Here is a 72089-nt window from a genome sequence, read left to right on the forward strand (position 1 = left end):
CCAAAAAGATAACATATAAAAGCATTTGGAAAAATAGAAAGTGTTGTGCAGGAATAAGATGTTAGCTGGTGGCTCATAAACATTAAAGTATTTTCCACATGGGAGGCTATTGTCATATGCAAGTATGATAAATAGGATACGTGGGCTTAAAATATAGAGTTTGTCATGCTGAACGGCAAATCAAACTTGTACAGCTCAGGACCCAATAAAATGTGGGTAGTTTTTTATTTTTGAAACGGTGAGATGTAGGTTTAAGAGAAAATCATATCTCTTAGAAAACTTTGAGAAAGACATACACATATAGATGTACATATTTTGCTGTATATCACATTTATGTATGACCATAAAAGTATATATTCACATGCCAAATTGCCTTCCTCTTTTCCCCCAGCTATATAGTGTGGCTTTATAAACTGTGGACTACAGTTGTCCCAGGACTAAAGCCCCAGGCACATGCTGTACAGCCTGGTGTTGAGATCCAGAAACCGTGAATGCAACCCATGAATCCGTGCGGGACTGGGGGCCAGGTCTACATGACGTACACCATCTCCCCAACCCCTCTGCTAAGACACTACTCCAAGAAAGGACTCAGGTCCTCCCCACCTTCACGTTATGACGTACTCTGATTAACTCATCCATTCTGCATCCAGTGACTCCTGCCATCACCACACCCACTGCATACTTTAGAAAACACAGGATTGTCGAATACTTATCACAAACCAGATGTTCTGGTCAGAAGTGGGACCAGATTTGGCTCTCAGTTAAGTTTCATCCCACCCGTGGGGCAAAGTAGCAAGAAGTTGCAAAAACTTCGTTTCACATTATGCTCTTGCGTAAATGTGAGAGGCCACAAAAAGTGTATCATTTTCTCTTTGTTGCCTTTCACTCTGCTTCTGTTTCTAGGGATTTGTTTTTTCATCATTCCAGACACTACCTGTAGGTTTCTGCATGTCCCTTACCTCTGTAACTTGCATTACTTTAGGGAGAATGGGGATACTGCAGAACTCTCAACTGGGCACAGTCTAGAAATGGGATAGGTTATGACTTTTTGCACAGGTATTTCTCATATCCTATTTTTATTGGAAAGGTACTGAGTGCTCTGATTTTTTTTTTTTTTTAACTTGGTGGCTCCAGGACCTGCCCATCTCAGAATCTCCCTGCCTCCAGGCTTTCTGGGCAGAGTGCCCGCGCCCTTGCCCACTCACACGCACTCGCACCTTCAACTCGCACCTCAGTGCACAGCAGTGTGATTTCTCTCCCCAGCACCCTGCTGAGTCTGATCTGTCATTTTTCAGGCTTTAAACTGCCAGATCCAGAAGCCCCTTTTCAGCCTGCATTTCCCTTACTCCCCATGGATCTCATTCTTTGCCCACGTTGACCTAACTCCTGAGCTTAGACCAATTGTCAGAGAGCATCCGGGGATTTCTCACCATCTCAGATGCTCCCTGATTACAAGGAAATTCTGTCCTGCGTTTGTACAAATTCCTCCCGGTGTGTGATTTTTAAAACTTCACTTTGGCCGCCTGACTTATGGATAGGTAGGTATCAAACATCCTAATCTAAGTGTTGGTTTGAGGTATTTTGACCTTCTCTCTTTATCCTTAAAGGATCTTTGGAATCACAGGTTTCAAACACTGAACTATGTGACCTGAACGCTATTAGATCCTTATCTCTAAGTGACAACAGAGGATAAGATAAACCTGAGGGACAGATCTTAAAAACAAACAACAAAAAACCCTTATTTTTATTTTGCAGACAGAGGTTACAAGCTTGCTTTAAATATCATTTAAGTTCAATCCTTCAGAAATGCACAGTGCAGGAAGGAAAGTGAGAACTGTGTGACCAGAAAACTGTGACAATTGCTTTCACATGGGGATTATGGGCACAATGTCATTAACAAGAGTGCAAATGGCTTCCCTTCTCTTTAGCATATATGTCCAATAAGCTGTTAAGAAAATCTTATTCTAAAAAAAAAAAAAGAAAGAAAATCTTGTTCTACTGAGGCTATGTTTTAAGTATATCCAAAAGACTAGAGTTATTAATAATACTAACAACAGTGAACATTATTTATAGAGTGTTCATTATGTGCCAGGCACTGTGATAAGAGTTTGTCATGTTTATTTGAACCTCACAAAAGGTCTACAAGGTGGATTATATTATTAACCCTAGTTTATATACAAGAAAGCTGAAACTCTGAGAGGTTAAGAAATCTGCTCATATTCACCAAAAATACTATAACTCCTGTTCATAAGACCAATAAAAAACACTTAGGAAATATATCAACATTTTCTATTTGTTAACATTTATTTGTAGTTTTTTTCCCACCAAATCATACAATTGTGCATATTTTTGTGGAAAAGGAAAGAAAGGAAGAAAAGGACCTGTTAAATCCCATTTATTTCTAACAAACTAATCAATAGAAAATGTTCTGTATATACATGATAAGGATAATTTAAAATGATTACATTGTAACATTCAATTAGTTTTCATAGTATGATAAAAAATCTCAAAATAGATTGATGATTTTAATTAAATTATATCACAGAATTTTAATTTGGTCCTAGAAAACTGGGTTATTAGGTACTCGAGAGTCACCATTCACTGAACTATGTTAAATAATTCCATGATCATGTAAATTACAAACAAAAGATACCTAAATATGATTAAGTGTATGAGCATGTTTTACAAAGTAAGACTAACTTTTTCACTTATTTTTTATTGTGAAATATACATATAAAATATATACATACATATCACACACATAAATAAATAATTTATGTAGGAAGTAAAGAATAACTCATTCAGTCAACAGATATACATTAGAAGTTTATTATAGGGACTTCCAGATTCAGCACTGGAATGTGCAGAGCTTGGAAGTTGTCATTTACAACCTTACAAGATAAAGCTGTTCAAGCTGAGAACTGGTGACTTTTCTTGGACCCAGCAGAGGAATTGTTTGCAGGGCAAATAGTCACCCTGAAATCTGGAGTACAGCTGAATCCAGACAGTTGTAGTCAACATTTGCTTACCTGGCCCAAAAGTCCCAAGAGCCATAAATTGTTAAGAACACTTAAATGGTAATTCAGATGAATTAGTGAAGGCTGAGCATGGACTAGCATGAAAGTGAAGAAGTCCTGAGATCTATAGTCTCAGAGGGGCCCCTACACTTTTGTGGGCTTTACCTATAATCACCCCACCAAAGTCTCATGGCAAGGATCTGAGAAATATCCCCTAGTGCTCCAGCAAGAGGGAAGGGATAATAATTGTGAAATATACCCAGAGCCTTTTCCATCGCAAAGGCCTCTCCAGGGAGAAATACTTTGACAGAGCTTGATAAAAGCTGGAGGAAGAGTGGGCATTCCTGTCTCACCTAAGGGAGAAAGGAATCTACACAGTCAGTAGGGGCCAGGGCTTTAAGGAAACAGATGGGGAATGCTACAGTGGGGATGGGTGGATGGTGCAAGGCCAAATAAAAAGCTAGACCACAGGAGAAACACCTGTGAAGGTCGCATCACTGTGACACAAGGCCACTCAAAGACTCAGATTTAATTGGAAGATTTTATACTGTTCTTTTTCTCCCATACCATACAACCACACCAACAAGCTTCCATGTAATAAGAGTGGATTCACGGGCGCCTGGGTGGCTCAGTCGGTTGAGCGGCTGCCTTCGGCCCAGGTCATGATCCTGGAGTCCCGGGATCGAGTCCCGCATCGGGCTCCCTGCTCGGCGGGGAGTCTGCTTCTCCCTCTGACCCTCCTCCCTCTCATGCTCTCTGTCTCTCATTCTCTCTCTCTCAAATAAATAAATAAAATCTTTAAAAAAAAAAAGAAAAAGAGTGGATTCATTATAGCTGAGAGAGCTGCAAGACACAGACTCTCTGAGTAGAAGTACTTAGAGAAGACCAAAGGTAAGCGGGGAGAGAAACAAGGGTGCTAGAGCACTTTGATGCCTCTAACCCCTACAAGTACAGCAATCATTCACAAAGCCCAGCTCCTAGCCACATGAACAAAAATCCTCACACTAAGGTTCTGTTTATCTTTGTTCTTATTCCCTGATTCATCATGTCTGACTTTCAGTTAATAATTATGACATGCTAAAATGCAAGAAAAAAATTCTGAGGAGAAAAATCATGCATCAGAACAGATCTTAGATATGTCAGAGATTTTGGAATTGTCTGAGTGGGAATTTAAAATAACTCTAATAGGTAAGAGCTCTACAGCTATTAAAGAAATTGAGTTAGTAATATATAACTTTTACAAAAATAAAGCATCAAGTCCAGATGGTTTTACCTGTAAATTCTACCATACATTTAAGGTAGAAATTATACCAAATTACCATGATCTCTTCCAGAAAATGGAATAAAAGGAAAAACTTCCTAATTCTTACTAAGACACCAGCATTACCCTAATCTCAAACCAACATTACAAGAAAGGAAAACTACTGACTGATATTTCTCATTAGCATAGACTCAAAAATTCTCAACAAATATAAGCAAAGCAAATCCAATAACGTATAAAAAATGCTTCATAATCAAGTGGGATTTATTCCAGGTATACAAGGCTAGTTCAACATTTGAAAATCAATGAATATAATCCACCATTTCACAGGCTAAAGAAGAAAAATATTATCATATAAATTATTAAAAATGTATAAAGCAACCTCACTAAAGTAGATGGAAGGAAGAGGTACTGACCTGAATAGCTTGGGAAATGAGTGGAGTCTGTAAGTGTAAAGGCAAAGGGATTGTACATAAGCACTGTATTCTAACTGATAGAGTGGCTCCCCACAGGAGTGCAGGTTAACAATTCTGACAGCACTCTATGTGTATACTAAAATTTAACAATTAAGTAAGTGGATGATGGATGGTGGCAGCCAGGTTAAAGTACATACAAATACTTTCTTATCTGGTCAGCTGAGAGGGTCTAGAAACAATGATATCCCAGTACCAATAAGCACACCTAATGCCCAGATATCCAATAAAAACAACTAGAGGGGCGCCTGGGTGGCTCAGTCGTTAAGCGTCTGCCTTCGGCTCGGGTCATGATCCCAGGGTCCTGGGATCGAGTCCCACATCGGGCTCCCTGCTCAGCGGGAAGCCTGCTTCTCCCTCTCCCACTCCCCCTGCTTGTGTTCCTGTTCTCGCTGTCTCCCTCTGTCATATAAATAAATAAAATCTTTAAAAAAAAAAAAAAAACAACAACAACTAGAGATCCTTGGGAAAATGGCTGATTCTAGGGCTGGAGAAGGAAATATACAAAGTGAGCCTGGAGCATCTTTTAGGGTCAGAAACGAAAACTGCCCATAAAAACTTTTGGGGCGCCTGGGTGGCTCAGGTCATGATCCCAGGGTCCTGGGATCGAGCTCCGCATCGGGCTCCCTGCTCGGTGGGAAGCCTGTTTCTCCCTCTCCCACTCCCCCTGCTTGTGTTCCTGCTCTTGCTATGTCTCTCTGTCAAATAAATAAATAAAATCTTAAAAAAAAAAAAAAGAAAGAAAGCTAATGCACAAACTGTATTTCCCTTTCTGTTTAATAAATAAATAAATAAATAAATAAGCCAACCCAAACCATTCACATTGATGGGAGTATGTCAGAGGTGCACAGGCACCAGCTGAGGAGCTCCCAGTGGCCAAAGCTGTAACAATTTGAGTCACAAAATAAAGCAGTAGTGGATTATAATCCAAAGCATAAAATAAATATTCATGAGTTCATACTGAGAGAAGTGGTTGGATAAAAACATAGATTAGGGAGAAGAGACAAATCTGTGCAGAAAAATCCCAAATAATTTATGTAGATGCCCCACCCTCAGGTGATAGTTAACTCTTCACTCCTTACGTGTGGGCTACCCATCATGACTTCCTTCTGAAGGGTACAGTGTGGAATGGGAGGATAACTTCACAGTGGAGAAACCTGACAAACACTATCCCAGCCAGGAGATCAAGGTTAACATCAACAGCACTAAGTCATATGGAGAGTACATACCCTTGGGATGATGTGATAGAATGGTAATTTTCCTCTGTGGAAAATTCCTCCCCAAAATACATAACTCCAGTCTAAAAATAAGAAAAACATCAGACAAATGCCAATTGAGGGACATTCTACAAAACATCTGACTCAATAAGCACTCATCAAAACCGTCAAAGTCATCAAAAACAAGGAAGGTCTGAGAAACTGTCTCAGCCAAGAGGAGCCTATGGAGGATGACAACTAAATGCATCCTGGATGGGATCCTGAAACGTAAATAGGACATTATATAAAAACTAAAGATTTATGAAAGTATTCGGTTAATAATAATCAACACTGGCTCATTAATAGAAGATGTGAATAATAGGGTGTGTGTGAGGAATAGGGGAAGTCATTGCACTATCTCTGCAACTTTTCTATAAATTAAAACTATTTTGAAATTAAAAATTTATTTTTTAAAAAAGTCTGTTATGTGCTAGGCATGTTTCCAGGTACTGGGGACCCACTGCATAACAAATAGACCTGGCCCCTGCCCTCATGGAACTGACTATTTAGTGAGGACACAGAAACAAGAAGTTAAGGGAAGGAAACCACTTTGGCTGGTGTGAGCAAGCATGATCAGCCATTTATTTTAGCTAGGATTATCAGGGAAGATTTCTTTGAGAGCTGAAAAATGAGAATGAAATGGTCATGCAAAGAACAGATGAAGAGAAGAAATTTCCAAGTACAGGAAACAGCATGAACAAAGTTAATAATGTAGGGAGGATCCTTGAGGAATTGAAAAAGTGGCCAGTGTCTCAGGTTGGGCTTTTGCAGAAACCATTCCTGAGCAAGGATCTGAGTGCCAGAAGTTCATTGAGGGGAGGCGGGATGTCCCAAGAGGCATTGGGAGGAGAGTAGGAGAGTGAATCAGGGAAGGTGTGGTTATCAAGCAGGTTACTATTACGGGCTACAAGGATTCATTTACACTGAGGAACTCTAAGAGATGGTGTAAGAACATGCCTCACGTATACCACCTTAGAAAGAAGCTAGGGTTTTATCAACTGAGTCCCATCAGGAATTGGCTGAAGTCTAGTCTTCAGGGGTGTTAATTCTCTGGCACTTCCAGCCTGCCTGACAGTGGACCAAGCAAGGTCCAGGAGCCAGCAAGAATTGCAAGTAGTTGCAATTGGAAGCCGTAAAGGTCAATATGCTTGGGAAGAGTGAGTGCCAGGGGTATATGGGAGGAACCCCCACAATGTCCGCCACAGGCAGTGTATCTACAGAATGGGTAGCAAGGGTGGAAAGTGATATTGGGTAATGTTGGAGAAGTAAGCAAGGGGCCATTTATGTAGCACCTGATGGAAAGCAATTGCTATGTTCTACACTTGGCAGAAACTTATTACCATTTGTTAAGATCACTGTGACTCTTGTACTAGGGATGTATTACTGAGAATGTGGATATAAGTTGAAGTAGGAATTGTTATGGTGCTGTTGCTACAGTGGAAGACTGGCTTGTAGTGAAAATGGAGAGGAGTGGACAGATATAAATTGCATTTTGTGGGTAGAACTTTCCGGACCTGTTCAATGGCTTGAGTAGATGCAGGGAATGATGGAAATGGAGAATTCAAAGATGTTAAGTTTGAGACTCTACCAACCCAAACAGGAGCTATCTAGTAGGCAGCTGGATATGAGTATGGAGCCAAGAATAGAAGTAGGTTTGAAAATACAAATTTGGAAGTCATCAGTATGCAAATGGCATTTAATACCATAGAAATACATGATGTCAGAAGAGAAGAGAAAATTCAGGTAGATGGCAGGGAGATGGGGGAACGCCTATATAGTGACTTCTGTCTTCTCAAAATATCACCGTTGCACTGTTGGTGAGAATGCAAACTGATGCAGCCACTCTGGAGAACAGTATGGAGGTTCCTCAAAATAACATTATTCTGAATGAATCATGGAACTGACCTTGGCTAAGTTCAGGAAAGTTCCCCAGTAGGGGCCGATGGATAGTGGAAAAAGTAGGGGGGAGCATGGATTGGCATCTCAATGATCCCAAAAACCTGATAGCAGGGTTCTTGAGCATGAGAGTTTGAATAATAAAGTGGGTGAGAAGTTTATTGCACATTTTGTACCATTTTAATCTTTTAAAATACAAGATTATGGGACACCTGGGTGGCTCAGTCAGTTGAAGGTCTGACTCTTGGTTTCAGCTCAGGTCATGATCTCAGGGTCATGGGATCGAGCCCTGCCATCAGGCTCCACACTCAGCATGGAGTCTGCTTATCCCTCTCCCTTCGCTCCTCCCCACCGCCCTTCCCCGCCCCCTGCTCTCACTCTCTCCCTCAAAAGTAAATAAAATCTTAAAAAAAAAAAAAAAAATACACGATTGAAAAGAAGTGGAAGTAAATATTGTGTCATGGTTACCTAGTCATACTGGACTGTGCCCCCCTCGGCAGTCATAATAGACTTCACACTTTCATGGATTAAATTTTGCCTTTATGGCATAGCAATTTAAATCTCTAAATGTTTACTTTGTGACTGTACTTTTCCCTTTCTCTGAAATGGCAGCCATATTAATTCACCTGTCCAAATGTGTAGAGTAGCTTCCTTATGTATTCAGTGTCTGGGCTAAAGCTGGTTACCAAAAGAGAAAGGAAAACCAGCAGACCCATGAGCCAGGTACCCAACTTTCTAGGTTCTGGGATCTTCTACCAGAGAGATACAGGTAGTCAAAATGAAGTGTGGAGAACAAGAATTAAGGACTCATCAACTTGATACTTACTAGAACTGGTAGTAGTTAATGCCACCTCTTCATGTTTACTATTGAAAAACACTTGAACTCTGTCTACCAAAGTTCCAAGTCAAGAAGTTTTAGTATATCTTAGAAGCATAAAACGAAAGGAAAATGTTCTTTTCCCCCCCACTTACATCCATTATATAAAATGCCAAATATCACTTTAAAAAGACAAGCAGATGTTATTTACAGCATTGCTCTGTCGAGTTAGAGATACTAGACCCCTTTTAGTTTTTGTATTTGCAAATAATTTGCAAATAAAAAACACAGGCATACAACCAAGATTTTAAAATGGCAAGTCATTTTAAGAACCAAAATAACAGTACTCTAAATCAGTATTTCCCAAGCCTTTTCTTCTTGTTTTTCTTCACCTTATTTGAGGGACAGAACTCATAACAGTAGTATACTAGCAGAATGATATAAAGATGGGGCATCCAGGTGGGGTGACAAAGAGAAGGTATTTTCCTACCTCATCTATTCCGTCACTGAGAATCAATCACAGTAAAAATTCCAGTAGATATTTTAAATAATAGTACTGGGGAGTAATCGTGTTGCCTTAGGAAAGCATCTACCTTTTTCTATCAGTTTTGTTTGGAACTAATGGAGCATATAGGAACTAGGCTAAGGTGAAAGTGGAAATCTTTGTTCTAATCCCAGATGAGCCCCTTATTAGTGAGATGACCTTCAGCAATTGACTTCGTCTTTGTTTCCTGTCAGATAAAACAGTTGATTCTATGGGTTCTACCACGTCTCAGGTTTTTCTAAGATTTAACAGAAAATTCATTTCTTTTTACAAACATTTATTGAGTGCCTAGTATATGCTAGGCTCAGATCTGAACAGAACAAATCCCTTGCTTTCATGGAGCTTACATTTCAATAGGGGTAGATATGTGAAAAATAAAGCAGGAAAGGACAGGTGGTGTGTATACGAGCGGAGTTGGGAGTGTTCAGTTTTCCATAAGGTGATTAGGGAAGTCCTGTCTGGAATTTTAATAGTGGCTCGAGTAAAGTGAGTTGTTAGGGCTTCCTTGGCAAAAGACACAGCAAAGACAAAGGCAGTGATGTTGGAAGGGCTTGGCGTGCTTCAGGAACAGCAGTCCGTGAGGCTGGAATAGAGTGAGCTGGGGGAATGGTAGATGAAGTGCAAGGGGTGGGGTTGTGAGGTGTAGATCATTTAAGGAAGGAGTCTGGCTCTCACACCAGAGGAGATGGGAAGCCATCTCCTTCTGCTCCGGTTTGAGCAGAAGAGGGATGTCATCTGACTTGTGTTTGAACAGGATCACTCTGGCTACTGTGTGGAGAACAGAATAGGTTACAACCAGTCAAGGGTGAAGAAGGCAGACAAGATAGGCTAGTTTAGACTCCGGTGGCAGTGGTGCACAGTGGTATGTGGTCGGAGTCTAGGTATATTTTGAAGAAGGGACAGGATTTTCTGACGGATTGGATGTGAAGTATGAGAGAGGAGTAGAATAACAAAAGTTTAGGCCAAAGCAAAGCAAACAAAGGAATTACTGCTATAAGCAAGCTTGCTTTGGAATTTAAAGAGCATTATGTTAGGTGATATTAACCAGTTCATTTTGTACCAGAGGCCAAATACTTGATAGATTAAAATCTTATTCCATTCTACTATGACAGAAGGTATTTCATGTTTTTCACCAACTTTTAATTCTGTGGAACTCACTAGTCAGAGGTCAAGTTACAACAGTGGAAGTTTTTAGTGAGAAAAGATTTTATTATAAGAAACAATGCCATCAGGTAAAAATGCAAAAAATTGTGCAATTATGGCAAAATGTTTAAAAATATCTACACATTTGCCCCCAAAGGACTACAGTACTTACTCCATACCTGAGCACTGAACATTGAATGCCATTTGAAACTGCTTCACATAGGGAAGGAATCTGATTCCTTGCACAGCACACCCACTTCTCCTCATGCACCAGTGAAATCAGCCTGATGCCTAAGCATCAACTTTGTAGGATAACAGAAAACGAGGGTGGAAAATAAAGAATACAGTTCTACTTTCCTATAACATAGCTATACCAAGTCCAGTTTTCAATGTGTAAAAAATATATAGGAAAGTGCTAAATACATTCTTCAAATGCAAAAACAAAGTTCAAGTGGGACTGGCATATGTTAGCCTATATTTTAATTCTGTAGTCCCCATTGTGCCTTTTACTTATATTCTCATCATACTATGCAAATGTACCTTAAATATCTAAACATATAAACCCACACAAATTACTAATCTTAGCTCTCTAGGATCTCTTCTGAAATCATTTTAAAAAGTGGCAAAATATCCCAGTTATATAACTTAAACAAATAGTTCTTCGTACAAAATTCAATATATATTCTACCCTCGTAGCAAATTCTAAACGTTGGCTTTGACACACTATACTTAGATCACACTCCCAATGTAAATGGTTATAGCAAAGGATCAACTGTTGTGCAGATGAAGAATTAGCCACAGTATATTATACTCCTATAGATCACACGGCACATGTAAATTGTTAACTCACTGTTCTATGTCATGTTTTCAAGTAACACATTTTTCTAAATAAATACAGAAGATTGTCAAAAAGCGGCAGAAAACCTTAGATATTCAACAAAGCTTTCAAAAATAAATTACATGCACATCTCTTGCAAAAGTTAGTTTTGTTTTCTCCTCCCCTCCGCAATGCAACACTGGAAAGACGCTTCAAAACACTCACAGCAAAAGCCCCACAACAACATGTAGATAAAGAAAAACTAGAGAGAAAAAAACAGGTGGTTGACAAAGGTTATAAAGAGATTATAGACATATTATCAAGGCCAATAAGAAACCACATATCCAACTTCCTAAGACTAGATTTTAAAATGTTAATTCTATAAATGCTGTCCACTTTAAATTCTGCTTCAGAAAACGTTCCTTACTTGTAGAGGTCAAGGACAAGCAGTTTGGAAAGTTTCTGAAAAACGAGGTATGTGATGCAAAGAGGCAATGTTTTAAATTTGTTTCACAGTATCACATTACAATTTGTGCAAGAGTTTTTAATACAAACCATGCCAGTCTGTTTTCTTTAAGAGAATCAAAATGTTCTACTTGAGGATAGACTCTGGGCTATCCCTATATCCTTTATCAATTATTCTAGGCATAGTAAAAAAACAAGTTACTGATCCAAATATCCACCTTAGATTATTACAAATGAGTTGGTTTGTCCTTTATAGTACTATTACCTTTTTATTACTATTATTGATTGTTAGAAATTCATCCACTCAATATGAAAAGTGATTTAGTACCTACAATGCTATGGTTCTACTCACTCACCCTTTCCTTCTCAATCACCTTCAGCTAGAACAAGGTTTTCAATGTAAAAATATACATTACTATTAAGTGCAAAAATGAGAAAACAAAAAAAAAGTGAGGTTTTAATGGTCATATGTAACTTAAAAGCCATTAAATTAGACCACTGCAGGAGTTTTAAGTTTTTAGAAAACAAAATTGTAAAAGCAGGTATAAAACTTCACATTATGCTCTGTGCAGAAGAGAAATAAGTTACCTTTCACTGTACCGATAATGAGGGGATGGGGGGGGGGGGGGAAGATGGGAAAGGAGGTAGGGCAACAAAATGGCCCGTGTTAGTGCAAACTGAGTGTCATGTTCTCATTATTCTAAAACTGAGTCCAGTTAGAGATCTTGCTATCACGTAAGCAGAGAATCTTGTGAAATCACAGGAGTTCAACAGGTAAAGTACTATGCCACGAAACCAGCATACCAACTTGAAAGGTAAGCACAGGCTCAGACAATTTAAACCTATCTAGAAAGACACATGAATTCACTTATACTAGCACCAGCCACCTGTGAATGTAAGCCCTTTTCGGGATTTGTAAATAATGAGACAGTGTGAGCACTTGAAAAAGTTATCAACAACAACAAAAAAAACCTGCTACCCTAAAACTTTAGCTTAACTTAAAGTTACATGGGAAATATGAAACAATCAGACTAAAAGCTCTTTCTCAGACATATTTGTTTTCCTTCAACCTACGCTAAAAACACATTTAAATCTCAGTACACTTGAAAACAGTACACAAATATATAGAGAGAATGAGGATCTAAGTTAGTGCTTCTCTGTGTTGGAGAGGTCACAGCTAAAGGCCTAGTGATATTGCCTCAAATTTTTACCCGTATTTAAAATAAAAAGTCACATCAGACTAGTTTGGATGTCTCTAACCATAATACCCTAACTGCTCTTATAAGAGTGCATAGTTGTTGATTCATCTGGTATCTCAGTGATGAATTACCACAAAATTCTAGAATGAAAATGATTACTTTTATACCAGAAAAAAAAAAAAGGCTGATAATTGCACTTTGTTACCTTTTGCTTAATGAAATGAAAACATCACAAGGATGAAAAGAAATCACTCCTTACACCGCAATCTTTAAGAGCACCCATTGCCATGTACAAACTCTCTCAGCTTCTTAAATACTGACAGCACTTCTTGGATCATGAAAGACTGAAGTTTCCCCAAGCACAAGATGCCAGTGAGCTCACTAAGGCCTGCTACTCATTAAAGTACTTTCTGAAGACACTGAGGATAGAGTTTAGCAACAGCACATTCAAAATGCCGGCCAAGGTCCCAGAGCCTGTCTGGGGTCTCGTATACTTTCATCCATTGGTCAGTGATGTCATCGTATTGGTAAAGGGAATTTTTCCTGCTGGTTCTGAAGACATGTTCTTCAACGGTCACTTGAGTAGCTCGAACAAATAAGTGCAGTTTATTCTGGAAAAGTACCAGTTTAAGGTACGGATTTATGGACTCATCACATGGAAAGTCCTTCTTCCGAGTCCATTGATTTAGCTCAATATCATAGGCTTCTACAGTAAACATACGTTGATGATTTCCACAGGTTCCAGCTATGTAGTAGATAGAGTCCTTGTATACAGCTGCTAAGCCCTGGATTCTAGGCACAGTCATGGGGGTTAAAAAACCCCAGTAGTCTTTTTGAGGCTCATAGAAGAGGAAAAATTCTCCTAAAAAAAAAAAAAAAGAAAGAAAGGAAAACAAGAATATGTACATTTATATGTTTCTTTTTGGTTATATGTTGAAAAGTGTAATTTTCCAAATATTTCACTTTCTAAAATATTTCTTGTATAATCTCCAGAGATACATTATATAGTATAAAATAGCCTAAAATTTCTTAATTCCATGGCAGAACATAACATAATAGTCAACCTGAATTAGAGGGTTCGTAATAGGGAGGTATAAGGAGTTACTTTGGCTTGAAGGCAGAATAATAGTTGAGCGCTTGGCTCCATTTATTCTATACACTTGTATATTTCAGAAAAATATATTTTAAGCCAGCTCTAAAAAAGCACTATCACTAATGGTTAGCGGTAGGATCAAAGTATGCATACAGCTTCATCATGAATAGGCCACTACACATTTATGTGCTAATTATTTAGTTAGAAAATAGCACATGGAATTGTTCAGATTTATGTCTATGGGCCACTAATATGTTTACTTTAGTGCTGCTATAATGCAAAGATAAATACTTAAGAGGAGAAAGCATGGCTTTAATATGATAGAAAACACACAGTTCATGGAGTTGACTTTGGGTCACTTTCAATTCTATTTTGATGATAAAAGGGTGTGCTGAGTCAGACTGCCTATATAAAAATGTCCAAAATAATTAAATTAGTGAAGATTTACAAGAATTTCGTTAGTTGTAACATTGGTATAAAATCCTTGATTTAAAAATCTGGATCTTTTAGGAACAGATTAAATGATACTCCAATAGCCACACATAGTACAGCATAAGCCTCTAACTATTTATGTCAACTTTATTTATATAAAGAGGCTTTGTTTAGATTAGAAATACCTACTTCTAAATTGAGCTTCAAAACTGTTTTGAACTAGATTTACTCTTATCTACAAATTTAACTGCCTACTTAATAATAGTGACACTATAATTTGAATTTTTCTTAGAAGAGCTTGTTAAACCACCAGGTTTTGGTTGTGCATTACCTTCCCTCATTGACTTTTAACAGGATTCTTAAAAAGACAATAGAAAATAAAAGTTTCTAACATGTACTACCTCTCTACAAATTTCTTATAAAAAGATGACTCACAAAAAAAGCTAATTTTTAAAATCTAAAGTCCTCTTAATAACTTAAACCAGATAGGCAATTAAGAAAACTTTTAGAGCCTCAGATTCCTCTTATATAAAATATAACCTTGGATTAAGCAATGTTCATTCTAGCCCTGAAATTCTATTAATTTGTTGTTACTTTGCTTTATTATTTACATTAATACATAACCTTTACCTTCCAATTGGAAGTCTTTTAATTGATTCTCTCTATCAACTGGTTAGCCAGCAAGACCAAAATGTATGTAGCAAAGCATCATCATATTGAATGATATAACCTATCCAACCATACTGGACAGATTATACATCCAGTCTTATATTCCATTATTCAGCAAGACCAACAAACCTAATCATGCCTGTGCTTCTATTTAACTAAAATAAAGTATCACTACCTAGTGATACTCCTTTTGGAGAATTAACTTGATATTGAAGTTTAAACAAATGCGTTCAGGCATTTCTAGTCAAATAAAAGATGAGAGCAAAGAACATATTCCTCTAAATGGTATAAGAGCTAAAAAAAAAAAAATCGTGTATTTACACAGGAATCGTCCCTTTTTTCTTGTTTTATTAAAGTAATAGTGTGAGGAAAACATATATAAGCAATTAAGAAACCCAAAAGAGGAATAAGGATGTTGGCATTATCATCACTGTTTTCAACATTCAGGCAACTAAAATGTTTAAGAAACCAAACACAGGGAAAACATTAGTTATCACTAATTAGAACCATGGATCAAGTATCTTATTTATACTTACTTGGTCCTTCTTTCTACTCCTACTACATGATCTTTGCCAGAATACTAGCCTTCAACAGTTTAAAAAACTTTTTAAAGCTAAGTATATTAGATAGTCCCTTTTATAATAGCAAATGTAAAGAAAAAGGTAACATCTCAAATCTTTTCAGTGAAAAAACTTGAAAACATATTATGGAAGGTATCATATGCTGCAGTGAAATTAAAATCTAAAGACTGTAATTTCAAACTCTTTATAATTAAGTTTCATAACCTTTGCAATCGTAAGGCTTATCACAAAATTCTTTGTCCTTTTTTCTCTTTTAAACTAATCCCGTAAGTTCCATAAAAAATAGCTGCTACAACATCTCTTGATTATGTATTACTGAAGAGTAAAACAGTCTTGTATCAAGCTTAGAGTCTTAAAAATGGCTCTGAATGTCCTCCCAAAACGCTGAACTAGGATTCACTAAATTACGTTTTCAAAAATACTTATCCTCCATGATGTCAAAACACAGTAAGAACATAAAAAACTTACAGGAGCATTTTAGTAACTTAAAGATGCCTGCCTTTTTTGATTCAGAAGTTTATTGCCTTTATACATCCTTTAAAGAACAGACTGTTGCAACAAACAGTTTATGATAAGAAAGCCAGAGGAGTCTCAATTAAGAACAAACATCTGTTTTAGTATAAGTAAGGAAACCACGTTTGTCCTGCTCCCCTCTCCTGGAGAATAAACCAGTCAGGCACCTACCCTGTAAAACATAGATCTTCTCTTTGTACTCCACAGCGTTATGAAACTCCATTGCAACAGGCATTGCGCAAACGCTGGTCCAGCAATTCTCTCTGCTGTCATAGCACTCCACGGATTTCAGTGAGTTTCTCCCGTCACCTTCATAAACACGACCTCCAATTGCATACATCTTACCACAGCAATACACCAGTTTGCAGCCTATTCTGGCTCGCAGCAAGGGGGGTTTGGAAAGCCACCTATTGGTGGAATGGTCATACATCCAGAAATCATTTTCTGCCTTATGGTCGATGGAGACCTCGCTGCTGCTGGGCCGGTACCCTCCTGCAATGTAAATGTCATTATCTGGCGATACAAGGATCCCAACTTCTCTTAGATCATTTGGTGGTTTGCATAGCTTAAACACTTTTCCTGTGACGATATCTAGACAAGGCACTGTTTGCTTCTTTCCTGAGTGTTTGTGGGCAGCATCAAAACATATGATCATTTCAGATGCAGTCATTCCAAGTCTCTGTGTGCAGCCATTGGTATTGGATGGGCCCTTTTCTACACAGCTTTTGGCGACAGCCTGTGCAAACTGAGGTGGAATTTTCTCTATAAAGGCATCTTCCATCAGAGGAAAACGTATGCATTTGGCAAAAATTTCTGGAAGATGCGCTTCTCTTTCATTCTGTTCATGTTCAAACCACCTTACGATGCTTTCATAAACATGCTCTTCTCGGGCTACATTTAAATCATCACTGTCTAGGATACTTATCAGTTGATCTTTTGTCAACTGGAGAAACTCTTGTTCTTTGGTGACACACAGGAACTTTTTACGAATGTATTCTTTTGATCGATCTCCGAGTTCCTGATGACCGTAATGATCAGCAAAGATGAAGACCCCAATAGAATTCTGTGGGTCTAAATGACTGATCATGTACTTAGCACATTGGTCTTGGATGGAAGGAATCTGGAAGATGCTAGCTGCAGTGAACAAGGCTTGAACATTGGCCTCTGTCAGAACCACTCTGGAGGTGTAGGCATAGTTCAACACTAAATCCATTGATTCAGCTTCAACACCAACTATTCGAACTTCTTTTTGAGTACTTTCTGTAAGGCCGCTAGTGAACATGGATCTAGGAAGGAAAGAGTGGTTAATAGTGTATGTGCACTCCAAATAAAAATTATTGTGACAAGTTTTTTAAAGTATACAGTTACCACAAAGATAACCTTGGAGACTGAAAAATCCTTCCTAATGTGTTTCCTGATATTCTGAATGGGGGTAAAAGCTGATCATCTAGCATAAGAATTCAATCTAGCTAATCTCAAAAATTCTATTCTCAGGGCCAGTCCGCTTTTTTTCTTTTTCATTTTTTTTAAATTTAAATTCAATTAGCCAACATATAGTATATCATTAGTTTCAGACATAGAGTTCAATAATTCAACAGTTGCATATAACCCCCAGTGCTCATCATATCACATCCGCTTTATGCCAACACTGAAAAAAAGAGAGTATACCTAATTAAAGCACACTGAAAGATGGCATGGAATATTCCAGGACACCTTATTTTCCTTAGAGCCCCTATCCAGGCTTCTGGTCAAGTTGCCTTATGGACTTGAGATCTTAACTCACCAGAATAATCAGAAAATTTAATACCTATAGGTGTCAGTGTGACACATTAGCATATATAGACTGTCTGATTAAACTTTTCATGTCCCAGTGGAAATGTACAAGGCAACTTGTCCCTGAAATATATCTTTAAAAATTTGATCTCAGAAAGACAAGATGTTCTTCAGAAGTTCATATTCTCTACCTACTTCCTTTTAAAACTATGATCTTTTGAATGCTTCCTTAATCATTATAAGGAATATAAAGAACATCACTTCAGGGGTGCCTGGGTGGCTCAGTTGTTAAGTGTCTGCCCTCGGCTTGGGTCATGATCCTGGGGTCCTGAGATTGAGCCCCGTGTCAAGGGTTCCCTGCTCTGCAGGAAGCCTGCTTCTCCCTCCCACTCCCCCTGCTTGTGTTCCCTCTCTCACTCTCTCTCTCTCTCAAATAAAATCTTTAAAAAAAAAAAAGAGCCACTCACTTTCTCTTGGACATTTTGAAAACCTTTACGTAAAGAAATATACTCAATTTTCTCAAAGCTACCATATTTTACCTATGTATATCTGAATATAAATAAAGATTATAGTAGGGTTAATAGAATGCATACTTCTAAAGAGAGTTTAAGAATTAATTGATGCTTTGGAGATAATGGTTTTGAAAATCCCAAGCTTTTGCCTTTGAAAGCAAATTTATTTATTTATACACTTACTTAATTCTAATTTAAAATATCTGTGCATTTATGGGACTTTCTTGGGCAAAACATTAAGTAGCCAAAAGCCTGGCTCTGTATTTTACTATTAGTCCTTTATATATATCATTTGCCTTCCCCCCCCCTTAAGGTTTCTTTCTAGGCTGTTCTTAAAATTAAATATAAAAATCAAATCAAAGTTCTTTTAAAAAGCCTTTTGGGAAAAGGGTTGTGTGCCCTAGGGTGCTTACTAAATGTCTGTTGAAGAAACTGACCTGACATTGGTGATAAAGTTCTTTATACAGATCCAGACCCCTCTCATTTTGAAGTGCTAGGTTATAAAAAAAATATATCCTTAAACAGTTAATTTTAAAATACAATGAGAAACATGGGGATATACATGGGTACAAGGATCCAGCCTGCTACCTGGATGAACCATCTCTGAGTCCTACTTTGACTTCTACAACATAAATTTTAAGCTTAATATCACACAGGCTTTTTTTCATGATTGAAAACTAGATCTCCCAATGTATGAGCTGGTTTTGCATTTCAGGTGCTGAAAAACACAGCTATACATACATCTACCAATTAAAAAGAAAAATAAAGCCCTTCATTAGGCAAAGATTAACTCCCAAAGGAGAACATTACCACATACCCCTTTATCATGGGAACTCTACTGACTTGAATAGGCTGGCCTCACACACAGGAGCAGTGTGACACTTTATGAGCTCTCCTCTGTTCTAACAGGATCCTTCTGTAAATGCCACATAAAGAGGGATCATTTCCTCGCACAAAATCCCAGCAGTAGAAAGTTTCCAATAATCATGCAAATTTTAATTCTGACAAGTCACTGGGATCATGAAACAGCCATGCCAGATTTCAAGCTATTTTTATTTTTTTCCACCAGTGATGCAAGACTTAGAAACTATTAAGTACGTCTTCCTAGATCTCACATAAGGAGCAGCATCAGTGCCAAGAAACTTCTGTACAAAAACGTCTAGCAAGAGATAAGAACCTAATCCTTGAGTTTTTTAGCCAAATACCTTCATCTGAATTCATGTATCTTATGCTTAGGAAGTTTTCTAACCATTTCCTTAATTTCTTGTAATTAAGAAAATCTACTGTAGCATACTTCTTTTAAAGTGATTTGTCTAAGTCTTCAAACTAATTTTAATTACAAGCCAGAGTATAAAATTTCAGTAAAATACAGGCATTTTTACTTTCAAGTTTCAATTTTTTTTAAACTATTCAAATCTAATATACAATAGAAACTTCTCAAAGGCAACTTTAAAGGGACCTACTCTTGTTCATTAAAAGTCCTAACAGTGACTAAGAAGCCTGACTTGGAATCAAATCCAGCCTCTGCCACTTAGTAGTTAGATGATTTAGGTAGGTCATTTAACTTGCCCAAACCTCAGTTTTTCACATGTAAAATGGGAATAACTGTGCAGAGACAGAATGGTAAAGATATATAAAGCAATATATGTAAAGTAAGCTTAGCCCAGAACTTGGTAAGTAGTAATTATGACATATATTTAAATGCACAGATGAACTAACCATATCTAACGAATAGTCTGGATAAGCGAATCCCACCAGTAGTTTCCATTACCAGGCCAAACTTCATACCTTCTGTGTATATGAGTTTCTTCTTTTTTTCCTTCCAGCTCACTCCCTTGTGATGGTTAATACTTAACAGTCCAATGACCTATCCCTAGGCAAGTCTAAATGGTTACATCATAAGCATCAGACTGAAGTGACTATATTTAACCCAGTATTCTGAGAAAGAGGAACCAGAAACTACTGTCTGGAACATTATACTGCTATATGCCCTATAAAGGTAAGCACCTTCAAAAGAAAAAACAAAAACAAAAAAACGCCTTTAGAGTGTAGTTGAGATGATCTCACTGTCATCAGGCACCATTTTTGAACACCGAAAGGCTTAAAAAAGTGAGCACTTGAAACAAAGGAAGTTAAATTCAAGCAGGAAATTGTCTTTATCAGTGATCTCTCCTCAAAGTATGAAATTCTTTGTTAAACCCCAGTTTTGAAATTTTACCGTTCCAACGTTTTGATACACAAAGAAGAATTTAATGAAAATGAAAGCTTAAAAACACTTCTGGAAATCATGGAAATAATCATTAATCTGAAGCCCAAGATACATTCATTCATTTTTATTTCATTGCTTTAACCCCCATGGCATTAAAACAATCTACTGAATGGTAATTTGTTTTCAAAAGAATGCACTACTATGTTTTAAATTCTAAGAGTTACAGTCACCAGAGAACTACGCCTCATGGATAAATTTTTGGAACAAATTCGATATCAGCACCGTCCACTAAAACTTTCAGTGATGGAAATGCTCTATAACTGGGCTGTACAACGGGCAGCTACTACCTCCATGTGGCTACTGGGCACTTTAAATGTGGTTAGTTTGCCTGAGGAACTGAATTTTTTTTTTTAAGATTTTATTTATTTATTTATTTGAGAGAGAGAGAATGAGAGAGAGAGAGCACGAGAGGGAAGAGGGTCAGAGGGAGAAGCAGACCCCCCCGCTGAGCAGGGAGCCCAATGTGGAACTCGATCCCGGGACTCCAGGATCATGACCGGAGCCGAAGGCAGTCGCTTAACCCACTGAGCCACCCAGGCGCCCAGGAACTGAATTTTTTATTTTATTTAATTTAAAACAATGACTGAGCAGCACGAGTCTAGACTTTGTAGTTATATACCTGAAACAAACAAAAATATACTACTTAAAAATCAACGACCTGAATCCTATAAGAATCTGTCAAGTCAAAAACCAGGGCTCAATAAATAGGGCCTGTTATTCATTCTCAGGAAACAAACTCATTGGTTTCATTTAATGGTCTCATTTCCGTTTTATAATCAAGTGGGCAACCCTGAGGGGTAAAGAAAGGGAACTCGATGAAGATACCAACAGAGTTTCTACCATCGTCATACCTGAAGTAAGGGCTGATTGCAGCAAGAACGTTTCTATGACAGGAAAATGTTTTCCCGTGATCCACTTCCACTACAATGTCTGTCAACTGTCCTTCATCGTACATTGTTTTGAGTTGCTTAAGAATACTGCACGCATGCAAGGGGTCCATGGCATCGTTGGCTGTGTCTGAAGATGGAATCCCATTCGGTGTTGGGGAAGACTTACTTAAATCTAGGAGAAAAATCGTACAACCACGAGAAGTTCGGAGCCAGTTACGGCGTTCACGCTTCCCCCTACCCGCCGTACTCCCCGCCTACAAAAATACATACATGTATATATACACCACCAAATGGGGCCGCGGGGTGAGAGCTGGGAGAGAGAGAGAGCTGCGATGCAAGTTCAAAGCCCAGCTTGCTCCTCCGGAGCCCGGCGAGCCCGATGCCCCGTGCTCGCGGAGGGACGCTGCGGGCAGAACAGGCGCGGTGTCTGCGGCGACTCCGCCGAGAGCCAGAACGTCCCAGCCAAGAGCGGAGGGCAGAAGCCTCACGAGGGAAGTTCGATGGATGGCGGCCGCCAGTGCCCCCCTCAACCGCCTGCTGAACTGGTCAGAGTGGCGGCGGGTACCCGGCCTCCCCATCGCTGCCCGGCCGGACCGCCCACCGCCCTCCACGCCATCCATCCTCCCTCCCCTCATCCCTCTCCACCTCCCCATCCTTCTCTCCGGCTCTTCATCGCCACCTCCTCAGCTCGCAACCTGAGCCTGGACCCCGGCCCACCTCCCCCGCAACACACCTCCCTAGCCACCACTAGACCCACCTGCCGACGCGGCCATTTCTCCACGGGGCCCCGGCTCCAGCTATTTAAAGAGGAAATGTCATTTCGCTTCTCTCGCTCCCGGGTTCCGGCTCTTCTAAGCTTCACCTGGCCAATGGGGTGGCCTATGCATCCGGCTCCGCCCCTAGCCTCCGAGTTCCGTGTTCCTATTGGCCATGGTGTGCGCAAGGCCTTTCGGGAAGTGTAGTTTTGTTGCCCCCGCTCCCGCGTGGTCCGAGTAGGGCGGAGGCCTACGCAGGTGATTCTTATTGGCTGGTCGTGGCGGAGGTGGAGAGCTGGGAACTCGCCAGCCTGTGTCTGTGGGGCGCGCAGTGCCTGCCGGGAGAGGTAGTCTTCTGGCTGAGGAGAGCTGTCATTCTGAGGGGCTAGGGTAGGGAAAGCTCTTGAAGTGCAAATTTCCCCATTTTCGGCCTCTCTCCAGGGCCCCGGCTCTTTATTTATTTATTTTTTTTTTACCTTGTTCTTCATTCTCTAAACCTCTCGCCGGTGACTAGTTTCTGGTATGAAAACGGACTCTGCGTGAGGGCTGTGAAACCAGAAAAATTTGGAAATGGACAAGAGGGCTGTTGTCCAAAAATGCGAAGGAAATCTGACACTCCACCCTGAAGTAAAATATCAGGAGGCCCAAAAGCAAGCCATCTCTGATGAGTCACCTGTGACACCCAATTGAAATAGCATCGCCTTGGCCGAGAGCTCTGGTTTCTCCAGATTAATTGGGTCTGGTTACAACGGCTGCTCAGGATCTTTAACTCCCACTCATGCCTTGCTTTTCTCCAACACCCAGAGAACACCTGTTCCACTTTTAAGAGCGCGTGAACAGTATGGAAGGATTCAAGATGCTTTCCTTTTTTGCTCCTGGGAACTGGATACTAAATAGTCTGAGATTTCCTTTGAAGAAATATTGGAGGGTGCCCTGAGCCTGAACCAGGCACCCTTACTGAAGCCCTGGTTCTTTCCTTACTAAATATGTGAACTTAGATAAGACCTTGTAATTCTTGAGCACTTAGGTCCTTCACCTGTACCATGTGGATAATGATTACTATTCCATCTGCCTCACAGGCTGCAAGCTTTTTGAAAGAAAGCAGAAATTTTACTGTTGGCATGTTTTGATTTACTTGTGTTGTATTTCCAGCATGTAACAGGGTGCCTGGCACATTATAGATACTTAATATTTTATAATAAATGTAAGGCACAGATGAGCTAACATTGGAAATGCTGTTTGTAGACCACTGAAATGTAAGTATCAGTGAATTGGAAGGAATTTTTAGTAAAGATATAGTTAGTCTGTGTGCATAGCTTTTCTAACTCTGAAAAGATCAAACAGTTGAGCTTCTTGATAAAGGATTTGGAATTTAAGTTGTGATTGAAAAAGACAGAGAATGATGAAAAACAATCCAGCTCTCCTAGCTCCGCTGAAAACTTTAGCACTCAGAATACTGTAATTCCGGTCAAGTTAACAAGAATTGGTGTTTCCTTGGGGCTGGGATATACGAACACCGATATACACTGTGTCTACACCCGGACTGTACCCTGTAAACCCTGTCTGCACAGCTCTGCATGGATAAAATTGATTTAACTTCTGTTACTCAGAACTTTAAATTTCCATTTTTTTATGATCTCAATGCTATTGCTTTCTAAGTTATGAAAATGGTGGAGGTTTCTTCACTCACCATGTTGAAGATATTAAGACAAAAAGGGCATCAATCCTTAGAGATTTAGCAAATAAAAATACAGGACATGCAATATTTAGGACATAACTGAAGTAAAATATTTGTTATCCAAAATTCAAATTCACTTGGGTGTTCTGTATTTTATCTGGCAACCTTTTCAAACCTGTTAAAATATAGATTTTGTTTGCGATTTGTTTTTGTCCTCATCATGTATCTAAGCCTTAAGAAATTTGGCCAGTTTTCTTTTTCATTTAATTCTCATCTAATGAACAAACAGACTTGACAATATTGCTTAATTGATTAAAAGGAAGTTTTCTGATTCTTTGACCCACAAAAATTTCTGAATTCGGGGGTGGCAGAATACAAAGAACAAAGGCCAATCTAAATATAAATAGGGGAAAAAGTGAACATTTATAATTACAAGGTTGCCATTTATATGACACTGTAAATAGACTCCATTCTACTGGGCAGATGGCATTACATAGTAAAGATTTCCTCATCATTAGAAATGCATTAAAAAAAAGGATAAGGCGGAGGATGTAAAAATTGAGCCAAGAGTCCCACACTATTCATTCTCAATGATCTTTAAGGATACAAAGGAGATTTTGTTTCAGGGTTGATACTAAATAACCAAAGGCCACAGCTTTGTTTTCAAATAGCTCTAATTTGTAATTTTATAAGAACCTACTGCCAATCTAGAAAGGCAGCAGCAAAAGTACACCAGTTTTCTTAATGCATTAAGTACTATATTGTCCTATGGAGCAATTTCTCATATATTTACAATTTAAAGTAAAATTTAGTAAGGATGAAAATTGAAAAAGCAAACCAGATATTTGAATGACCTGTATTTAGTTCAAATTAGATACTTAGAGCTCTATTATTTTAATATTTATTACCTAGGAACTAAAAGGAAAGATGTTTGTTATACTCATAGTTGAGAGTAGGAAAGTCTTTACATTAAAATTCTAGCGGAAATGAAGGATTGTGAAAACAGCAAATTTGGAAAATGAGAAAATCGCATAGTCACCTTGCTTCATTTTGGGTTTTTTTTATGCTTCTACTTTAAGAGAATGACTTTTAGCAATTATCAGCTATGCCTAGGCTACTGTTGATATTAATACCACACAACACAAAAACGATAGCAACCCTGATGAAGAAGGTATAAAGGAAAGAGGACATCACTCTGCAAATCGATTCTGCCGTTTTCCAATTTCCCTGTTGAGTACCGGCTGAGGTTGTGAAATTGACCAGAGCAATATAAAATGAAAGTAAAGAGAAAATACCTGTGACTGTTACCTTTTAACAAATGACATCCTTCTATATATATCTTTCTCAGGCTATAGCTACAGCGAAATGTGATGTTTTTCCCTGCTAAAGACTTTCATGTTGGCTGACTTAATGCTTTAAATGAAGCAACAGAAGTTATTATTTGATTATAAATTTCATATAATATCACATACTGAAAAAGTGGGTTTTTTGTAATGTCTAGAACCTTATATATTTCATAAGATTTTGTTTCTTTTAAATACCAAACTCTAAATAGATAGTAACATCAGGTTTCTTGATTGTACATTACTGGCCTCTGCTTTATTTTAATTTTTGAAAATTTATTTTTAAGTAATCTCTACACCCAATGTGGGGCTCAGACTTATGACTCCAAGATCAAAAAGATCAAAAGTCACATGCTCTTCCACCTGAGACAGCCAGGTGCCCCTGTATGTTAATTTTAATTCCCTTGAGGTGATGTGAGGCTTCAACATGGTAGGAACTAGAAGACTGCCTTTTATGAGTCACTGAATTTGATACTACTGAGGGTTAATAAAACACATTAATTTGCTTCTTAAGTGTTTGAAATTTAGCATATATATGAAAAACAAGAGACTGTCAAACTAGTGGCAGGGATATTCAATTCTTCAAAAATATTTATTATCACCTCCTAGTCTGCATTCTGGGCAGGCAGTGTATAAACTAATGTTCCTGAAATCAAAAACAATAGTTACCAATTATATAGAGAGATAGAGATAGGATAAAGACTGAATGTTTATGTTCCTTCAAAATTCATGTTGAACCCTGATCCCCAGTGGGATGGTATTTGATGGGAGAGCCCTTGGGAGGTGATTAGGTTATGAGGGTGGAGCCTTTATGAATGGGATTAGTGCCCTTATAAAAGACACCCAGAGAGTTTCCACCATATGAGGACATAGAGAGAAGACAGCCATTCGTGAAACAGGATAGGAACCTCACTAGAAACAAAATCGGCCAGAGCCTTGATCTTAGATTTCCCAGACTCCAGAACTGTGAGAAATTTCTATTGCTTGTAAACCAACTAATCTATGGATTCTATATAGCAGCCTGACTAGACTAAGGTGTGTGTGTATGATATAAGGTATATAGGAATCATATGTGTGTGATTCCTAACCTCAAAGACCTTATGATTTATCCACTGAGATAAAACATGAAAATTCACATTTTCACGTGAAAATCAATATTCACATGAAAAATCAACTAAAAAGTGAGGACAGAGGGTATCCCGTAGTTAGAATAAAGTAAGTATTTCACAAAATTAAAATCAAGGATTTCAGAAGAGATACGAGAATTTGTCCAGCTGGTGTGGGATTTCAGCTGGGCATCAATGGAGGATATAACACAGAAATATTCACAAAAGGAATAGTGTATGTTCTTACCCATTTGCTGTATCTTGGCTTGACCTACAAGATAAAACATTAATTCGTTCCTACTTTAAGACTGATAGGACTTAATTCAGGGCTTGAACAAAGAAAAGGTAACACTTGGCTATGGCTATGTGTTACCTAGTTATTTCACTTAATATCATGTTTTAATTAAATTTTATAAGAACAGTGTTAGAAATGAAGAGACTTAATCCTAAAGAATTTAAATAACGTGTCCACAGTCATATAGAGATCTTTGGCTCCAAAGGCAACTCTCTGTTGATTACAGTATATAAAGGTCCCTAGGTATAAGAGCATTGAAAATAAGATGTTGTAGAATTTTTTTCTCCATTAAACAATCTAGTTCTGTATCAAACTATGGTCAATTAGTATTAGTTTGAGATACTTTTATGCCCCAAGAAATGGGAAAACAAAATCTAAGTCAGAGGGGAAATAGTTACACTGTTAAAGTAATTTGACTTTGTCAGACTAAACTGATAGATTTGGAGGTATAGTAATGTAGTATTTTTATCTTTCCACTACATAATTAAATAAAGTGTTTAAATATGCATATATATGATTAATCATTAACATTTATTAAGCTGACTATGCTTCCCTATTTTACTGCAAGACTGAATTATTGTACAAGACTAGAGACTGAATGGAATTACCCTATTGGACCCTTAAGTTATTTGACAATATTTAAGCTTACAATCACTGTGAGAGCCAAGGCCACTGTCAAATGTGAGACATCAACACCCTTCCCTGTTTGAAGATTAGTTTATAATCCAAATGGAATGAAATGCATTAAACAATGATTGTTGATTCTTTCTAACCTCAATCATGATCTGAATTTTTTTTTTAAGCTCATGAAATCACTAAAAAACCAAATGGGAAAGAATATCAGTGGGCAGCAGTCTTCAGCGTATAGACACAGGAAATGAAATTCTTGTGGAATAGGCATCAGAATAGGAAAGGAGTACATTAAACACAGCAGAGAAAACACAGAGGATAAGGAGTTAATTGTACTTTAATCCCTCAAATAATCAAATATTTATAAAGCAAATTTGTTGGTGTACCACAATAATTGCAGGGTATTTAATTTTTATTTCTGGTTGTTTTACCATAGGGCTTCTGAATCTCAGCACTACTGACAATTGCTGCCAGATTACTCTTTGTGCTGGGGGGCGGGGGGCGGAGTGGCTGTCCTGTACATTATTAGGTACTTAGCAGCATCCCTGGTCTCTACCCACCAGATGCCAGTAGCACCTCCCACAAAGATGTGACAACCAAAAATGTCCCCAAAGATTCTCAAATATCCCCTATGGGGAAAATTGTCCCAAGTTGAGAACCACTAAATCATTAAATAAAATGGTTAAATATATATATATATATTTAATGATTGCAAATAATAACTGCAATTAATTTTTTTTAATTTTTCATGGCATATTAACCTATTTGCAGCTTATTCATAGTTAAACCTGAGCAGGAACGTGTGATACAGCTATTTTCCCACTTCAATACTGTGGCATAGACTCATCATCAGTGATCTCTAGCCTTGCTAACAGTAAGAGAAGAGGAATCAAACCACCCTCATAGGTGTTGTGAATGCAAATGTCTGTGACATTAAAACCCTCATGTATATGTAAGGACAGACTAAAGTATGGGATTGATAACGAACAACCCCATACTTCTAGTAGCTTAAATCACCAAAATTTCATTTTTCACTCTTGCTAATGCTCAACATAGGCAAGCGGGGATTCTGTTCACTGCACTCACTCAGAGACCCAGACTGATGGAGCAGCCACCATGCAAATGTTCTTGGTCACTACACCAGAAAGAAAATGAAGGTGCCAAGAGCAGGCTGCCCCAAGATGGGCCACTCTTGTATGGACGTTATTTTGAGTTAAAAGAAATCAAAACCCAGCAGATTCAGGAAAAGCTCTTTACCTCCCATTCAATTGCCTGCTATTGACAAAGAACTTTTAACAAAGATTCCTCTTTACCGAAGAAATTTAGCTACATAACAGGGAAAACTTTGTTTTCTGAACATCTCCTCCCACCTTCCTGCTAATGGTCTTTGTCTCTTTTGTATTCTCAAACATCTACCCCTCTCTTAGCTCATATAAGTATCCTGTTGCCTCACTGTCTTTGGAATTTCATATTTGTGTGGATTCTCCATACTTTTGCTATTAAATTTGATGTTCTCCTGTTTATCTATTTCACATCAATTTGATTCTTACTCCAGCTGAAAGGACATTGAAGGGCAGAGGAAATTCTCCCTCTTTAACAAGAGCCTATGGTAAACCGTGCCCTGGGTTTTAAAGTTTTCATCTGAAAAGACATGCATCATTTCCCTTCCCATTTCATTTGCCAAGAAAGTCATGTGGCCACACTTAACTGCTCCTACAAATAGGATAGGAAGTCTAATTCTACCGTTCCCAGAAGGAGGAAAGCCAGAAACCAGCATCAATGAGGAACATACCATGCAAGGACTGTGCTAGATACTTTTAGTGACACAAGAATAGATAATGCCTAGTACCCACTCTCAGGAACCTGGCAGTTAAGAAGGGAATCTGTAGCGTACACACATAGGACTTTAAAGCAAGCCAGCAGTGGCTAAGATCACTTTCCCCCATCACATGGAACCAAAGCCATCTATCACAGGGGTTCTCCACCAGGGTGAATTTGCCCCCAGAGGATATTTTTGGTTGGCACATTTTGGAGTGTTGCATGGGAGCCAGGGAGTTTGCTAAATATCCTACAATTCACAGCACAACTCCCCCCAAAAAGAATTATCTGGTCCCAAATATCTATAGTGCTGATGTTGAAAAACTCTGGGTTACGGTAATTTCCAAACTTTCTCACACACACTCCTAAATCCACTGAAATGAAAATCATGCCTTTCAAATGTCTGTAGTTGAGATTATATACACCAGTGCCCAGAAGCCCAAGTGTCCTCTACCATCATACATTTCATGTTCAAGCATGGTACTTTTATTCAGAAGTGCCCATCTTGTACATCTGTTTTGAGATCCACATGAGAGAGTTGACTGTATTTTCAATTCTTTTTTCAAAAAGGCTTTGAAATTCAAATTTAAAGCATTGCTTTTCAAAACAGCACCATAAATATATCTGCCAACTTAATGAAGCAAGGTTTAGTCCCAATGGAAAAAAAAAAAAGTGGCATGAGATAATTAGATGCTGACCATGGATAATAAGCTTTATATCAGGGCTATGGCAAGACCTTGACAGGGTCACCTTTTTCTAAGAACAGTCCACCATGATAGGAGTAGTCAGGAAATGATGGACCACCAGTGACCAAGGAAAGGGGGTGTCTTGAAGCTCTGGGATACTAAAGGAGTTTGTCAGACAACTTTTTACAGACACAAATGAATGCAGAAGCAAGAGAGGCATGTGAAATGAATTCTTTATACTTGAAGATTGAAAGCTGTAAGTAAACTACACTGAGGGAATTTTGACCTTCCAACCTCAACTTGTGTTTGAATTTGGGTTTAAAGTTAGTTCCCAGACAGCAAGTTTTGTTTCCTGGTCTGAGCCGGAGGCTTGCAAAATGACTGACTCCAGAAGGATGATGTGATGCCTGGCAAAAGGATATTTGTGAGTTGTTAATCTGTGAATCAAAAGGCAAACCCTGGCCCAGCAGTATGTTAATCCTGATGGCTGAGAGGAAGCCAGTACAATCATTTACAAGAATGTACCCAGTTTGGGGTCTCCAAACTATGTTTGGAATGTACCAAATCAATAAATTGCTAATTTTTCCACCCGTGTTAGCTCACTGGCTCCTCAGGGGGTTGAAGCTTGTAGTGTAAATACAATCCAAACAGTTTCTTAATTACTCAGACTACAACAGGTCAGAGGAGCATGCCTAAACCCAGTTTGGAATTCTTTTATTTACTAGGTTCCTGCAGTCACAAGGGAAATTTAATTGCTATGCAAATTCTTCATTAAAAAAATGGCCCCTTTCACACCTGTCCTTCGTGAATACCAACGATTTTTTTTTCTTTTATTCTCTGGGTTCTGTTTACTAAGTAATTATCTTTGTTCAAAGAGAATGTAGGCTCAAGTCTTTAGGAGTGATGGGTCATAATTCCTGCAACTTATTTTCAGAGTTTGGCACAGATAATAAGTATAAAAGTATACACAGACACAAGAATATAGCAAAAGTGGCAAAATGTTATCCTTTAGGTTTAAAATTTCCAAATAAAAAAAGTAAAAATAAATGACCAAACAACCCAGATTCGTGAGGTAGTAGAAAGAAGGAAGTTCTATGATCTAAGCTTGAAATCTTAAAATGAGACGGTATTAAAATTGTCTTAGTTTTTTTTTTTCCTTAGAGAAAATGTGGTAGAAATAAAAGAGCATTTGGATATGATGGAACACAGAATTCAAATCTTTGTTAAATGATACTGAGGATGCCTCTCTTCCCAGGGTGTGTTTTCAGCAGTGATAGGGGATGATTCCAGACTTAGCCACACAATGTCAACTGGTTCCTTTCCTTACCAACAAAAAGGCATATTCAAAAGGATAAAAATAAAGGTATGCTTTTTTTTTTTTTTTTTTTTTTAAGGATGACTCAGTCTGAGTTCACTTCGATTCACAGCACTGGGCTCTGAGCTGCTTGGCTAACTAGCCACAGATTGTGTTGAGAGAAAAAGTGCTTAATTAGCACTCAGTGCTTGCAAGACCTAACAATTTATTGTAGTGGTTTGTACCCCATCAACCTCCTTGTTGAATGATGCTGTGGACCGAATTGTGTCCCTCCAAAATTCATATGTTAAAGTCCTAACCCCTGTTAAATAACAAAAATTCAACTGAGTAAATTTTAAATCTAATTGGCTTTAATGAATGATTCATGTAATCAGCATCCCATCTAGCAAAAAGAAAGGAGCTCCAAAGAGCTACAGAAGAGAGACGGTTTTTAAAGGCAAAAAGTGTTTAAGACAAGGAACTCATAGGGGCACCTGGGTGGCTCAGTCAGTTAAGCATCTGGTCATGATCCCAGGGTCCTGGGTTCGAGCCCCGCGTCAGGCTCCCTGCTCGGCAGAGAGCTTGCTTTTCCCTCTCCCTCTGCCTGCCACTCTGCCACTTGTGCTCTCTCTCTCTATCAAATAAATAAATAAATAAAATCTTTAAAAAAAAAGACAAGGAACTCATAAACAACAACAAAAAGATTATTTCGGGCAAGGTCTCCTTTCTTTTCCTCTGGGGGACAAAAGGAGTCTATCAGAAGATGACCTCCCTCATGCTAACCAGGAAATTCCAGACTGACCAGCTAAGATTATATTCCTGGATAAGGCTGAAAGTGCAATCTGGTTAGGTATAGTTTCAGTCTGCAGACATGGGCATGGCATAAGTGATTCCATTTTGGTCCTGTCGTCTCTTTTTTTTTTTAAGTAAACTCTACCCCCAGCGTGAGGCTCAAACTCCTGACGCAGAGATCAAGAGTCACATGCTCTATTGACTGAGCCATTTGGGTGCCACCCTGTTGTCTGTCTCTGTCTCTCTTTTTTTTAAGATTTAATTAATCAATTAATTTATTTATTTTACAGAGAGAGAGTGTGAGCAAGGAGACAGACACAGCAGGAGGGAGAAAGAGAAGCAGACTCCACGCTGAGTGAGGAGCCTGACATAGGGCTCCATCACATGACCCGAGCTGAAATCAATAGTCAGATACTCAATGGACAGAGCCACCCAGGTGCCCCCTCTCTCCTTTTTAACACCCCCAACTGTGAAGGTATTTGGAGACAGGGCTTTTGGAAGATAATTAGTTTTAGGTGAGGTCATGAGTGGGTGGGGCCGTGATGGGCTTGAAACCCTCTAAGCAGAGACACAGAGAGTTTGTGCTCTCTCTCTCCCTGCCATGGGAAGACACAGTGAGAAACCGAATAAATTTTTTTTTTAAAGATTTTTTTTATTTTATTTATTTGACAGAGAGAGAGATAGCCAGAGAGGGAACACAAGCAGGGGGGGTGGGAGAGCAGAGAGCCCGATGCGGGGCTCGATCCCAGGACCCTGGGATCATGACCTGAGCCGAAGGCAGGCGCTTAACGACTGAGCCACCCAGGCGCCCCTGAAATATATATTTTTATTTTTTATTTTTATTTTTTTAAAATTTTATTTATTTGACAGAAACACAGTGAGAGAGGGAACACAAGCAGGGGGAGTGGGAGAGCGAGAAGCAGGCTTCCTGCCGAGCAGGGGAGCCCAATGCGGGACTCGATCCCAGGACCCCAGGATCATGACCTGAGCTGAAGGCAGACGCTTAACGACTGAGCCACCCAGGCGCCCCCCGAATAAATTTTTGTTAAAGTATAAGGGATAACATAAAGCTATAATTATTCAAAACATAACATGTTGTCAATGTGAATTAATGTTCCACAGGCTTCAATAATTAAAACTATCATATTAATTGGAGTGAGGTACTTGCAATGACTATTACACATATACACACATGTTTGTACATTACTACAAGGTGAAACAGCTTTAGTTTTTAAATCTTTTGCTATATTACTGAGATGACTGGTGATTGAAATTGAAATATAATTTCAATTATAAATACTGAGATGACTGGTGATTGAAATTACAATATAAACTAACATCAAACCATAGTATGTTTTAACATTTTTACTCTAGAAAAACAACAGTCTGATCATATAGAACGAATAATATTATATGCCAATCTCATAATCTCAGTATCTTCAGGTTATTTTAAGAGTTGCCAAGTCTAGGGCGCCTGGGTGGCTCGGTTGGTTGGGCGACTGCCTTTGGCTCGGGTGGTGATCCTGGAGTCCCGGGATGGAGTCCTGCATCGGGCTCCCTGCTCAGCGGGAGTCTGCTTCTCCCTCTGACCCTCCTCCCTCTCATGCTCTCTATCATTCTCTCTCTCTCAATAAATAAATAAAAATTTAAAAAAAAAAGAGTTGCCAAGTCTATGCCTATTTCTTATTCTGAGGCAAAAATCTTAAAGCTCCTATTTTGGCATACTTTGTCACCAAATAGTCTCCATGTTTTGCCCTGTAGAAATATATACATTAGTTATATGGAGAAATGGTGGGCATATATTATGTATATGAAAGCTTGAATAGATTTATGACTTAAATACATTTAAATAAATTTGATATGTCTTTTGGCTATATTTTGGGGTACATACTAATTAAGAATTATTTTCTCTTTCTAGAAAATTCAACCTTTTTCATTACAAAGTGACACTCCTAATTTAAGTAATGCCTTTCATCTTAAAGTCTATTTTTTCTGATATTAATACAGCCACACAGTTTTTTTTAATTGGTATATACATGGTCTAACTTTTTTCTCCTTTTACTTTCAACCTTACTGTATCCTTGCATTTAAGTTGGCATGTACTTTGAATAGCACATATTTTATAGTCAAATCTGAAAATTTTGAAATAGAATGGTTAGTTCTAGATTCAGTGTAATTGCTGTGTATTTAATTTAAATATTAACATCACTATATGTGCATCAGATTTTTTCCCACCCTATTTGTTCTGTTCCTTTTTTTAATTGATAAAGTATTTTTTTATCATTCCATTTTCTTTCCTTTGTTAGGAAGTTATAAGCACTTTTCCTTTAGTAAATAATCTTAGTCATTATAATGCATATAAGATACATTGTTGATTTATAAAGGTCTACTGTTAATCTCTACTTGTTTCCTTTTTCCAGAAAATGTAAGGTCCTTAAAAACATTTTAATTCCATGTATCTCCCTATTGATATAAATGGCATGATTGCAGGAATTTTATCTGGCATAATTTAAACCCTACGTTACCATTATTGCTTTATATGATCAATGTTTGCTTACATTTCTACATATTTATCATATTCTTTGATGCTTTTTTCCTTCATACAGCTGTTTTCCCATTCTGGATTTTTTCCTTATGTCTGAGACAGGAAGAAAGCTCTCACACACACACACACACAAAAAAATCCATACTTTCCTCTTGGTCTTGGACTTACCAGCCTCCAGAACTGAGAGAAAATAAATTTCTGTTGTTCAAGCCACCTAGTTCATGGCCTCTTACTATGGCAGTCCATGCTGACAATTGCAAATATTTTGTTATGAAAGCTGATAGGAATTTCAGAAAAGAGAGGATGCTGTAAGCTATATAGTTAGTACTTTGTAAACACTAAAGCTAGTCTGTGTAAGCTTTTCACATGGTGAATGGCTCTATTTTAACTTAAGGTATATTATACTAGGTAGACACATTCATGTGAATGATGACTAGATTGTTTTTTTAAATGTTCTTTAGCCTATTCTTATTCCTGGCCCATGTTCATTTATATTAAATAAACTATACTAACTGTTCTTTTTGTACACCCTTGTATAGCAAACATTTAGAGATTCTAATATTTCTGCATGTAGAACATTGCCACAATTGTATTATCATAAATTCCTGGGAAAGCTGATATCTAAGCCAAGACCCAGAACAGAGGATTCAGTATTGTGGTACTGTCCTATTTCTTTTAAGGCTTTCCTGACATCTCCTCTCAGTTGGTTTTCACACAAAAGAGAGTTAAAATAGAAGCCTTCTTACTTGAATAAAAAGTCTATTAAAAGAGAGTCATACCAACATGATACAGAGTTTAAACTTCTAATTTGAATTCAAAGCATAAACATTCTTTTCACCAGTCTTTTAGTGTAAAACCAGAGTCTCATCTTGGACTAACTCTGTCATTTGGAGTCTGCGCTATTTTTCTTCCTTACACAGTATCTGTATTGCAAAGTCTATGGTTTCCATTTTCAGTTTCTTTAAAGTAGAATGAGAATTTAAAGAGATTTGAAACAACTACATGCAGAATCATTCTAGGCTTTTATGGTCCCCTGTAATATTTTACACTTGTTTTAGCCATACCTAATTTGACAGGATTTTTTTTTTTAAGTGTCTTTATAGAAAGAAGTATTGCACCATTACGTCCTAAGGCAGGGGTTGACAAATTACTGCCCGTAAGCCAAATCCAGCTCCTGGTTTGTTTTGTATTGTCTATAAGCTAAGAACAGTTTCTACATTTTTAAAGGATTGGGTTTTGTTTTGTTTTTGTTTTTGTTTTTAGAAAAAGAAAAAAATATATGAATCTGAAAATGTTTACAATCTGGCCTTTTACAGAAAAAGTTTGCCAGCCTCCACCTTAGGACATCGGAGACCTCTTCTGGATTCTTTGCAGGTACAACAAGTGAGAGCAAGGGGAGTTTTAAGTGCCAGACAAAGAAATGGTGTTCATGTTTTTTGCCAACATTCTACTTACCCAAACTTAATCATATTGATTCCCCCTAACTGTGGGGGAGGCTGGGAATTGTTGCTTTTTTGTTTATCCTGGAGACAAGAGATGTGGTAAAGAAATATCATTTGTTTCTGTCATACGGAGACTTTTCTAATCATCATCTTAGAATAGAAATAAAAGTTCTCTTATTTTGCTCTCATATCTCATTGAATTATGTGTTATTTATGTGACATACAAATCACAAGAGTGCAGCCGACATAAAATATTTGAAATATATAAATGACACTTGATAAGTCTACAGCTCAACTAATGGGATAAGGAGGACATGGGCATCTTGGAGGGGAATCTTCTAACCTGGAGGTTTCCGCGGGCCCAGATTATCAAGCATTCTGTGTAGTTGATGGTTTAGAGCAGTGCTTCTTGACAAGAGGTGATTTTGCCCTTCAGGAGACATTTGGCAATGTCGGGAAATATGTTTGGCTATCCCAACGAAGAGAGTGGTACTAGCATCTAATTGGTGGAGGCCAGGAATGCTGTTTAACAACCTGCCATGCTCAGGACAGCCTTTTGCAACAAAGAGTTATCTGGCTCCAAATGTTAGTAGTACTGAGGTTGAGCAACCCTGGATTACAGAGCATTAGTTGACCTGGCAAGCTCCTAAGTGGAGGTTCGTTAAGAGAGCCTCTATTATATGTATGTAAGAATTAAGTTGGTCAAAATATATAGGAAGTAAATATTTGGAAATTGTTAAAGTTCCTAAGGAAGCCAGTTAATTCATACCTTTACCTCCCTCTGGATCCTAAACACATTGAGATTTGGTATAGAAAGCTCAGGGATAAGTGTACTAGCTTTCTATCTGGCCAAGCCTGAGCGGAGAACATAATATGGACAAATGGCAAAAGGAGAATTCTGAATGCTTCCCTTCAAATCTGGAGGAAGAGAGATCTGTATCTTATCAGCACAGGGAGTCCAGGGAGATGGAGAGAGTGAAACCACAGAAACAGAACAATGTTGAACTCATCAGTGTCTCTTAGCAGAAAAATACAGACCATGGATGGCGGAGTTTTCATCATCTCATTAATTCATTTCTCTTTTCATGAGAAGTGTTGAAAAGGTGATAGTTTCAACCTTTCCAATTTTGTGGAATTTCTATTTTATTGTCTAGAAAGGACTGTAGAAAGAGGAAAAGGTTGGTTCCCCTCAATTATGGTGGAGAAAGCCCCTTACCTGTAGGGAGCCCACTTTTTTCCTCTCTCTTCTACCTTGACTGAATATAGGATCTTGAGCAAGTCACAACCTTCCAGACCTCAGTTTCCTCTTGTGGGTAATAATCCAGATTCGTTGGCAGAATGAGGGCTGGCTTAGATAATCCATAGAGATCTCTTAAAATTGTAAGAACATCCCGAAGGACACACGGATGATTTCAAGACAGCACAAAGCGTATGCAATTATGAAATCTTGGCTGTAGATCAAGAGTATAATCTCAGTCTCCTAAATGATTAGAAATTGGGCGTGGGGAGAAACTGTTTGAATGGAAAAGGTATAGGCATTGTCAGGCATGATCGTTCTGAGCGCAGTGTCTTCTTGGGCCTCAGTGATAGCTACCCCTGTGAATTGGAAGTTGGTTATTCTGTTCCCCCAGTTCTCTGTTACCTTGGGCTCTGTGAATGTTCTGACCCCAAATTCAATTATTTCTTTGCATCTTCCATCAATTGTAATTCTCATGTTCTGAGGTTTTCTTTAAAACAGCTCCAGGATTTTTAAAAGTCACCTAATACATTTCTATGATTGGTACTTTGTGGTGATGGGGGCAATATACATACAGGATTGAGACTCAGAGGCAGGAATTTTAGTCATGATTCAGCCTTTTCCCGGCCTAGTGATTGAAGGAAAGTCACTGATGCTTTCGAGCCTTCACTGTTTCATCTGTAGAATGGGGAGAATAAAAGCACTAAACTCTCAAGGCTCTTGTGAAGGTTAAGTGTGTGAAAACACTTGTAAAACTATGAAGCATGCACGAATGTTAGAAGTGTTATACATTCTTCATCTACTTGTAGTCACCCTCTGGGACATCATAAAGTCTTCTTTGCCTTGAGGAATAAACATGAGGGAAAGAAAGTGCCTATTTACTCAATCATTAGGTGTGTAGTTGAAGAATAGTTGGGGGTCCCTTTCTACTGATTCAGACATCTAGATGTGTTTCTAAGGGTCCTACCTCAGGCTGACCACTTGAGGGCAAAGAACAAACTCTCTGTCTCACCGCTATATGCACTTAATGGTAAACAGAGGCCCCTGAGGACCCTACCTGACTAGGGGCCTCTGCCTAAGCCACAGTGGCTCCCGAACATGTGATTGAATGGGTTCAGAAATGTTCAGAGCCATAATACTCCATCTCTTTAAATCTCAGCTTTGGAACCTGCTTAACCTCATTAGAAGGAATGACATGAAAATGTGTTATCTAAAAAGCCTTTTTTTCTTGTTTGCTTATTAGATAATTGTCACAGATTAAAAACAGGACTAAGAAAAGTCAATACTGCAATATAGTTCAGCTAGAATTTCAAATGCAGATTTCTAAGAAATAACTATCTCACCCACCACAGTTCTGATGAGTCTCCATAGGCTGGCTGAAAAGGTGGACCTTGCTCAAAACAACCCTCTCTGTTCACACTATTGGATTCAATTGGTTGCCTGGCAACACTGATCACAGGAAACCCCCATTGCTGCCCCCTTACCTAACTTAATTAAACTCAGAATTACATCCCTTCACCCAGGAATTTGGCAATATGTGCTTTAACAGCCATAAAAATGTCCATTCTCTTTGACTCAGTAATTCTACTTTGGGAACTTTCCTAAGGAAACAATCCAAAACATGGAAAAAGCTATGTGACCCAAAATACTCATCCCTACTTGATTTATAATATCAAATGATTAGAGAAAGCATTTAGGTCCACCTTTAGGGAAACAGTTAAATCAGTTGTGAAGAGGCCAAGGGCAGGTTGCCCCCAAGATGAGCCACTTTGGCATGAACATTATTTTGAAAGGAAAGCAATCAAAACCCAGCAGATTTAGGAAAAGCTCTTCACCTCCCACTTAACTGCCAGCTTGTACCAAGAAGAGAGCTATTAAGAGATTCTTTACCTAATAAACTTATCTGTGTAAGAGGGCAACCTTTGTTTTACAAACACCTCCTCTCACCTTCCTGCTAATGTTCTTTCTCTCTTTTGCATCTCTGACTCATAACCTTTTCTTAGCTCATACAAGCCTTATGTTGCCTTACTGTTTAGAATTTCCTTGTCGGTGTGTATTTCCCATACATACACTATTAAATTTTATTTTCTCCTGTTAATCTTTCTCATGTGAATGTGATTCTAAGTCCAGCTAGAAGGACCTTGAGGGATAAAGGAAATTCTTCCTCCCCAACAATTGTGATGTATGCATTCAAGGGAACATTGTACAATCAATGAAAATTGTAGTCATGAAGGTTATATTAAAATATGGAAATACCAATGATATAATGTTGAGTGAAAAAGTAGAATTTACAGTTATCAGCACACTCTGATTATGTGAAAATATGGCTAAGAAATTCACCAGAATGCTATTATCATTTTTGTTAGAGTTGTGAGATCATGGATGATTTTTGAAAAATATTTTTCTCTTTTGATGACTATATAGTTATTTATAATACATTTGTTAAAGATTTACACCTCTGAAACCTGCTTCCATCCTCATTTCTGACCTATTCTGAATTTGTGGAATTAGATAAAAAGAACCTCAGAGTTATGGGGATTGATTAAAGAAGGCATTTGACACTTCCTACAAATAAAAGGAAATTTCACAAAGATATGAAAGAAAAAAAGTGTGAGGGTACCTAGGACATGTTAATATTACTTGATGGGCTGTAAATGAGGAAAGCATGCTCTGTTTTATTTCTAGCTTTGGAGAAGAAAATATCTCAAGAAATGAATGCCTGGATAGGAATGGCTGCCAAGCAATGATCTGAGCAGATTTACAAGGGTTTTTAGAGCACAGAAGGCCGAAAGTGTTTTGTGGTGGTAAGAACCTTGCTTGGGGGTTGCTGAGCCCTAGGTCCTTGCTCTAACTCAGACAGCCTCTGTCTATCTGAACATTATTCTAAAATGAGGACTGTATTATTTCTAATGTCATTTCCAACTCTGAAATTCATTCATTCATTCAACAATTTTTTTTAAGTAGGCTTTACACCCAACATGGGGCCTGAACTCAGGACCCTGAGATCAAGAGTCACATGTTCCATTGACTGAGCCGGCCAGGTGTCTGTCATTCAACAAATTTTTATTGAGCACCCACTGTATTCCACTAGGTATTTGTGGGGCTAAAAACAAAACAACAAAACAAGATAAAATGAGAATAGTACATGATTCCTAATCCCCAAATAAGCATTTGAATCTTATTTTAGGGACAGGGAAAGGAGCAGTTCAATAGTAGGAAGACTTTGTTTTGAATCTATCTTTATAAATAGGTACATGAATTACACTTTATTTTTTAATTTTTTTTAAGATTTTATTTATTCATTTGAGACACAGAGATATATATATAGAGAGAGAGCATGAGCGGGGGAGAGGCAGAGGGAGAGGGAGAAGCAGACTCCCTGCTGAGCCAGGAGCCCAATGTGGGGCTCGATCCCAGGACCCCGGGATCATGACCTGAGCCAAAGGCAGATGCTTAACCATCTGAGCCACCCAGGCACCCCAAATTACACTTTAAAAAAATTACCATTCCCCTTACTAAGACAGTCAAAAGGAACATTCTCATCTGTCCATTAGTGTTGATACTATGTTCAGTAAGTTAAAAAGCAATTACAGAAATTTAATCTCTGCCTAAGAGAACTCATGTTCTAAGGATTCAAGCAAGATTATAAATACTAAAAAATAGCTTGGTATGACAACCTAGTTGGGAGATACATACCCTATATTTTGAACTTAGATCCTTTATTGTATCTTGGTTCTATCCCTCTCTTGTCATCATTGTTTACATGTTCATTTCCCAAATGGACAGAGTGTAATTCTAACATTCTCAAATTACCTTCTCATAAGAAGGACAGAAGAACGTTAACAGTCTAGCTGAGACTTCCCACTAGGTGCCAAAACCCAAACCTTTATTTAATGTTGACATAAAACTAGACTGAGACACCCACTAGTCAAATACCATAATGTAAACTTTGCCAGTGACAGACTCAGTGCTTTAAGTCAGTCTGTAAGTTTTAGAATTCTGACATAGTTTCCTTTTTTTCACTTATTACTGAGTCCTTCTGTATTCCTAGACCTTCTCTTAATAAAAACAGCTAACACATACCAGACATTTGCTGTGTGCCAGGAAGTTTGCAGAGTACCTTACATACACTATATGATTTTTAATCTTTACCAAAATGCTATAAGATAGGTACCATTAAGTAGATGAGCAATTAAGCGTTAGCTAAAGGTGACAAAATGGTAGTAATAGGGAACCTACACAGTAAGGTTAATGATGTCTATAATTTTGAAACTGTCACTTAAAAATATAAACTTTCACTTTATGTACAACGTCTGCAATCTTGACAATCCCTCATGTAGTGAATGGGGTGCTACACTGCTGAGATCCATCCCCCCTATCTGGGAGTTATTCACCCATTTGCCAGCCCTGAAATGGGCTGATAGGCCTCAGGTCAGTGTCTCAGGAGATTGCCTCATCTGAAGAGAGCTGCCTTTGCTCAAGGCCAGAGGACTTTCCCTCCAAGGACTGGTTAAAACAGGGATAGGAAAGCCCTAACATTGGATATCCTAAAATAGCATCCTGTGGGATTGACTGGGGCCTGTGCTAGGCCTGCTCCTTTCCCCTCTCCCGTACGTACTGATCTCAATATCATTCCTTAATAAACTTCTCTACTCAGAGTCTGCCTCCCAGGAACCCAACCCAACACAGGAACCCCAAATTTGTCAAGAATCACACAATTTGGGGTGTCTGGGTGGCTGAGTTGGTTGGACGTCTGCCTTCGGCTCAGGTCATGATCCCAGAGTCTTAGGATCAAGCCCCACGTTGAGCTCCCCCTGCTCAGTGGGGAGCCTGCTTCTCCCTCTCCCACCCCTGGCCCCTGCTTGTGCTCTCTCTCGCTTGCTCTCTCAAATGGATAAGTAAAATCTTTAAAAAAAAAAAAAAAGAATCACATAATGTCAAAGCTTGGTCAGCAAATGATTATAAACTGTGTGATTGAATAAATGAATAAATGAATGAATGAACTGGTTACAAAGAAGTCCCTGTTTATCTAGTAAACATACTCCATCGTTTGCCTGGCTCAGTCTTACATTATTTGAGAGTTTCAGGAACATATTCCTTGCATAAAATGTGTTCATGATGCTAAGTGCCTCACACACATTATCTCGTTTATTCTTATAACAATCCTGTGAGATAGATACTGTTTTATTCCCATTTTGACTATAAAGAAACTGAGGACAAGAGTGGTTAATATTTTGTCCAGGTAAGTAAGTGAGATGCACAGCTGAGATTTGAACCCATGTCTTTCTGACCCTAGAATCCCCACCATGCTATATTTTCACACTGGCTAATATCTTGGTTTTCTCCAAAGTCACTTATGTATAGAAATAAATAAATGCTTTTTACTTGATTTGTTGATTTGATAGTACTTAAAACATACCTTTTGATGGGGATAGTTAAGCATTTGAAAATGACCTTGATCTAACTTGAAATTTGCATGGAAACTCTACCCTGGTGCTCTGCCTTACAGGAATTTGGCCACCAAATAAGTTGAAGGACTTTAGTTTTTTTACCTGTGTCTTGGGTTCCAGGACAGGAACAAACACATTGTACTATTAAAGCTACATTTGGTGGTTGAGGGAATGAATGAATGAATGAATGAATAAGAAAAATGTCTTCAATTTAAAATTTTACCGGGGGGGTGGGGTGGGGAGAATACTCCCTTACATGTTACAGAAAATTATTTTGTGTGTATATTTACCAAACAGTATTTTAATAGATTGACTTTTTGTGTCCCCTGAAGAATAATGACTAGGCGACAGAAAACTGATGTTTGAGTTTGAACTGAGATGAACAGTAAGCATCAATTAATATTGTATTGCAAAGAATCATAGGTTTTAATCAACTTAATTAGATACTGATTGAACTTATATTATGTGTAAGATAACATGAAGAGAAAATAGTAAAGACCCAATCCTGATAGCAAAGAAGTTACAGTGTAAGATTATGAGGACACACACAAATCTGTAACACAGATACCATGTGAAAAATACCAGAGGACAGACCAATAAAGGCCTGTGAGAAGAGTAGGAAGGAGCAAACTGATTTGGCGGGAAAGAGAGGTAAAATCTTCCTTCTGTAGACTCCTGAAATAGACTTCTTTTTTTTAATTATTTTTTTTAAAGATTTTTATTTATTTATTAGAGAGAGAGAATGAGAGAGAGCACATGAGAGTGGGGAAGGTCAGAGGGAGAAGCAGACTCCCCGCCGAGCAGGGAGCCCGATGCGGGACTCGATCCAGGGACTCCAGGATCATGACCTGAGCCAAAGGCAGTCGCCCAACCAACTGAGCCACCCAGGTGCTCCTTCTTTTTTTTATTATTATTATGTTGTGTTAATCACCATACATTACATCATTAGTTTTAGATGAAGTGTTCCATGATTCATTGTTTGTGCATAACACCCAGTGCTCCGTGCAGAACGTGCCCTCTTTAATACCCATCTCCAGGCTAACCCATCCCCCCACCCCCCTCCCCTCTAGAACCCTGTTTGTTTTTCAGAGTCCATATTCTCTCATGGTTTGTCTCCCCCTCTGATTTCCCCCCCCTTCATTATTCCCCTCCTGCTATCTTCTTCTGCTGCTTCTTCTCCTTCTTCTTCTTCTTCTTCTTCTTCCCCTTCTTCTTCTTCTTCTTCTTCTTCTTCTTCTTCTTCTTCTTCTTCTTCTTTAACATATAATGTATTATTTGTTTCAGGGGTACTGATCTGAGATTCAACAGTCTTACACAATTCACAGTGCTCACCATAGCACATACCCTGCCCAATGTCTATCCCCCAGCCACTCCATCCCTCCCACCCCCCACCACTCCAGCAACCCTCAATTTGTTTCCTGAGATTAAAAATTCCTGTATCAGTAAGGTCATATGATACCTGTCTTTCTCTGATTGACTTACTGAAATAGACTTCTGATCAGTTACTCCCTTACTCAAGAACTTTCAAGAGCTCCCTATTTCTTACAAACACAGCCTAACCCCCTTAAAATGGCCTTCAAGACCCATGTTTGCTGGGCTACAGTCCTCTAAGTGTAGGGTGATAAACTCACCCTGATTTTCCCAGAACTTACCCAGTTTTAGTACTGAAAGTACTGCTTTCCTGGAGAGCCCATCAGCCCCAGGCAAACCAGGACAGATGGTTACCCTAAGCACACATTTAGTGCTTCATGAGGCCAAACTGAACCACTCTCTGGTTCTTCCAACCTTCCCCTTCTTCCTCAGTTCTGACTTTTTTTTCTTGCCTCAGCGCCTTTTCCCCAACCTTATACTCAAACCCTACTCTGAATTCAAGAACTACATTTAGTATCCCCATCACCAAGGCTTGATGATGGTGTTACCTATGTTGTTACCAGGAGTGCTAATATGAACTAACCTTTATTGAAACTTCTAACATTTTAAGTGGATTTCCATGTATAACCTTCATTTACCCTCGATTATATAGATTCTACAATTATCCACATTTTACAGAAGAATAAACTGAGACTCAGTGACAATATTATAACTTATCCAAAGTTACCTAGCTAACAAACGGCAAAGCTGAGACTGAACTCCAGATCACTGTCACACAAAACTCCAGGTTTCTAATCATGGCGGTACACTTAGTCTCATGTGGATGAATGGAGGAGATTTTAAAACCGAGCAGTAAAGAAACTAAGTTTTAGGTGGGGAGACTATGCCAAGCCAAGTGAATAGTAATACTAATACTACTAAAAGGAGCTAACATCTGGTGAATACTCACTCTTTACCAGAGAGCATGGCGTCTCATTCTCATAGATAACCTATGGAGGAAAGTCCTATTACTATCCTTGTTTTTCTGGTGGGGAAACAGACTCAGAAAGATGAGACCCGTTGCCCAAAGTTACATGGCTGGTTAATGGCAGAGGCAGATTTCAGACTCACCTTCATATAATTCCAGAGCAAAGGCTGTGAAGATTATGTTCTAGATACCAGAGAGGAGAGAAATTATGGGGTGTCCCTGCAGTAATACCAAGTCACCTGGTTTGGATGAAGCATAGAGGGCATAAGGAGAGCTGTAACGATGATGATGATGATGATGATGATGATGATGGCTGTTCTTGGACTAAACCCTTCCCATTGCCTGTCTTGTTTGATGGTGGTAACACAGATAGGCAACATTTACTGAGGACTTTATTGACTAAGCACTATACACAGCACTTTTCATGGACACCTATCTCATTGACTCCTCTCAACAACCCTTAAATAGGTACTGTTATTATCCTCCTTTTGAAACAAAGAGAAGGATGGTTGGGTAGTTACCAACTCATGATTCCTAGAAGAACCTCTTTTTCCAGTTTCGTGAATACCATCAAAAGATGCTCAGAGCAACTGCGTGCAAACACACACCTGTTCTGCCTGCAACCCCTCCTCCCCCCACGTGGACCTTCCAATCAAGCCGGTTTCCAATCAAGGCGGTTTCAGCCGAAACTAATTTCAGTCCACAGCACGCCACAAAGCAGGCACCATCTCAGAACTTGCTCCCCACAGTCAAGATTCGGCATATGAAAGTAATTCAGCTTTTTTTTTTTCTCCTGCGGGGCAGAGGGGTCCCCAACAGCTCCCCACCCCGACCCCCCCCGTGGTGTTTCCCTTATTGATGTGGGACTGCATCGTGACGCGTCATCTGCTAGCCTGGAGAACACGGCTGTCCAGGTAGGTCCCTTCAATGTGGGCTTCATCCCACCAGTCACATAAGCTGCAGTGAACGTTCCAAAGAGTTGTATTTAGCTCACAGCAGTTTTCCCGTAACGAAGAAGCCGCTGTTGGAAGTCGCGTTGGCCAAAAGGCTTCTCTTTGAAGGCAAAGAGAAGGCGAGGGTGAGAGCAGCACCAGCTAGAGCTGCCTGGAGAGCCTGGACGCCTAGCCGACTCTCTTCTGCCACCTAGCGCTGCTCGGAATTAAAGGTCACGCTCTGTTGGAAGGTTGCTGACCGTCTCTTCTGCCCACTAGGAATCTAGCTGTCTCTTGCAAGGTGTGTTCTTTGTGTGAGAGTAAACGTTCGTCATCTCTAGGCATTTTTCACGACTTTTGAAATGTGGCCACGTCTTGATCTTTCGGAAAATGGGTTTTGATACTCCAGTGCATCGAGAAATAAAGCTAAACCGAGGTGGATTTCAGATGTATTTGATGAATATGAGCTTCTTGGAATCCATTTCAGTTTCGGAGTCAGGCGTTGGACAATAATACAATGCAGGCTCCTTTAGTAGAATTTTACCTGTGGTTTCTGTCATCTGGCTTTTCAGAAATCGGTCCTTTTATACAATATGAGGTTGGACAAAAATGAAGTCAGAAAGCTCCAGGGCAGTTTTTGAACTTCGGCCTTCAGTCTTAGATACCCAATTTTAGGGAGCATTTTGAGGGAAAAGATGATGTTCTGTACTTCAGTACTTCCTTGGGGGAAATAATGAGAATACAGCCTTTGTTCCCTTTTAGAGATACAGAAAAGCCCCTAAATTTTCCACTTACTGGAGTCTCCTGGTCTCCTGAGGGTGTGTACACGTGTGAGAGAGAAAGAGAGATTCAAGTCTCTGGAGGTTTGTTTGCTTGACCTCTGAGCTTTGCAAAGGAAAGGGTTTATGTCTATATAATTGCTGTGATGATTATTGTTATATATTTAGATTTAGGAAGGTGCCTTAAAAACCACAATATAAATCCTTATCTTTTGAATGCATTTTTTCGATCATTTTTAAGTGGCACAATTAACTGTTATAATTAACCATTCTACGCACAAGCTTACATTTATAATAGATTTTTTTAAAAGTCATCTTTGGAACATTCAACTCATTTTCCTATGTTGACTTCATGTAAACTCCTTGAGATACTGTAGTGCCTGTTCTGATTACCCCACAGCACAATGGACTTGGCCTGGCTATAACTAGCTGGTCGAAACGGAAAACTCTCATGGGGTTATGGAGCTTCTCATGTTAACAAATGTTACTTCTTACAAATGGGAAAATTTTTATTGAACAACTTTGTTGAAACAGGTGGTTATCTGTAGTTTGGTGGAGGAAGAAAGGCTTCCCAAATTATTAAGATTTGATATTGAAGAAAATTTAAAAATCATGTGCAAATGTCTCCAGAAAAGATCTAAAAATGATAGCCCTTAGAGATTCCAATAGGACCGGCACCAGTTGCAGGTTCTAGAATTCAGCCAGGTGATGCTTACTGCTACATAAATGACAACAGCTGGAAATCTTCTAAGTCAGGGTGGATCTCATCCTATAATTTTTCTTCCTGTAGGTATATTGTCATTTTATCTTAGGTGCATATTGTATAATTATAAAAACAATAGTTTTCCACTTTTAAGTACATTGAAAAGATTAAATTGTTTTATAAAACCATTCAATACACTTGTATTGAATAACAAAGAGATCCATGAATTTATTTAGGATTTTTGTTTTGTTTTGTTTTTCACATAGAATGGGTTCATCTGTTTGCTATGTGGGGTTATATAGCATTGATTCAATTCAGTATGGCTCGAAAGAAGCAGTCTCAAAATGATGATGATGGTAATAATAGAGGTTTATTGGATGTACGGCACTGTTCACAATATATGTGTGCATTATCTTATTTAATTGGCATTCAATCCCATGAGGTAGGATTGTTACTCTCTGCTTGACATATGCAGATTGAATTCTCCGACTTAAGTACTGCAAATAGTCAAGTGACTCCTAGATGATGAAGCTGTATTCAGGCCTAAAACTTTCTGGCTCCTAATGCTCTGCTATTCTATTCCTCTGTCATTTGACTTGCCTTTTTCACCTTGGGGTTAGGAACTGAGTTAATTAGAGCAGGTGATAATGAAGCCAGTCAACTGGTTGAATCCTCAATTTTTCCTATTTTCTTATTTCATAAAGATAAAGAGTGCTTTCATTTACTTGAAAGGACTAAGGTGTGTCAATATTGGCTGTTTATTTTCTCAGATACCACTGAGCTAACTGAATTAGATGGGGCTGCACGCTCCAGTTCCTCATTGTCCTCACTGGCTGCAGGTCCTCACATGACCTCCTTGCTCCTTGATGTCCTTTACTTTGTGATCCCGGCTTTGGTCTCAGGCCTGCAGAAAAGCGAGTTAATTTGGCAGCAAAGAGTTATGTATTAGAGATTTCTAATGTGTTAAAATTTGGTTGAGTTTTGAGTGAGTTGTTCATGGGATTTGTTCCTTTAATTATTGTTTTAAAATAGTTGTAAAAAGTGGCGATAGAATGTGGGCAGCACGTGTGTGAACCCTAAAACTTGGATTCAAAACTATTTCGAGATCGATAGTAAAATTCTTTCTCTCACATTTCAATAAAGCAGACGTTTTGAAGTGCTTAGTCTGCACTCAGGACACAGAAGAAATAGGTAAACACAAGACTGTACACTCACAGGTGTGGTCCCTCGGAGCCACCCCCGCATCTGAACCATAGAGGGGGCTCCGGTCTTGGCTCAGATACTGCTTGAAACAGGACCTTAAGCCTCCCGAGTTTTCTCAGGTGAATATAATAAGGTAATTGGTCTAAGTTATTGCTTTAAAGTCCCCCTCCTACATCAGGGTGCTATGATTGTGGAGTTATGACATCTGTTTTCTTTCATTATGTCTCAAGAAGAAAAGGCAGCGGGATTCTTTTCATCAGAATTTTAGATGATAAGCAAAAATGCTAAACCTTCTTCCAAGGAAGGTCATATTAAAATGAACTGTAATGAATTCGGATGCTCGGAGTTAAGTCTAAAGGGGTTAGGAAAGCACCATCAGTACCTGAAGGGGTGTAAGAATGAGTGTGGTTGTCATTCTTCATAATTGCACATGCAAGATTAAGTCTTCTACTTCATGTCTTAAAAATAGGATTAAAAGACAACCCTAGAGAAATTTTAATATGCACGAAAACTTCCAATGAAGATTAATATTTTATTTTACCCACACAAATTTAATTTTATTTTACTGGTAAGCAGAAAAATTTTGTTATTCTTATAAACTACTGATAATTGCCTTAACTGCATTAGCTTTGTTCAAATTTATATTGATTGCAGAGACCTAGATAATTTTAATTCCATAAGCTTGGTTTTCTTATACCAAGAGGAAATAGCAGAGTGTATGTACTTTATTCTTTGCTTTCCGTGAGCTTTGTTGTTTTGAATATAAAAATCTAGTTTTCCCTAAGGCAATGAAAATGTTTTTGGGTGTGTGTGTGTGTGTGTGTGTGTGTGTGTGTATGTGCTTTCATTTGTAAGGAAATTGGATGAAACCTGAAAATAGGCTAGGAACTTGATAACAAATGTGAGTATACACTTATTCTCAATATCGGTAACTTTTTCATTAACCAGGAAAATTAATTTAGCCTTTGTTTTGAAGTGAATATTTTTATTAAATTCTTAAATATGATGGAGGAAAAGTGCTTTTCACTGTCAAATTTTTGTTACCAGTATTAAGTGAATGGAAAATTAAGGGGAATGCAAATAAGGGAGGAAAGAGGAATGATTTGAATACCTACTAATGGTCAGGCCTTTCCCAGACATTATCCCAGTTAGTCTTAGGAAGAATTCTCTATGGTAGATGTCACAATCCCGATTTTGCTAAAAATGAGGCTAAAATATGGTCACAAGCTCACCACTAGCAGGATCTGATTTCAGGTGGCTTGAGAGCTTTCCATTTCACCATCCTGAATGGAAGAAGTCAGTTTTTGTGCAAATACTATTTCTTATCTGTCTTCGCTATTAGACTATAAGTTGTTTGAGACCAGAGATGGAATTTGCTTTCTTCTGTTCTCCATCCCAGCACACTTCCTAAATCCTGAGGAAGTGCTCGGAAGAGCACTGTGAACACAAGAGCACTAAGAGAAATAGGAATTGAGTGAACAAACCGGTGAAACAATGAACTTCACTTTCTATCTTTCAAAACGATGATTTTTTAGGCTACTGATTTCTCCTTACTAAAGAGGATGGCTGTAGAAGTTTAGGGTTAAGTCCATGACTCATTTTAGTGACTATATGGAAAGGAATATGTGAGTAGCATTTAAAATAATTATCTTCCTTTTGGATCTTGGATTTTAGGGCCCAAATAGCTAAATGTGTTACAATGTCATTTATTTAAAAGGTTTAGAAATAAGACCTGTTGAACCACAGTCTGTTCTGATTGAATCTCATCAAGTTCATTCCTAATAACCTCATGTGCAACAGAATGTCTTCCCAAATGGAGCATTAAGTATGTGGTACCAGTTTCCCAGCATCACCTCTAAAACCAAGTGTCTTGTGTAGTCTTAGTGAGCAAAATTGGTAACCAGAGAAGGTTACTCACCATCCTGAATGTACTTATTTTATAATCATTGCGCATATGGCCAGTGCCTTGGAGTCAGAAGCTGTGTTCCTAATACAGAGGTTCTTGAACTGTCTTTGGATAAAACATTTTCACATCTCTCATATATTCCAAGCTCACTCATTTTATGGTAAGTAGCTCAGGGACTTAGTGTCTCAGTAAAAAAATATGCCTGTTTCGTACTTGGTTACTTTTAAGAAGAAGATTCTTGAAATTAATTGATGACATATATACAGGATTAAAATAATCCTCCTGGCTTCTCTTACTCTTAAATTCAGTGCAAAATAACTTTACAAATTATCATCTTAAACGGACCTTGTGTTGTGGTCAACAGCATTCCCTTTTTCTAACTACTGGGGCCACTGTTCATAAGCTTTAAAACTGACAAGTGTGCTTTTTCTGAGAATTGTTTCTATTCGGTGCTTAATGCAATCAGTGGAAAGGCAGAGTACTGAATTGTGAATATTATAGCCTTACAATGATTACCATTTTAGTGTTTTGGCTTGACATTAATTAGCTTCTCAGTGCTGCGATATTTCATACAAATGTACACAGACAAAACTGAAGGAATTTTGTTAAAACCATGACTCATGTGTGTTGAGGAGGATAAATGTATTTTACTCCACACCCGAGAAAGAAATCATCTTATTCCACATCTCTTTTGTGAGAATTTACTAATACTGTACACTTTGTATTTCTAATACATAGGTGTTTAAGTATTTTGTTGCATTTTTCCTTCTAATTCTATATTAGAACACTGAACATAACAATTTTAGACCCTAATTGTGTTAAATTCTGCTAATTGTTATTAATCCATCACAGTAAAGATAATATAGAACCACCATAATCACTTTTTTAAATCCTATTTGAACTTTAGAGTCTTAGAGAAGTCACCTTTGATCTTAAGTGGTTAATCTTTTCCTCTTCTGTTTGACAAGTTTGGTGTCTTTAATCATTTCCCTTATGTAAAAATAATTCATCTTTGCTGTTAAGCCTTTTTTACCTTATATCAGGGAACTCTATGTTCTTGGTCAATTTTGGAAAATTGAGTTTATATCTCAGAACCATTTGGCATGATGTACTTTTTGTTACTGTTTTTAGTAGTATTTTCATTAAATGTTATTTTTCATGGACATTTTAGCACAATGTTTATTCCTAGTATCATGTACATGTGGCACATCTCATTACTCAGCATGATTAAACAACATGGTTAGAAACTTTCCTGCTAGGCAAAGTATGTTTCTCCATTCCATGCATATCCACGGATGGTGGTGGGACACCACCTTCTTCTTTCCTTTCTTCCTTTATCAAATATCGATAAAGCATCTTATACTTATCAAGTCCTGTGTAAGAGCTGAGGAGCATAGATGAATAACATACCAGCAGCCCTGGTTCCCCAAATCTCCCCAAATAGTAATTTCAGATTGAGATAAATGCAGGTAGCATGGATGGCATGAGATAAGAACAGTGATAGGGAGGTGATGAATGTGCTCTAGAGTCTGAGGGAGAGAAGGGACCAACCTTGTTTACTGTAGCCATGGAAGAATTCAGAGCAGATGAAAACTGAGGCTTGACTTGAAAGAAGCAGAGGGTTCTACCAGGTGGAGAGGGTGAGAAAGAACATTCCAGTCAGGAGAACTTTGCCAGTGGTAGCTCTGAACATTAGAGGTCACACCATGTCAGAAAGTCTGGAGTCCAATAAACAACCTCTTCAGCACTTACTGGCTCTCAACCCTTGGGTAAGCTATTTAATATACTTGAGCTTAAGTCTCTTCGTTGGTTGTGGGATTAAATCAGATACATACCAAACTGTCCACACAGTGGGTGACACATAATAGACGCTCATTAAATTTACTTTATTCTGTTACCTAGGTGTTCAGGGATGATCAGTTGGAATATCGTCAGATTATTGATAAGGGCAGTGAGTGACCAAAGATAGAATGGAAAAGAGAGGCTGGATGCAGGATTGTGAAGAGTCTTCTATCTCATACTTCTGTTTTATCTTGAAGTCAGTGAAAGTTGATGAAGTACCAGAGGATGCTGTGATCAGATCTATTGTTAGAATTGTATTTCTTGGGGCAATCTGGAAGACGGACTGGAGGAAGATAAAGCATGTTCTTCCCATCCATCAGGAATCCACTGAGCATCCATTCTGGTTGTCTTGGCCAGAGATAGTGAGAAGTGGATTTCAGCTACCAGGAAGGCGGGGGGGAAGGCTTTGGGGTCTGCATGTGCTGGTGCTTGAGACATGGTGATTCCTGGGGGCGCAGGGCTCAGGAAGAGTAACTGTGGGGTAGTTTCTGAGGCCTTGGGAGCCTCATCAAAATTTCCCATTGGTTGAGCTAAAACAGTAGAGTGCTTACCTCCAAAGGAGCTATATAATGCTCTAGAGAGGGAACACCTGCTTTAGTAACGTCCAGGAACAGAAACTCAGGGTTTACCCTCCTCTTTTGTACCTTTCAAGCCTTTCAGGCTAGAGAGCCAGTCTTACTCTTGACAAGTAATGCTAGAGCCACATGTCCTGGTAGGAATTTTTTAAAATACAGTTTTATCTTCTCACCCTCTGCCCCTCCAGCAACCCTCAGTTTGTTTCCCATGGTTAAGAGTCTATTTTGGTTTGTTTTCCTCCCTGATGTAATGAGTACTGGGTGTTATATACAACTGATGAATCCCTGAACTCTAGCTCTGAAACTAATAATACACTATACATTAATTCATTGAATGTAACTAAAATAACAAAAACTTTTTTAAAAACTACAATGAGATACCACCTCACACCAGTCAGAATGACTAAAATTAACAACTCTGGAAACAACAGGTGTTGGCAAGGACTTGGAGAAAGGGGAACCCTTTGCACCGTTGGTGGGAATGCAAACTGGTGCAGCCACTCCAGAAAACAGTATGGAGGTTCCTAAAAAAGTTAAAAATAGAACTACCTTATGCCCCAGCAACTGCACTACTAGGTATTTATCCAAAGGATACAAAAAGTTGATTCGAATGGGCACATGCACCCCAACATTTATAGCAGCACTAGCAACAATAGCCAGGTTATGGAAAGAGCCCAGATGTCCATGGACTGATGAATGGAAAAAGAAGATGTGGCATATGAGGGTTGCTGGAGGGGAGGTGTGTGGGTGGGTGAGGTAATTAGGTGATGGGCATTAAGAACGGTATTTGAGGGCGCCTGGGTGGCTCAGTTGGTTAAGCGACTGCCTTCGGCTCAGGTCATGATCCCAGGGTCCTGGGATCGAGTCCCACATCGGGCTCCTGGCTCAGCAGGAAGCCTGCTTCACCCTCTCCCACTCCCCCTGCTTGTGTTCCTGCTCTTGCTGTCTCTGTCTCTGTCTCTGTCAAATAAATAAATAAAATCTTTAAAAAAAAAAAAAAACGGTATTTGATGTAATGGGCACTGGGTGTTATATGCAACTGATGAATCATTAAATTCTACCCCTGAAATTAATAATACGCTTGTATGTTAACTAAATTGAATTTAAATAAAAAATTTTAAAAAATAAATAGTTTTACGTTTTTGTACTCTGAGTAACATGATATGATGTACACATGCTCTAACAGATTGAAAGAATGAAGAAATGACTTCACCCTGTTGCTTCCACTCCTCATACCTACCACCGCCTTTCCCTTTACAGCCAAGCTTCCTGTAAGAACATTCCACATTCACATTCTGTATCAGCAAGGGTTGCAGGAGGAAACAGATGGCACATTGGAATTGGGGTACTTGAAGGAAGGTCTAATAAAGGAATTATTTATGAATGTGTCGGCAGGGGAGAAAGAAACCACAAGGAACAGTGCAGTCCCCTGAGGTTTTTTCCACCTTAGGAATCATCAGAAACTTGAGTTGGTATATTGTGGAGTTATAAAAAAAAAAAAAATTAAAAATTCCTATAGGTTGCTTTTTCTTGACATAAAGTAAGAACTTCAGATGTGTATTTAAAACTTTTAGAAAATTGATATATCTCCTTTTTCATAAGTTGAAAGACCATGGTAATTTAATTTGCAAGTCATTGTTTTACTGCAATCAGTGTTTTTCCTTGTACGGATATACTTTGTGTTTTACTCCTGTTTTATTTCTTCTGTATTTAGTTGAGACAAGCATGTGATGACAAATAATTTAAAATAATGTTTTAATAGTTAATATTGCTAATAGTTGATAGCATGATTTACAATAATGATTAATTAATGCAATTCAAATATAGCTGCTCAGTTTGAGATTTAAGAAGATTTAGTGGGAAATAACCTGACACATAAGTAAAATATTTAAGGTCAAGGAGCAGAACAAGCCAAAGCTTTTGCTTTTTCCTTTTTCCTGGTGTTTCCAAGTTTTTCTTATTCTCACTCTTAGCTGAGAAATTTATGTACCTCCATAAGCCCCCAACTTATCTGTTGTATCTTCTGTACCCTTGTGGCCTTTTCTCTCAGGTCTTAAAAGGTAATTTGCCCTTTTGAACTACTTCTACCTTGTTTTCTTTTGCTTCCCTGGGTGACTTCATCTTTAAGGTCCTGTTTTCAGTTTTATCTTTATTGATCTTCCTCTTCCTTATTGATCTTGTCTTTCATTACATGTGATGTATTTAGGTATGATAAAGATAATTAAATGTTGAAAACAAAGTCATTGATTTAATGCTGGAAGACAAATAGAACAGGAGCACAAAGTTTAACTAGATTTCAACTCCAGGGACCCACTTATGTCCAGGAGCAAACTGTACATCTGGGCATTTAAAGGGCTCCGTGAATGTAAGCAGTGCAGTACCAGCTAGAACTGCAGGTGACACTAAAAAAGATAGTGACAGTGTCACCTCCTGTGGTTTGGGATTTCCCCCTATGGTGTTTACTCTTGGGTGGAACCCTGTTTGGACTCCTCGGTGCTACTCTTAGCTTTGTCATTAAATTGCTTTGACTTTCCCCACCAAGCTTCCTTCATCTGCTCTAAAGAGGGTTTTAGGTAGAATCTTTTGTTTTTGTTTTTAAAGATTTTATTTGCTTATTTGACAGAGCATGAGCAGGAGGAGCAGCAGAGGGAGAGGGAGAAGCAGACTCCTTGTTGAGCAGGGAGCCCGATCCGGGGCTTGATTCCAGGATCCCAAGATCATGACCTGAGCCGAAGGCACACGCTTAACTGACTGAGCCACCCCAGGTGTCCCTAGAATCTAGTGTTTGGACAAAATGGTTTTAACCATTTTTTAAAACCTTTTAACCTTACATTCTATGGCACAAATACTGATTCATAGTTAAGATAGGATATAAGGACTTTTAAACAGCCTGCATTTCACGTTCTTGTTTATTCAAACTATTTGATTTTAGGACTGAACTTAAAAATTGAAAATGTGAATAGACACATACCCAAAGATATTCCCACATGGATGTACATTGCAGCATTGTTCACAAGAAGAAAAGATCATAAACAGCCTAACTTTCCATCAATAAAACACTGATATCCATTTTTACTTTTTAATATTCTTTTTTTTCAGTATTTTATGTTAGAGAAACAGTGCACCCAAGCGGGGGGGGGGGGGGGAGGGGGGGGGAGAGGGACAAGTGGACTCTGATGCCAGATGTGGGGCCCTGGGGCTTATCTCATGACTCTGAGCTCATGACCTGAGCCAAAATCGAGAGTCGGGCGCTTAACTGACTGAGGCACCCAGGCGCCCCTGACTGGTATCCATTCTTAATTCAAACAAAAAATGTTATGTGAGTACTAAAATAAATGTGTTATGCTGCCATATAAATATCTCCAAAATATATTCAATAGGAGAAGAAAAAAAGGTATAGCAGTTAATATAGTATAATCCCATTTGTGTGTAAAAAAGAGAAGGCTTGTGTTTACATATTTGTACAGGCATAAAAGTGGAACTGGAGGGGGAACACTGAGGCCCCCCAGAATTGCCCATATTTTCATTACTTGTATGTGTTACTTTGTTCACATACTTTGTTCACATACTTTGTTCACATACTTTGTTTACATACTTTGTTTACATACTTTGTTTACAAGTATGTAATGAAGGCTTTCTTGCTATTTCCTTGCTTATAAATGAAATTTGGATGGCATCCATAAAGTTGGAAGACCTGGCACAGGGTATGAAGCCCAAGTGGAGTGAGAAGAGACCCTTGCAAAGAATCAGTCTGGTGTCAGAACCAATATAGAAGAGATGATGGCTCCCAATGGGGACCAAGCACCTATGTGGGGTGAGGAAGGTATCCACATGTGTGTGGTCTGGCATGGGGTACTAGAGCCCAAGCTGGGTGGAAAGGGCTTCCTGGAAAGAGGGTGGCCCAACAAAGAGTCAGAGCCCAAGTGGTTTGAGGAGGGCATCAGCGTAGGGTTGGGAAGTGATGGTGATGGGAAACTGGTTACACAGAGGGAGATTGACCAAATGTGTGTTATGGGAGCCTGGTTTTTCACTCTCTCACAAGGAAAACACAAATATGGAAAGGGAGAAGACTAGATGTTGGAATGAAATTAAATGTCTTGGTTGAATTCATAGATTTTAATATATACATAGGTAGAAAAATCGAAATATAGATCCATCTATATAGATGTAAATATACATATTTTTATAGAATGATGGATGTAAATATGTGCATATATATTATATGTATACACACATTTATATTGACACATATGAACTTGAGTGTGTATAGGTGTGTATGTGCGTTTGTGCTCCCTAGCTCTGTCCACTGGGAATTCTGACAAGTGACAACACCCCAATAGCAGTGAGGACAGCTGGCCCCCAAATCTTGGCTTCTAAATATCATCCTCCACTAAAAAGAATCAGGGCTGCTTGTAGAGATGGCTGATTCCAAGCCTCAGGCAGACAAAGTAGATTACCTGGTATATCTGATTGTGCCAGAAAGCAAGAAAGTGTTAAAAGAATGATGGGGGCATGTCAGCTCAAAGGTATTCTTATTGGCCAAATTGGGGACAAAGTGAATGTCAAAAACAGATTATAACCCACTGAGTAAAACAGGAAACCTAACATCAAACTGATAAAAGTAAATGAATGGATAAATTGAAACTGTGATGAAGAATCACGTATCTGTATGGTTTAAAGTACCTCTGCTAAATACTTATAAATTACCAAGAAAAAAAAAAGCAACTTGACTGTGGAGAAATCTGGTAGAGACCACCGTATCCAAGTGACCAAAGTGAATATCCTCAGTAATGGGACAAATGGAATTCATGTGACATCTGAAGGGATGCAGTGGAATCAACATAATCTCCATCTTGCCAAAGAAGCATCACCTGAGTCTAAGCTTGAGGGAACATGAGATGAACACAAACTGAGGGAAGGTCACCAAGAGAATTGCTCTGTAATCTTTAAAAATGTCCAAAGAAGACATACAAATGGCCACCAGACACGTGGAAAAAATGCTCAACATCACTTATCATCAGGGAAATACAAATCAAAACCACAATGAGATACCAACCCACACTAGTAAGAATGGCTAAAATTAACAAGTCAGGAAATGACAGATGTCAGTGAGGATGCAGAGAAAAGGGAAAAAGTGAGCCCTCTTACGGTGAATGCAAGCTGGTGCAGCCACTCTGGAAAACAGTATGGAGGTTCCTCAGAAAGTTAAAAATAGAGCTACCCTATGACCCAGCAACTGCACTACTAGGTATTTACCCCCAAAGGATACAAACATAGTGATCTGAAGGGGCACCTGCACCCAAATGTTTATAGCAGCAATTTCAACAATAGCCAAACTGTGGAAAGAGCCCAGATGTCCATCAACAGGTGAATGGATAAAGAAGATGTGGTATATATATATATAATGGAATATTACTCAGCCATCAAAAGAAATGAAATCTTACCATTCACAATAACATGGATGGAACCAGAGGGTATTATACTAAGCAAAATGGGTCAATCAGAGAAAGACAGTTATCAAATGATTTCACTCACATGTGGAATTTAAGAAACAAAACTGAGGATCATAGGGGAAGGGAGGGAAGATAAAGTAAGATGAAATCAGAGAGGGAGACAAAGACTCTTGACTATAGGGAACAAGTGGAGTGTTGCTGGAGGGGAGTGTGGTGGGGGATGGGGTAACTGGGTGATGGACATTAAGGAGGGCACACGATGTAATGAGCACTGGGTGTTATATGCAACTGATGAATCACTAAACTCTACCTCTGAAACTAATAATATGCAATGTTAATTGAATTTAAGGAAAAAAAGTGTCAAAGTCAAGAAAGTATTAAAAAATGCAGAGGAAGTGTTCTAGACTAAAAGAAATCAAAGAAATACTATGACTAGATGCAACATTTCATTCTTCCTGGATTGCTTTTACTAGGATGGACAATACTGGGATAACTGGAGGAACTTGAATAGGGTTTGAAGATTAGATGATAGTAATAATATGAATTCCCCAATTTTGTGTATGTATTATCATATAGGAGAATGTCCTTGTTTGTGGGAAATACACTCTGGTGCTTAGGGTATCAAGCCGGCAATTTATTCTCAAATGGCTCAAGAAAAAACAAAACCTCCTAACGCTATACTTGGAACTTTTGTACATTTGAGATAGTTTCAAGATAAAAATTAAAAACAAGTCTGATGTATAATATGGATCAAAATGGATTTGTTAAACAAATGCTGTATTGTAACACTGATATGTGAAATCTAAAAAAGCCAAATTCATAGAAACAGAGACCAAAATGGTGATTACCAGGGGTTGGGGTGGAGAAAGGGGGAAGATGTTGCTCAGACCATACCAACTTCCATTATAAGATGAGTAAGTTCTAGGGATCTAATGTACAGCATAGTGATTATGATTAATAATATGTAGGATATACTTGAAAGTTGCTCAGAGAGTACTTCACACATGTTCTTATCACAAACAAGAAAATGGTAGTTACCTGACATGTTAGCTAAGGCTATGTTGGTAATCATTTTGCAATATAGAAGTCTATCAAATCAGGGGCACCTGGGTGGCTCAGTCGGTTAAGCATCTGACTCAGGATCATGGGATTGAGCCCTGGGTGGGGGTCCACACTGGGTGTGGAGCCTGCTTAAGATTCTCTCTCTCCCTCTCCCGCTGCCCCTCCCTGCTTTTGTATGCCGCCCCCCCCCCACCCAAGTGAGCACGCGCACACTCACACTCTCTCTCTCAAAAAATAAAAGAAGTGTATCAAATCAACACATGGTACACTTTAAACTTATGCAGTATTATATGTCAACTGTATCTCAAAGTTGGAAAGAATGTGTTTCTTATTTTTGTAAGCTCTGCAGTGTTTCATTAAATTGGACCTTGTGTAAGTCTTGAGTGAAAACAAGCAAAACGAAATGCTTCTACTAATTAAGTGCCTTTTGTTTTAATTATAGTAATGAATGAAGTCTGGACAAATACATGTTAAATTTTGACTTGACATACAAAAATGGCCAAAAATAATTAGTATTAAAACAAGACTGTAATACATACTTAGTCATTTTGGAAAAGTGCTCTTGATAATATAGTTTACCTTTATGCACAGTACTGCATTCTTTTATAGCAAATTTTTTTTTAAAGATTTTATTTTTATTTATTTGACAGAGAGACAGCAAGAGAGGGAACACAAGCAGGGGGAATGGGAGAGGGAGAAGTAGGCTTCCCACCGAGCAGGGGGCTCAATCCCAGGACCCTGGGATCATGACCTAAGCCGAAGGCAGACGCTTAACGACTGAGCCACCCAGGTGCCTTATAAAGCAAGTTCTTATATAACTAAACCATCTTGGGCTCAAATACATCTCCAGACATGAGGTTTGAATTTTGATAAAATTTCAAAATAGCTTCTTTCTTGATTCCATCTGCCAACACTCCTGCTTAGTTTTTCCTCCTTTCTGCCTAATTTGCTCTACCTTGTGCCCCAGTCCCCAGTCAGATTAAGTAGAGATCAGATGAATGATGACAGAGCCGTCTCTGCCACATGTGAGAACAAGCAGAATATTTTCCTTGTATTGAACTTAACTACATTATTGAGTAGCTTGAGAATAAAAATAAATAGGACACAATCTCTGCTTTAAAAGTGTGACTAGTCTTTGCCAACAATGTCAGCTAGAGGTTTGCCTTGATTAGGCAGTAAATAAAAATATCTTCCATTACCCAGAGTCAAATGAAGGCCATCTGAAATCTTCAGGTGCTGAACCCTGTATTCAATCTAGGGGTCTTTTTAAATTAACAAGTAATTATCCCAGAGTGGAAACTGAAGTAGAAGAACAATGCATTCCATTGCAGAATGTTTTTCCTGGCTTGCCTCTGAACAATTTTTAATTCCTATTCACATTTTACGGGGCCTTTTATCAGTGCAGTTTTTGATGTAACCAAAGGCAAAGTTTGTGGAAATCCTCTGTATAAAATCACCAGTTAATTACTTCTAGCCTTATCATTTTAGCTAGTAATTTCACAGGTATCTGAGTGAAATTGAGAGGTAAATCAGAAGAAAGAAAAATGAATCACTGTATTGATCTCGCTGAACTCTTTAAAAAAAAAATCTTATCCGATAATACTCTTAAATTTTTGCATTATAGAAATTAGGCCCTCAACACAAAACATCCTCTAGACCAAGAGAGGGCTGTAGAATTTGCTCCACTCCTGAGATCAGTGCAGAGCCCACCTTACATGGTATGCTACATTGCAACCCTTTAACCAAAGGGTCTGAACCCCAAGTGTGGAACAGGGCAGGGAGAGCAGAGCGTGGGATAGCCTTAGTGCTAGTTTCAGCTGCAGGTCAAGGCAGAGCCCGGGTTCACATGAGGCTGTCTGTGCTCATGAAAATTATCTGCAGCATCAGTAAGGAGGATCTTTATTTTAAGTACATGGAAGAATGCAAATCACATGGAGAATATACAGCTCAAATATTTAAATGTACATTTCATACCTTTTGTTTAAATTTAAATGGAAAGCAAAATTTTACTTCGAGCGTGTGCATCTGTCTGTGTCTATTTACAAAATACACAATTAGAGGATGGTCTCATACATACGCATCTATCAAAATGATGCACGGGATCTCATCATTATTCTCTGTTGTTTTCAATGTTTTTAACAGCTTGACGCCCTACACAGATTTTTAGAACTTGAAATAGTTATTTAAGATCCTTACTTTAGACATCACATCTATCATTATGCATTTCTATACCTTAACATTTTATTTTTTTTAATGTGGTAGCTTTATTTTTTAATTAACTTTATTAATCTTTGCTTCTATTAGGGAGAAGAAATGTGATGACACAGGAATGTGCCTTTTTTGTGTGGCAATCTTTAAAATGATTATTTCCTGTCAGCAGTAGGAATTGGAGATTCTTTTTGGCAAATACACGTCTGCAGGCTCTCCCTTCAGCAATGTTTATCAGCTGCATGATAATGAGTCAATTTCTATGTAAATATAATCAGTATTTGATGGTGGTGAGGAAACCTTCTAGATTAAATGATTTTTGTGGTTCCTTGATTAACATACTTTATGAAACCATTACCATATACACTATCATTGCACATTTGGAAATAGCTCAGCTTCATCTTAGGTCTTTCTAAAGATACGTGACCCTCTTTGTAGAGGAAAAAGTATGCATGTGCTCTTATGCCAAGAAACTCAAGACAGCACACTTTGACGCACATGTATTTGTCCATTTAACATTGAACAATTCTTATCTACTCCATGCCAAGCATTGGTCTAGGCATGTATATGCCACCCCATCAGTCATCCAGAAAGAAAAGGTCCCCTGATCTCATGGAATATCTATCCTAATGGGGAGAGAGAGAGAGCTGTGAAAACAAATGCTCTTGTTTTCTATAGTGATAGGAGAGGGAAAAAGGTATGGAGCTTCTTTCCCTTGGGTGATCTGGAAGGTCTTTCTGAACGAACTAACATGTGCTGAAACCTGGTTGATCAGGAGTCTGTGAACATAAGAAGGTAAGCGATACAGGAAGGTCACAGGGCAGATGCAGGGTCCAGAGGAAGGAGTGAGTGCAGATGTTCAAGGCATACAAGGACCAGTGTGGCTGGGGCACAGAGGAGAAGGAGCAGTGACAACAGAGTAGTAGAAAGGGGCATAACCCTCAGGGCCCCTGCTTGGGCCCAATAGGGGTGTCAGTTTTATCAAATAAAAATAGAAGAAACTGTTAAACTTGAATTTCAGATAAAGGATGAAAAAATTTTAGTGTAAGTATGTCTCATGCAATATTTGGTATTTTTATATTTAATCTGGCAGCAGCCTTATCCTTATTCTTCCTGTCCATACAAGAACACTTTTGACTGAAGGCGTTGTTGTTGACAGCTGATGCGAGACAACAGGCTAAAACCCAGTCTGACCCAAGCAAACCACAGTGTGTGGTCATTGTACTTACAGAGTTTGGATTTTTTTCTTTTCTTTGAATTTCTGTAGGAAGCCATTGGAGAGTTTTAATTGGGGATACATCTGATTTAATCTGCTGTGGCTTTGTGGGGAGAGTAGATTCTACTCGAAACAAAGTATAACCAACACCATTAGGTGGGAGATGGGGTGAGTGGATGGCAGCGGGATGAAGGCAACACAGGACTCTTCTTTTGTCGTTGATAAATGTTTGACTGGTTGGGATTGGCGCATAAATATTATTAACAAAAAACCCAGTTTCCTTACTTCTAGAGGCTCCTCTCTGCACATAGCAAATACAGTTCAATGCACACACATCTTTAAATAAGTCTATAGATAATTAAGAGTTGACTTTCGATTGATTGATAAGCTCAATGCTTTTTGTTTTGTTTTGTTTTTAGACGCTTAAGTAATAATTTCTATCTTGCAGTTTGTTCTATGTATTTCTCTAGTCCTTTTCTTCTCAAAGCATTTTTAGAGCGCCTTGAGGAGTTTGTAGGACCAGGACATTAGGCCCACATAGTGCCTACTGTCAGAGCTGGAATTCCATTGAGGGTGGCCAATTGCTCATCCTGTGCTCTGAATCACTATTTCACTAAAATGGCTTTTTGCATTACTGAGGCTTAACAGTATATGAGAATTATTGCTTATACTTGGCAGTTCTTTTCTCAGGGGTTCTCAGAGTGTGGTCCTTGGACCAGCTTTACCTGAGTATTTGTTAGAAATGCAAGTTCTCAGCTTTTACCCCAGACCTACTTAATCCAAAACCGGGGATGGGGCCCAGCAATGTGTGACTCTGATGCATGCTCAAGTATGAGAATCTGCTTTATATTTGTTTTTTAATAGCCATGTAATGTTATATCATGTTAACACACCACGGTTTTCTAAATATGTCCATTGTTATTTTGATTTTTACGTTATTGTAATATGATGTTGGCAACAGTCTTATTCATATATATGGCTTTCCTCCATTTTTCAATTATTCATCAGAATGGAATTATTAGGGCAAAGAGTAGGGCCATGTTTATATCACATTTTTTTTTTTAACCAAATTATTTTCCAAAAACATGTTTATACTGCCACTTTAGAACTTTGGGCGAACAAGTTTTCCTATAATTGAACAAACCTGAGGTTATTATCTTTTAAAGTAGATCATTTAACTGACAATCTCCTAACTTTAAAGTGATACCTTATTTCAGTTTGCATATTTCTTACTAGTAAAGGAGACTATTTTGTTTGGAAATAATACTTTAATTGTGAATTATATTTTTACAATATAAAAATTATCCAATTATCCAATTACTTACTTTGTAGTTCTTAAAAATTGAGAGCTTTACATATATGTATGTGTGTCGGTGAATGTATCTGTACCCAGCACTTCTCATTTCGTTCTTACTTTTTTTAACTTACCTTTATGTGAATTTGACAAGGTCAACAGGATTTTTTAAAATGATAATACAGTAATTTCATTAGAAGATGTGTTTGTGGTTTTGAAATTAGGGAATAGGCTCTATTATACCTTAAAAAATAGGTCTTATACCTGTGAAATAGTCAGGCTAGGCTTGGGTCAGCTGCAGTAACAAATTTAACTAGAATCTCGGTCATTTTCACACAACAAAGGTTTACTCCTTGGTTAGGTTACATGTTCAGTATAGCTCAACAAGACAGCTCTGCATTCAGAGACCTGGGCTCCTGGGAGTGCTACCATTATGTAGCCATGCCATCATAACGTGGGAGCTCTGTGGAAGGCTAATTGAGTGTCCAGGTAGCACAAGAAACTCTTGAATGCCTTGGCCTTGAAATAATCCATACTCTCTGTTTGCAGATAAGCCTCACGGCCGGAATTAGTCACATGGTCTCAACCAACTACAAGGGAGAATGAGAAATAAGTGAGTTGCAAGTATTTGGTCAGCAGGAAATGTTTGTGTTTTAATTGCTATCATAGTGTGATGAACTATCTGTAATACATATTCTAGGCATTCATTTCATTTATTCGTGTGCTTATTATATCAGGAAGGGTTCAGACAGGGACAGAGGTACCACCCTCTGTTTCAGCTGTGATGAATTTAAGATAGGAGTTGGGAGCTTATTCAAATGTCAGAAGTTCTGGTGAAGTAAAGATTGGGGACAGCATATACAAATCTCAGCCAAGAGCTTTGAAGCAGGTGGTCCCATAGAGCTCCTAGACTCTCTTGGAATTCTCACATCTCTGGGAATTTCCTACCGGCTCCCTCTGCAGGAATGAAATGTGGTTTTTGTATGAGCTCACTGGGAAGCTGCTGCAAAACATCTCTGACCACATGTCTGGCTACAGCTGCCTCGTGGAATCAAGTCTTCTCCATTTCTTTCATCTTCCAGATCTTATACATATGCTTCTTGAGGGTCTACTCTGATCCAGAATGATACGAGGATGGGGATTCAGGGTGTAGCCCCTGACATCTCCTCTACAAAATAGGGGAGATCTTTGAAGGCTGGTAGCGTGGCCAAGTTGACAGTTGACAAACTGGTGTACTCCTTCATTAGCAGGGGGGCAAATAGAAGAAGCTCATAGCACTGAAGGTAATATGTACGTCTGTCTCTGTTTCACCCCTCTTTGAGTGAAGTTGACATCTGATATTATTCACTTGAATAATAAAATATCTTCTAGCACTAGTTTGAAATGAGTTGTAGTCTTCTCTCAATTGGCTTTTCGTACATTCCAAAAGCCACAAAGTCAGAATGAAGATAGGGATACTGTCTAGCCCTTGTCTCAACTGTCAAAGAGCTAGAAACCTTTTTATGAGGACAAGATTTAACGGAAGTGAAGTGACTAATATTTCACATAAGATTATATATAACTGTCATGAAATGTCATGCTTAAAGTCACAGTTGGAGAAATAAATACGTGGATGAGGAGCTATCAGAGATCAACAGAATAGAAAAACACCTGCTTTTTTTCTTTTTTTAAGAGCATAAAAGAGTAAAATGTAGTATCTCTTGTTTGCCTGCAGTTCACACAGGGAAATAGAAATTATTCTTTTCATTTTCAGATACAAAAAATTTGAGATAGAAATTAGGGGTTAAAATTTGGAAGTCCTGGGGCGCCTGGATGGCTCAGTCGTTAGGCGTCTGCCTTCGGCTCAGGTCGTGATCCCAGGGTCCTGGGATCGAGCCCCGCATTGGGCTCCCTGCTTGGCGGGAAGCCTGCTTCTCCCTTTCCTGCTCCCCCTGCTTGTGTTCCCTCTCTCGCTGTGTCTCTCTCTGTCAAATAAATAAATAAAATCTTTAAAAAAAAAAAATTTTGGAAGTCCTGGGGAGTAAAGGTCAACGACATCCCTGCCAAAAATCAGGAGAGCCAATACAGAGATCTTGGCCAAAAGCTTCGAAGCAGATAGGAGCCTGTTGTTAATGAGGTAAAATAGCTATTAATCAAGTAAACCAGTCGACAATGTGGAAAACTAGCTAGTAATGAGATAAAAATACTGGCACTAAGCTGTCATGAAAAACTCGCAGTAGCAGGAGCCCAGGCATACTACTGATGCTGAAATAATGATCTAGACCTCCCCCCCCACACACACACCCCACCGCTACCACCATCTTGTTAGGTTATTGTCATACAGTATTTAATAAGGAATATCTCTAAGGCAGCCTATTGGATTGGCCTATAACTGACCCTGCATTTGGACAGAACTTACCTAAGAGAACAGGAATGGCTATAATTTTCCTCTGGCATGGCAGCTCAGAATCAGCAGTGGCTTCCTGCTGGACTGTGTTGAGAAGGATTCAGAGCTACATCTGAACTCAGCATGAAGTACTTGATTTGAGTGCAGTGGTTATTGTCGTGGAGAAGGGGCTACTGTGACTGCCTTCCATGTATTTGCTCTCTGTGACTTCCTACTTTAATCTTCCTACCTTCTGAGGAGAAATGATTCTTTTTTGCTAGGCTCCATGTGACATATTAATTTAACATCTTTGTTCCCCTGCCTTTGAAACACTGTACACTAATATGCCTACTGTGCCTGTAAAATATAGAATATAATATGATTTTCGAGACAAATAATAGATTGCTTTGTTTCTCAGATCTTTGAAATCTTCTCTTGCCACATGGCAAATCCTAGAGCCACCAACAAGGACCCCAGGGATCTTATCAAGATGGCCGAATAAAGGCCTTGCCCCCTTTGAGACTCAGTGTGATGAAAGTGAAGCCAATTTCAAACAAACAATATTTTTAAATTCGAGACTCAGATCTCTTACCCTCCCCTTACTGACATTTATTATCTGTAGAATCACAGCAAACTACAATACCCAAGCAGTTGATTGGAGTTACCCAGTAAATAACATTTGATGAAAAGAAAATGAGGTGGTAAAGAGACCCTTGAGAAATTAGAAAATAGCCTTCTAGGCTTTGAACCTATTCATCATTTACGAAGGCGTTGAATAATATAGCAGGCCTAAGAACCAGCAGCAACCTGCTTCCAAGTCCCGAAAATACTAAATCAAATAGTTGAATAGTCCAGCTTGAGGAATTGTTCAAAGTCGAATCGAAATAAGCTTTGATTAAGGAAGAAAAAAACGGAAAAGTTAATCTTCAAGTTTAACAGAAAGGCTTAAAAGAGCCATTACAAACACCATGAATTATTCAGGGTAGGGATATTTTGACTTGCCTTTTATATACGTAAGGCTCAAATGTCTGGTCTCAAACCCAGTGCAAATAAATTGATTTATATCAGTTGAGCAATGTCTGGATGAGAAGAAAAGCTGAGCCTATCTTCCTTAGTATCCTAGCTTTGTTTTCTGTAACAATAGGTAGTGAACTTTCAGCCCCAAGCATTTTTGTTATTGCATTAGAATAGGAGAGAAAAGCCCTCATGCGTCAGACTTCTGTTGGGGGCAAATGAATTCTTCTGGAAATGTCACCCCTAAATCACTTCTACACCCAACCTTGGATACCCAAATGAAGCAAAACAGTAAAATTGCACCTCTGGGCTCCTTTGAGCACATAGTGGGCTTAGTGAAAAATACTCTGTCACTAGATTTTGATATTAAAATGTTTTTCATTAGAGGAAATAACAGATAACAGCCATCCTGTTGCTGTTCTATGCCATCTTTTCCAGGAAGACTGCCCTGAGTCTCTCCTAGCTAGCCCCACTGCTAAGTTCTCATAACAGTTTGGACATGTTTCTATTGAGTATTTCTTAAGGGCACTGTGGAGTAAGCAGAGCATGAGCTTTGGAATGAACACCAACCCCAACTGGGCAAGTTATCGATCTTCTGTGAGTCATTTCTTTGTATAAAGGCTTTATGAGAGCATCCTCGGGATGATGGCCATGGCTCACTAAATGAGAGTATTTACTATTAATTAGACTAAGAATCCTTGGGAATGGGGGTTCTGACTTAGTGTGCGTCCCACACAGGATACCTGCAGCTAGGTGGCAGGCACATAAAAGATCTTTTTGGAATAAATGGTCTCTGGCTCAGGTGTTGGGCCAGGTAGCTAGTTGTTCTTTGCACTGTGTTTCCATATAATTCAAGGCCTTCTTTTTTTTTTTTTTTTAAAGATTTTATTTATTTATTTGAGAGAGAGAGAATGAGAGAGAGCACATGAGAGCGGGGAGGGTCAGAGGGAGAAGCAGACTCCCTGCCGAGTAGGGAGCCTAATGCGGGACTTGATCCGGGGACTCCAGGATCATGACCTGAGCCGAAGGCAGTCGCCCAACCAACTGAGCCACCCAGGCGCCCAAGGCCTTCTTCTCTTAAAACTCTTTGCAACGTATTTCGGAGCTGGTGTACATGTCCTTCTGATTCCCACAAGGGGGTTTGTGAGGCCTTACTCTTTTACATGTGTCATATCTGACAGACTACACATAAACAGGACCAGTTAGCCCAGGGAGAAGGGGGGGTGGATAGGTAAGAGAGGGGGCAGACAGTTGGAGGGGAAGCCTCAAAGTTTAAGAAGTTCAAGTGCTAAACTGAACCTTTATTTTCGTAATAATTTGTCTGTAGTCACTGTACCTTCATCCTTGCACTATCTTAATAATCCATTTATCAAACATTTACTGGGTTATAATGTCCTGCGTAACATGCTGGGGGATACAGAAAAGAATCAGAGAGAGAGAGAGACCGCCAACACGTGCCCAGGGATTAAAAGTTTCCCAGGGAAGGTAAAACACAAATTACAATAAAAAAGACTTTATCTAACTCTAAGTTCACATGATGCTATTCTTACTAGGAAATCTTTTTTGGGTTCTCAGACTTCTCATTTCAATCCAACTTCTCATTGTCATGATTTCTATTTTAAATTCCTCTTCCCCTCTGCAATCTGTTCTAGCCAGTTCAGCTAAGTCTCCTCTTGAAACATGGCCTCTTTGCATCTTCCATCCTCTGTCTGAAGACTCCCTTACCCTTCATCTCTAACTGACCTCATTTTCTCCACATTCCTGAAAGGCCAGCTCAAAAGCCACTTCTTCCTTGGCATCCTCCCTGAGTGCCTGAAGCCCAATCTTTCCTTCGGGTGCTTGAAGTACTATCTAGTTATTGTTCATAGTGGAAATGAAAGTAGAGAAGGTATTTACATTTTGCAAATTGAGTGTAGTAGGATGCTTAAGTCACAAAGCAAAAAGGAGGTATGGCAGGGAGGACTGGGTTTAGGGAGATGTGGTTGGACAAGATGCCTGGGGAGTCCGGTCTGCAAGTCAGGAAAGGCTAGATCAGTGGTGTGGATTTGGATCTTGTGCACAGAGGTGGAAATGGCTATTTGAAATGAATGGGGCGCACAAGAAAGAGAATAAGCAGGAGACTGAGCAAAGAGACTTGAGGAGTACCTATGTTTAAAGGCTAAAGAGGAGAGGAACTCGTGAAAGAGATTGAGCAGGTAGAATGGAAAGCTGCAGCATGTGGAGAAACCAAAGGAGGAATTGAGGCAGAAGTTAGTAAAAACAGGAAGACGGTAAAGAAAGGAAAGTTTACTATACCATCTACTTTCTGGGCAGTCAATTCCCTGGTGTCCTTGAAGCTCAGGAGATGTGCGAATTTATATTGCCAGGGGACTGTATAATCCCCCTCTGGTCACTGTTGCAAGACAGGCCATAGTGAAGAAAGAGCAAATGTTGACTGGAATGAGCTCCCAAAGGCAGATAAGTCCAGAATTCTATCTGTACAAATCAATATTTTTTGGAGGAGACATTTTGGAGTTCTTTAGAGGAAAGTCATCAGTGCTAAGTGGAAAAAGAAATTAACGTGAGGATATGAGACTCCTTTATTCTTTACCTATGCTTGCTGTCTAGTGAGCACATATAAACATGCTCCAGGTTTTAGTGAAGAGAACTTGACTAATTAATATGGATAATATGTACAAGATATACTTAACGTAAGTCAGTGACTGCGAATAACTCTTTAAGATGAGATGTCTCAAGGTCAAAAAGGAAAAATGGAAAGAGGAGAAAGAAAGCCTGTTCTCAGATTAAACATCTGACTGACAAGTGTTCTGTTGAGATTGTAGAAATGAGTCAGCTGAGTGAGTCATCCACTCAGCTTCCAAAAGTCTCACCAATGAACCTCCTAATTTGAACATGTAATTGTTTACTCTTATAACTTTGCTGTGAGGTAATTGCCTGTAGAAGCATAAAATTGATGTCCGTGAGAGAAGGACAAAAAAGGACTCGACTTCACAGGTTTCTAGTGTGTTCCCAAGTGAGAAAGGGTGGGCTCCTTCCTCACTAACTAGCAAACTCTGCTGAAAAAAGACTAAGTCAGAGATGAAAGGCACAAGGCGCGGAGGGTAGGGAAGGCAACAGGTGAGAGAGATGGAGGTTTACATGACCCTGGGTAAGCCAAGGAGCAGGGCCTAGATGTTAAAAACAGTGGTGATATGGGGCGCCTGGATGGCTCAGTCGTTAAGCGTCTGCCTTCGGCTCATGTCATGGTCCCAGGGTCCTGGGATCGAGCCCCGCATCAGGCTCCCTGCTCTGCGGGAAGCCTGCTTCTCCCTCTCCCACTTCCCCTGCTTGTGTTCCCTCTCTCGCTATGTCTCTCTCTGTCAAATAAATAAAATCTTTAAAAAAAAAAAAAACAACAGTGGTGATACACATTAAAGATGCTCGACATTACTAATCATTGGAGAAATGCTAATCACACTCACAGCAAGATACCAGCTTACACCCAGGAGGATGACTGCTGTCAAAAAAAAAAAAAAAAAGCCAAGTGTTGGTGAGGGTGTGGCAAATTAGAACTCCTACACACTGTTGGTAGGAATGTAAAATGGTGCAGCCATGTGGACAACAATGTGGCTGTCCCTCAAAAGATTAAAAATAGAATTACCATGGGATCCAGGAATTCACTTCTGTCCACTAGCAGATGAATGGATTTTTTTTTAATGTGATATATACATAGAGTAGAATATTATTCAGCCTTGGAATGAAATTCTGACACATAGCTGAACCTTGGGGGAAGTTATGTTAGGTGAAATAAGCCAGTTACAAAAAGAAAAATACTATTTGACTCCACTTATAATGAGGTAGCTAGAGTGATCAAATTTCATGAAGAAAATAGAATGTCTAGGAGCCGAGAAGAGAAGGGAATGGCGCGTTGTGGAGTTGTTGATAATGGGGACAGAGTTCCAGTTTTGCAAAATCAAGAGTTCTGGAGATTGGTTGCACAACATTGTGAATGCACTTAATACTACTGTACTGTATACTTAAAAATGCCTAACATGGTAAATTTTATGTTGCCTGCTTTACCACAATTAAAAATTTTTTAAATGATAATAAGTATATTCATTCATTTGACAAATATTTGAATGGTCCCTATGAGCCAGGCACTCTTCTGCTGTTGGGGAACACAACCAGTAACTCAATATGCAAAAAATCTTACCCTGATGGAGTTGATGGTACGGTGAAGACAGACCAGCAAAAGGAATAAAATATGCTGTATTAGATGGAGAAAAGTGCTCTGGAGAAAAATAAAGCAGAGATTAGGGGGATAGGATGTGTCACAGTTGCCGGACATAGGGGTGGATTGGGAAGCATTGACCCCCCAGGTAATGTCCGAGCAGAGTCCTGACGGTGAGAGCATACAGCGTGACGTCACAGGAAGTCCCCAGGGAAGGAAGCCACTACAAAGATAGGAAGCTTTCCTGCCGCATGTAAGGGGGCAGCAGGGAGGCCAGTGTGGCTGGGACAGAGCGAGG

At 38.9% G+C, this 72089-nt stretch overlaps 1 protein-coding gene and 1 long non-coding RNA gene across 2 annotated transcripts; one reads left to right on the plus strand and one right to left on the minus strand.

Annotated features, from left to right (window-relative positions):
* Nucleotides 1-10474: 10474 nt before the first annotated feature.
* On the minus strand, nt 10475-22561 carry KBTBD8 (kelch repeat and BTB domain containing 8). Its single transcript, XM_034997189.1, has 4 exons — nt 22378-22561; nt 21582-21792; nt 16348-17462; nt 10475-13750 (listed from the first exon to the last, which is right to left on the minus strand). Exons 1-4 carry the CDS (start codon nt 22391-22393, stop codon nt 13287-13289), a joined length of 1806 nt encoding a protein of 601 aa, XP_034853080.1. The 5' UTR covers nt 22394-22561; the 3' UTR covers nt 10475-13286.
* A 13271-nt stretch (nt 22562-35832) lies between these two features.
* LOC118005053 lies at nt 35833-45849 on the plus strand. The gene is made up of 3 exons (XR_004677765.1): nt 35833-35936; nt 39927-40045; nt 45834-45849. It is a non-coding gene; the product is annotated as an uncharacterized LOC118005053 (long non-coding RNA).
* The last annotated feature ends 26240 nt before the right edge of the window (nt 45850-72089 follow it).

The sequence above is a fragment of the Mirounga leonina genome, unplaced genomic scaffold, assembly GCF_011800145.1.
Source record: "Mirounga leonina isolate KUSES-001 unplaced genomic scaffold, KU_Mleo_1.0 Mir_94, whole genome shotgun sequence".
Lineage (NCBI taxonomy): Eukaryota > Metazoa > Chordata > Mammalia > Carnivora > Phocidae > Mirounga > Mirounga leonina.

Bases quoted from the DNA above. Each gene is read 5' to 3' on its own strand.
- KBTBD8 (XM_034997189.1), bottom strand. The intron at 17,463-21,581 runs GTATGACGATGG...TTTCCTTCCTAG, and splicing joins GCAATCAGCCCTTACTTCAG to ATCCATGTTCACTAGCGGCC. The intron at 13,751-16,347 runs GTAGGTGCCTGA...TTTTTTTTTTAG, and splicing joins GAAGATCTATGTTTTACAGG to GAGAATTTTTCCTCTTCTAT.